This window comes from Cottoperca gobio, chromosome 16 (assembly GCF_900634415.1).
Source record: "Cottoperca gobio chromosome 16, fCotGob3.1, whole genome shotgun sequence".
Classification (NCBI taxonomy): Eukaryota; Metazoa; Chordata; class Actinopteri; order Perciformes; family Bovichtidae; genus Cottoperca; species Cottoperca gobio.
Genome location: NC_041370.1, coordinates 20363245 through 20434799, shown reverse-complemented (window position 1 = coordinate 20434799; position 71555 = coordinate 20363245). Strand labels below are relative to the sequence as shown.

Here is a 71555-nt window from a genome sequence, read left to right as displayed (position 1 = left end):
TATGACTGAGAAGAAGGATTTTGATGCAAAATGCAGATTTCAGGAGTTACGCCAGCGTACTTTCCCTCATTCCTAAGGTGCCAGTGAATGTGATCCACTGCTCAGAGAGAGGATCCTCTTGAACCACATCAACATTAAAACAAGCATAAGACTCCTATGAATTACATTTTGATTGTTATTTTCTCTACAACATCAATAGTTCTTGTCTTACACTGTGTGACTGTCATAGTGTGTCTCTCAATCAATTCATTTTCATTTAAAAAAAACAAAAAACAGTAGAGCTTCACCGATTTACTGATTAGTCAAACTACAGAAACAGGGTGGTCGAGTAGCAATCTAACAAAACTGACATGTTATTTTCATAAAAAAAAAAAAGGTTCAGTGTGACATAGGGGCAGTATTTCACCTCTAAACTGGGTCTATACAATCTCTAGTAGTTTGGCATATTTATTGTATTCCAATTGTTATTTTTATTGTGTATTGCATGTATTCCTTTACTGCCTGTCAGTCAGCAACAGGGAGTCTGCAGTTCCCCGGTGCTGTGACTGAACTCCAGCTAACTGCTAACTGAAGCTACGCTGTTTCCCAGGTCTGCAGACAGATATACACTCAGAGAAACAGCCTCCTGGTGGCTGTGAGGACGAAGTGAGGTGGTGTGGGGGGTTTTCTCGTTTCTGCCACTTGTAATCCAATAAACAAAATATACTCAGAGAAATTATTATTATTATTAATGACTATATTCATTATTTATATTTATTCATTATTTGCAGCCCCACTTACCTGGTCAAAAGCAGGATAGATGTAGTCAGCAAACTGGATCTCAGCAATGGCCGTGGCACCAGCAACAGCTGCACCAATACCAAATCCCACAATCCCCTGCTCACAAAGAGGAGTGTTGAAGACTCGGTCCTTACCTGAGGAGACAGCAGCGGAGAAGAGGAGAAAAAGAGTCAGAAGCTGAAGGGCAGGAAGTAAGCCTGTGGCTGCTGGCTGAGGGAGCCAACTGATGCATTACCTTTCTCAGAGAGAAAAGTTTACACAAATGTTTAAGGAGTGGCAGACACTATCCAGGCAGGGACTACTGGCCACAGCTGCAGAGGGTGTATAATACCCTTATCCCACTGAAATGAGCCATTTCGCCAGTAGATGAGAATGCCTTCGGTTTTCTTTCTGGCGTGTCACGTTCGACGTCACGGATGCGCCAGAAAGCAAGGTTAGTGAACAGTAGAAAGCAACTCGATGTTGCACTGGTTACTTATTTTTTATTATGTCTGTTACTTATGCAGTCTCTTTCAAACTTTCATACCAGAGTTGGTGATTGTTGGAACAAAAGAAGAGGCTTACAAAGACGGTTTTGATGAGTTTTATTTTGTTTCTGTGGAATTTGAATGAGATATGAGGTAAAAATTACAGTTTCTGTCAATGGAGTCTGGTGGCTTTGAGGTTATGCTAATAATTTATAATAATTGTCCAAATCCCTGTTGATTAAACTTTTGATATATTCCGTTCAATGCTCGTCACATAGCATCGTGGCGGAATAGGGGCATAATTGAGCGCGTCCACTCGGTATTGAATGTGGATTGTAAGCGTTCCCACTCAGGACAAAAGTCAGATGTTAGTGGGTGTTAGTGGGTTTTTTGGTGCTTAAGGAATAGCAGGGTTTTCTTGATAAGAGAGCAAGGCCCACGCCGCACACTTGAGTGATGAGATTGCAGAGAACACTCTCTTAAAATGCCATGCAGTCCTAAAATAAATGAAGTGACAAGCTGATGATGACTCCTCCTCAGCTGTTGCTAACTAAGCCTCTGATGTACTCAGAACAGCCATGGAGTAAAAACAGAACAAATAATATAAAAATTCCATTCCCCACCCTATAATCTGAAAAAGAGCCGCAAGAGTGGGATTCTAAATTTGGGTGGAGTGTTATTTTTGCCCTTTGTGTATTTGCCAATGCAGTCTTTTCCTGGTGTGCTGCGCTCATGTGCCCTGCGCTGTGCACACAAAGTTCAATTAGCAACCACGGCACCACAAACATTTAGAGGAGTGAACAATTAAGAGATCAAAATGTTGTGCCTTGCCACTCAGACTGAAGACAACCTCAAATATGCAGCTTCCTGTGAAAGTGACAGTCTGTGTGTGTATGTGTGTGTGTGTGTGTGTGTGTGTGTGTGTGTGTGTGTGTGTGTATGTCGTTGCGTGGGTGTCTGCGCCTCAGTTGTTTCACACGAGTCTAGAATGCATATTTAAATAGACAACATGTTTGGGTAACTTTTATTGCCAGCGCTGTCTGGCACCAACGCCTGCTTTCGGTGAAAAAAAGGCTCCACACATCAGTGAGAGGGACAGCTAGTCGTAACATGGGGTCAATGTGTGCTGATGTTCTCGGGGAAACAGCCCTCGGAGGTAGCTAGTATCCAGCGACGCGAGAGCTGAATGCATCCGCCTCGTGAAAAGCCATTTAAATAGTGTCCGCCCTGCATTAACCTCTCTTCTGTATAATGACAGTGGGGGGCAGAGGTGTGCACCATCCCTTTCAGTAGTGAGAGGGATAAAAACAGCTTTGCGCTCGCCACTGTACACAAGGACGAGATGGAAAATAATGATCCCTCTCCAAAAGGTCAACACTTCTGACGTCAATTAAAACAAAAGGCAAAGCCAGCTCCTGTCGGGTGGACTCTACACTGCTTTCTATTGGGGGGGAAAAACCATACAAGAGATGAAAATGCAACCTATTGATTACAATACTTCTATATCATTGCACAGCTTCTGAACCTACTCCTCCGCTTTTAGAGAATTTGAATTTAGCTGAAGACACATGTGGCTGCTTAACACTATTTGGAGGGGTGACAACCCAGCGTGCAAATTGGTTGTCAGATTTACTGGATTAAAAAAAAAAGAAAATAATTTTTGATCCAATTTTATAGATTTGTCAATAAATGTAGGGGAAATTAGTTACGACCAATAACGTTTCTTCTGCTCAACATCAATCTTGGGCCGGCCCAAAACAAATTTTATATAGAAAACAGCCGAATGCTACAGCCGTGTCTTTGGTCATTTCCGTCCCCACAGAGATTTATGTTTATTGTCCGACTGTCAACTACAGAATCAAACGGGAACTGCCAGATTCTTTTGAATGGAAAATTCTCACTGGCTAATACAAGGAAGACACATAAATAATGTAATGAGCTGCAGATGGAGTGCTCTCTGCGGGTTCAAGCTTCACAAGCAAATCGGCAATAAGAGCTACATCCCAATACGCCATTTTCACGGAAGGCATTCCTGACATGTGACAGTGGGAAAAGCACCGGTGTGAATAATCTAATGAGCGGAAAAAAAAAGCCATTCATAAAAATCCTACTTCCCATGTCTTCATATTTTTAAGACATTTGAAGATTGCATTTAGACATTTGAATACCAATTAAGACCTTATTTTAAGATTAATACATTGACTGCTTTAAGACTTTTTAAGGATCCAGGATCTGGGTTTTTCCTTCTATGACATGACAAGAAAATGTCTGCTGTGGAAAAGGCCCATCAGTGAAATGACCTCAAACATGTTTATGGCATTTCCACACTGCAATCTCTTGCCATTATTCAGCCGACAAGTGTGCCAACTCCTTAACATCTGTAATAAGCTCCTTTCTGCCATGACTGCTACCTGCTGGAAATAATGAATGAATAGAAAACAGAGCAGCATCTGCTGGATGTAAGTCAGAGCTGATTTACCCTTTTAAGACTCCAATTATATACACATTTGAGGCATAATAAAGAAGGAACACCTAACAAGATAATGCAAAACAGAATGCTACGGGGTGGAAATACTATTCAAGCAACGCCTCTCTGACAAATTCTGAGAAGCAAAACATTTGGCGCAAACCTCACAACGAGGGCTATGGGGATTTATAAGGTGAAACTAATGACATTAACAACGGCTCATGAAAGTGTCCCGTGCTTGTTTGGACCCTGGAATGGGAGCAACTAATGCAGCCTCAATTGATCTTATTATTTACACCGGTTCTCTTCCTGCGATAACGTGTCAACCTGGTGTTACTGTCGCTTTACTATCAACCAAAATAACTTTAAATCTACCATTTCAAATGCAAGAAACATTTGAGCACCAGAATGAAAACTGTAGGTTTCCAAACAGACTCGCAGCAGTGAACATCGACGTGCTGGATCAGCTTACTGTACCGAGGTCGGAAGGCTCCCCTGCTACGAAGGACAAATGAGTGCAAACGGATCCTTCTGGTCCTGTAGGTGAACACTGAACAGTAATGTGACCTTGCCAGAGACGAGGTGGGGAGACTCTTCACAGTGCTCTGCTGCCACCTCGTGGCAAAATCATGTAGAGCAGGAAGAAGAACAGGTGGCTCACAGTTTGTTGTTTTTAGCAGACACAGCAGTAGAGACTGGAAGGGGAGTGAAACATCTTACCATATTTGTCTCTCAGACCCACTGTGCATCGGAATACTCCGCCAAAGGCAACATCTTCTCCGAAGATGACTGCAGGGAAACACACAATACAATACAGTCAGTGATAAAACAGCATGTGCTGTTCTTTAGCATGTACACTTAAAGATTCGGACATTCACCGGTGTTGTAATAGTTGGGATTTGTTTGTTAGAGGACTGAAAATGATTGCTCAGTGTTTTCTTTAATTCTACAGTTGTAGTATATGATATAAATTACAGGACCATTTTTTATCTTTTCTAAACAAATCAAATCATATCATCTAATAATATTATTAGATTACTAGCATGCTTTCAATTTACAAGAACACTGAGATTCATCTGTGGTTTAAGCACATCATGAACCTGACGTGGACTTTTATTGAGTTATTTCTCAAGAAACTGATTTAGGAAGATGTTGGTGAATGAGGGCCATTTGTTCTGAGAACCTCCACGGACAGAAATAACATAACATGACTCCACGACTGGCGACATCAAACTCCACTATAGTTTAATGATACGATAAGTTCACCTTTTTGTAAGTGTTAAACACCTGTTGAAATGCAGTAACACACAAACAAAGAAGGTTTCTAATCTACATGTATTGTTCCGGGACACACGCCTCCCTATTGTAGTCCAACATCTCTCACGGCCCGTGTCTTACAAGGCTACGAAAGTTCTTTCAAAAACAGCATGATGATAAATGAGGTCATGCTTATAAACTTTTGGCAGATTTTCACCTCACAGCAGGTTTAAAATTTCATTTCTTAAGCATCCTACCTGCTGTTGGATCATTGGCAAGAGTGTGGTCCAAGGCACTTGTAACCGACTGGAACATGTTCATCTTCTGGGTAGGACCTAAAAAAGGTTGCACCATAACAAAAAAAACATTTTTAAAGCACTTGACTTGCGCACATTTTCACTCTTTGCATTGCATTGAGATTTGACAATCAGTACACTGTTTGTCACAAAGTGACCGTACCAGTTGTTGCAGGAAAGAAAGCACATTAAGGAAACCTGTCAAACTGCCCTCCATCATCTGAAGGAACAAATGATACTCAGTACTATGTTGTTTTTCTGGATCCAGTAAGAATATAAGCAAATGCACTGTACAATAGACAATGAGTTTATGCCTCTTAAGGAAGTGACCATGAGAGTTAATATAAGCAAGCACAAGATCACAGCGAGAGTTATATAGTGTTGTCTTTCTACACTAACTACGCACACCATGAAGTGCGTTCTGTAATAAAACCTTGTTGATAAACTTGTGTGGTAATACAATCTTCACATCCGTTGCCAGGTGAAGAGTTTGACAGTAGGCGGCTGTTTTCACATTCATTCAAGGAAGTTTCTCCGTGCACTCCTTAAAAGTAAATCTCACTTCAACACCTGGAAGTATGAGATGATGTGTGTTACATCACAGCAACTCTAATCCAGTCTATTAAACAACCTGAGCCAATGTGGAAACCTGACACCGCCAATGTCACTGGGTCTGACTGTTCAGGGACATCTTGTGTTTTTTTTGTGTTGAGAACGAAATCAGACATAATTATTCCAAGCACAGCAACTTTAAAACTTTAACCCTTTAAACGTTCACGAGCGAAATCGTTACCCTTGTACCGACTGAACGGTAAAGTGCGTCACTATCCAGTCGTAACAACTGAATACAAACATCAGAAACTGCTCTCAATGCTGTGAAGTCACTTGTGTTTGTTAACAGCTCTACTATGGGAACTTCCAGTGCCACACATCTATCGTCTGTTAATGTAGCTAGCGTTAGCAGCCGGCTAGCCAGGCACTCACCGTATTGTGTCGGCTCGGGGTCAGGCTGGAAGGTAAAGTGCGCTGCATGTCTTCGCTGTGTTTTTGTACAGGAGCTGGAGCTCGGAGACAATTTCAGAAAAGTGGCTCCAAAAGTACTCTGAGTCCCCGAGCCAATGCCGGTGATGCAAAGTTTCGAGTGTGCACCTCGGATGAAGAACCGAGCAGCAGACGCCATCACTGTTGTTGATACTGAACAGGAAGGGCAAGAACGGTGAAGCAAGTGCGATGTAATCGTCTATTACAGTGAGGACATTCACTCAGTAGAGGAGATTAGATTATATCCTGGTAGCTAGCAGAACTCCTGCCCAATTTAAATGTTGGTATTATTGATATGTTATACTGTGGTGCTCTATCGGTACCCTACGTTAAATTCACTACTGTATTGGTCAAATATATTATATTAGAAAATAATAAATAGCTTTTCATTCAACAATACTATCTCATGAGGTTTCAGACAATACATTTGGTAACATGTCTTTAAATAAGAAGACATGTGCACACCAATTTTGCTAATAATATGGTAAGAAAACACCCTTTTTCTTGTCAAAAGACCGTCGAAAAAGAGCCTAGCGAAGGAAGAAGTGGACAGGATCATCGGCTCTCTGTGGTACCCAGGAATAGAGGCAGAGTAAAACCTCTTGTTTCTTCTTCTACATGCAAGCCTTCACGAGCAGATAAAGGTTTGTGATTGGCCAAAAAGGAGGGCGGTGTGCGTGATAGAGATTTTAAATACGGTCAGTGCGCACACACTTTAATGGAAGTAGCTACATTCACGTCGTTGTCAAGCAGTCTTGGGTTTACATTGATAATTATGAATCAGCTCAGCCCTGCACGATAACCTGATACATCTTTGCAAAAGTGCTGAAGTCCTGTGATCAGTAAACGTGGCCAAGCCAGTCACCGCTTGGATTTTGATGCGCAGCTATTTCTGCTGTTACGGTACCGGTGCTTGGAGCGGACAAAAAGGACGAAGACTCGAATATTATTTAATTTCTCACACTTGATATATCAAATAAAAACAATATTATATTACACACACACACGCACACATTAATACATTGTGTTGTAACGCATACATATTTCATATTTGAACATAAAAACATTAATCCTGGGGGAGAGTAGCATTGACTACATGACATTTTACTGCAGTTGTTCAGGTGAATGTTGAGACAATCTTACCTCCACTGTCAATTCCATCCATCCATCCATCGTCTACCGCTTATCCGGGATCGGGTCGCGGGGGCAGCAGCTCCAGTAAGGAACCCCAATCTTCCCTTCTCCGGGCCACATCCTCCAGCTCCGACTGGGGGATCCTGAGGCGTTCCCAGGCCAGAGAGGAGATATAATCTCTCCACCGAGTCCTGGGTCTTCCCCGGGGTCTCCTCCCAGCTGGACGTGCCTGGAACACCTCCCTAGGGAGGCGCCCAGGTGGCATCCTTACTAGATGCCCGAACCACCTCAACTGGCTCCTTTCAACGTAAAGGAGCAGCGGCTCTACTCCGAGTCTCTCACGGATGGCTGAGCTTCTCACCCTATCTCTAAGGGAGACGCCAGCCACCCGTCTGAGAAAACCCATTTCGGCCGCTTGTACCCGTGATCTCGTTCTTTCGGTCATGACCCAGCCTTCATGACCATAGGTGAGGGTAGGAACGAAGATCGACGGCCCCTGGTTAACCTGTCTTATGTCAGTCACTGTGTTATATATATTTTGGCATTTCGTGTCCTTACCATTTGTTTGTCATGTCCTAGAGCCTGGGTTATGACATCCAGCCTTCATGACCATAGGTGAGGGTAGGAACGAAGATCGACCGGTAGATCGAGAGCTTTGCCTTCTGGCTCAGCTCTCTTTTCGTCACAACGGTGCGGTAAAGTGACTGTAATACCGCCCCCGCTGCTCCGATTCTCCGGCCAATCTATCGCTCCATTGTCCCCTCTCTCGCGAACAAGACCCCGAGGTACTTGAACTCCTTCACTTGGGGTAAGGGCTCATTCCCTACCCGGAGTAGGCAATCCACTGGTTTCCTGCTGAGAGCCATGGCCTCAGATTTCGAGGTGCTGATCCTCATCCCAACCGCTTCACACTCGGCTGCGAACCGATCCAGTGACTGCTGAAGGTCACAGACCGATGACGCCATCAGGACCACATCATCTGCAAAGAGCAGCGATGAGACCCTCGGGCCACCGAACTGCAACCCCTCTCCTCCACGACTACGCCTCGATATCCTGTCCATGAAAATCACAAACAGGATTAGTGATAAAGAGCAACCGACTTACTGCCGAGTATCTGGACACAACTCTCGCTTTGGGCGTACAGGGAATGGATGGCACTCAGAAGTGACCCCCTCACCCCATACTCCCGCAGCACCTCCCATAGTATCACCCGGGAGACCCGGTCATACGCCTTCTCCAGATCCACAAAACACATGTAGAGCGGATGGGCGTACTCCCAGGCCCCCTCCAGGATCCTTGGGAGAGTGAAGAGTGAAGAGTTGGTCCATTTTTCCACGGCCAGGACGAAATCTGCATTGTTCCTCTTCAATCAGAGATTCGACTATCGGCCCGAACCCTCCTTTCCAGTACCTTGGAGTAGACTTTACCAGGGAGGCTGAGAAGTGTGATACCCCTGCAGTTGGCACACACTCTCTGGTCCCCCTTTTTGAATAGGGGAACCACCACGGTCTGCCACCCCCTAGCCCAGGGGTCGGGAACCTTTTTGGCTGGGAGAGCCATAAAAGCCAAATATTTTTAAATGTATTTCCTTGAGAGCCATATATTTAATAAAATTGAGTTTTAAGTATATCACGTCTCCAAGCACTAAAAGCGGTATCAGTGTTTCCCCTACCATTGTCTGGAAATCTGTCCGTTTTTGGAAGAAAAGGGAAACACACCACAGATCTCTGGGACGAAAAGTGACGATGTGAGCTGGCCTGTTTGTGCAACATAACGAAGCATCTCACTGTTAAACCTCCAGCTTCAGGGCTGTGTGATCACGGACATGTATGATGCAGTGAGAGCGTTCCAAGCCGAGCTACCTGTGGGAGACTCGGATGTAGCAAGGAAACTTTGGGCATTATGTGTTTCCGAACACTGACAAACCATCTCCACCCCTGTGTTCCCGACTGCACATGAACTGCTCAGCAATCTGTTTGCAGTTGACGAGGAAACAGCACATGTGAACATCCAAATGGAGCTGATTGACCTCCAGTGTAACGACACACTCAAGGCAAAGTATGACTCTGTGGGCGCTGCATAGTTTCCAAGCTTCACCCCCGGAACGATACCTTCATTTTTGGCTCACTCTGTGATTGAGTTTGACACCCCTGGTCTACTGCTTGCTTTGCACAGTTTCTCCTCAGCTGTTTCGCGAAGGACAGGGCTCCTTCCCTATTCACTATCCCAGACTTCCACGCAATGTTGACAAGGCGTGACAACCAAGGCAGCCCCTCCACACTCAAAGCCTTCAGCACTTCTGGACACATCTCATCAACCCCTGCAGCCTTTCCACTGTGAGGTTGTTTGACTACCTCAGTGGCCTCCATGTTTTATATTTGTCCAGTGTATATTTGATTATATCCAGTTTGTTGTGTTGACATGTTTGTTATGCATCATTGATTGTTGATCCTTCATTGGAAAATATATATAAAATATTATCAAACAACATTTCTGTGGTCCTGAGCATTTATTTGTCACATTTATGTCATGATCTACAACCAAAGGTAATGTAGCCATTCAACCCTGTTACTATATCATTTTCTGTTAAAATAACCATAAATATTCTCAGCTCTCAGCTCACAAAAGTTTAAACTAATGTCCTTTTAATAGCTTGATTAATTATATGCATAATGTATTTGAGCAAATATTTCAAATTAAATACTGAAATTGGTAAAAACAAAAAAAGAAACATGTGACAATTGAAAAGTTGGGCAAGATCGATTTAAAAAGTTACTTAAATTAATATTAAACCAGTTTTATCCAAAACTACATGAGTATTTAATGTAAATGTGACTTTCTTTACTTAAAGTTTTATTGAATATTTTTTAAAATACCTTTTTCTGCTTAATGAATATGTCACACACAACAAATAAAACCTCTACTAAAATGTGTACATTTGATTCCTTAGCTGGCCAAATCACTTTTTTTGATGGTTTTTGTTTTTCCTAAATACATAACAAATAAACATGAAAGGTTCATTTTTCAAAAGTGTTGATGTCTAAATTGTCCTCCAATTCTGGAATGACCCTAATGTTACCCTCGAAGTCAAAAGGCATTGTAACAATTTAATATTTGAAATTTCATTAAAAAAAATAAAATGTTTTTCCTGAAGAGCTTTGCTAGAAATTCCTTTGTATTCATACTAAACATGACGTCCTCTATTTCCATTCTGTATTATGTTTTACTGTACCACTTAAGCAATATACAGTTAATATCACTGCTACTGCAATATCCATTGCAATAGCTTTATGAATTGTCTATTGGCAGACGTGTCAACACATTTAAGTCAAAAAATGTCATGCGTTTCAAAGAGACTTCCTTCCAACAAGAGAAAAATACAACAAGTTGAGTTGAAGGCAAACAAATTAGAAATGTTTGACAGAAATTATCTTTCCAAAAGTGTCTTTCTTCATTGAGAAATGCTACAGAAGCTGATCTTTTCATTTATCTCATTTCACAACATATATATTACTGTATTTACAGTAAAAACAACCACAAGATGGTTTTCCTATTATAGAATTAGCACCAATGCGAAAATAGTCACAAATGATTCACAACTAGGTTCCTAGATTCAACAGAACTACTGTCCCATTAAGAAGCTCTTCAGCGCTACCAATCAGTTCTTTAAAATTAACATTATCAAAATGATTGAATTCCTATAATCGGACATCTTTCACCATAAAGACGTAAAATTCCAGGATATGAAAGTTGAATTTATCTAAATGTTAATTGTAATCAGGGATTACTGTATTTTAACTAAACCAAATTATTCCCCCATGGTGAGGATTGACATTTCATTTACTTATTGGCACCTGTAAATAAGATAGAAAACATCCCCATCATGTTTATCTCACTGTCGATTTTGGTGTTTTCAGAGTGAATGTGTTTGATAGATTCAACATGTTCTTCTCCACAAAGAAATGTGCTGACATTTCACCTCATCCTTTGTATCAGCTGAGACAAATAAAGCAACAACTCCTAAGGATACAGTACATTTATTTGACTTATGCTTACATTTATTAACAGAGGACAAAAGTAAACAATATAATTTTGTTAGCCACAAAGATACAAATATAAATGTTTTAGTTCTAGATCTTACAGAAAGTATGTAGTAATGTACTGAAGTGGTTACGAGAGGTACAAATAATAAAAAAGAAATATCCACATCACATATTCCAGGACGGTTAAGTTGAAGACTTTGCACACTCAGCAACATCCAACTTCCTGCCACTGCTGCACATTTTGGCCAGATTCTGTGAAAAGCGGAAAGCAGAGTTAGTATTTAAAGAAAGTCATGGATGGAGACAAAGTGTAAAGTTCTACCAAGTTGATCTTACATTAGCAGCTCGGATGATACTGCTTGGAGACTGGAGGGCTGCGAGGTCTGTTAGGATCTTCTGAAGATCGCAGTTACTTGGACCTGAAACAGGTGAGCACAGGTCAGGGTCACATGGTGAACAGCAAAGTTGGCTTTAGTGTGCGTGTCCGTCTGTGTGCGCATATACCTGCTGGTCCTGGTGATGCCTGTTGCTTCAGTTGTAGGTACGAATGCTCCAGCAGCTCTGTAATAGAGATTCGCTCTCTGGGGTTTCGTACCAAGCACCTCTGGAACAACCAGATAAAAAAACAGGTTATTTGTAATTTACATCACTTCAACAACACATCCAGGTTAGCCACTGTTTTAATCTATGGACTTGTAGCTAAGTATGCTTCAATATTTTAGTTAAACCTGTAACATACAGTACTCTGTAAAGCAGAATTTGGTCTTAGTGCATGCTAAAGCCTTCATTTAAATGTGAACATGTCGTACTGAATACTAAAAAAAAACATTCACTGTTTCTACTGTACAGAAGTGTATGCACACAGAAGTGCAAGCCCGATAATGTGTTTTAAGAGGTCAACTAATATGCAAGCTTTGATACAAGTTACATCTGGGAGGTGTCACAATTATCCAAATCCACAATTTTGTTTGCCTTTCGATTTTAAGGTCACAATTTGATTCGATTTTCAATTCAATTTAACATTATTTTCCAGCACTGACGACGATGCCATTGTTCGAGTCTGGATTCTTAAAGATCAACAGATCAGAACTGTCCTTTTCATTTATAAAGTTAGGCTACATGGCATCAAGCTGATATATCCACCACCTTTGTAAGAATGTGCCACACTAAGGCCAAATATAAATAATTAATTTAAAATATAATAACATATCAGAAGTTATTTCACCAGGGAACAAACTGAAGGCAACATACAAACAAAAAGAAGAGCCACTAGATGGCAGAAGGGTATTTTAAAACAACAGTTTGAGTTTACCTGCAGAAAGTTTTTCTGTCAACGACAGACGACGTTTTGAACTGTTACATAACTTATGAGAGAGGCTCAATTATACCCCACGGTAACTTCAGGGCAGCAGGAGGATTATCCAGTTCTCTTGTTTCTCCGTCATCTCTGACTCCACCAGTGTTCATGGTGTTGGAAAGTGCAGCTGCAGGCTACCTGTGAGCTACGCTGTGTCGTCTGAGCTGCAGGCAGGACGTAAACTGTGTTGTGTTATTGTGACTATTGTTGGTTTTATTTCAGGTGCGCAGGTGGAGAAAATATACTGCGAGAATCGCCGATCCTGCTTTTGATTCCGATGGTGGAAACTTTTTGTTGAGTTTACCATCTTTTTAAATGCTCTTTAGAACTCTGAATAAAAGGAAGACTTGTGAAATTGACTATCTTTTTGTGTTCCCATCAGACTAATATATTCTGGTCTGGGTGTCTCACCTTCAACACATCCAGCAAATCCTTCTCCGAGATGTCAGGGAATGCAATACTATGGGAAGGGTCAATGATGGCATGCAGTTTGGCAATCTGATTGGTGATGCTCTGGAATGGGGTCTTCCCGTAAGTCATGCAGTACAGGATACATCCGAGGGACCACACGTCACCTTTGGTACTGATCTTTGGGAAAAACAGAAAAATAAAAAAAAATGTTTTACCATTGTGCTGCGATCAGAAATCAACCTAGAATGTTGAGTTGACTTGGTAACGGTACCTTTGAGCGTGCTTTCCCTGCCTGGGAGGAGGTGTCTTTGATGGCTTCAGGGGGCATATAGTTCAATGTTCCAACCTGTGTTTGACAAACAACCATGTATTACAGGAGTAGAGTTTCACCTGGACAGTAGATCTGATACAGCTTCATTATGTCGACACTGAAACCTATTTCATATACAACACATACGGTATATATTCTAAATCAACCTTCAAATTCTGCACAGCTTCTTTCTTTTTTTGTATTTCTATTTACTGTGTTTAAAGCTGGTATTTCTGCACAGTTGCAGATAAAGATTAGGCTACACTAATATTATTAGTATTATACTATTATTGAATTAGATTCAAGTGATGGCTGCGTAGGATTGTTTCTGACTCATGTGCAGAGCGCGGTCCAAAATAAATGAAACATTAAACGAAATATTCTGCTTCAATCCATATTTGTACCAACATTTTCACTGGGGTTGAAAAACATTTGCTCTCACGCTTGCTGCACACAAAAGGAGGCTCACACCTGTGTCAACTGTGCAGCGTAGCTGCAATCTAACAGCACCATAAAGTACATTTATATAACCACAATAACAAAATACCTATTTAACTGGCAAGATATATAAGGTCGATTTGATTAAAAAGTAATGATTATTTAATCTGGTGAATTGCTTCAAGGAAATTGAGGATTTTGCTCAAGGATTAAAAATTTTAGGATCATAAATTATGACAAAATGTAAAAAATGACATTGTGTACAGCCCTGTATAAAAACAAATGTTTAGGTTGTCCATATCCATGACCATTTGTTTTGCGTGTATTATATATTGCTTGTTTTGCATGAGTTTTCTGGTTGTCTGCTCAGTAAATTTTGTTTCCATGAATACAACTCCTACACGGCACATACAGTATTCTGTATAAAGAACTTAAACTGAGCAGCTGCAGCTCGTATAGATGATCGGGGTCATGAATGCATCTCAAGTTACACCTGGAGTTAATTAGTTTTTCAGTAAAGTACATGCACTCCAATCACCAGGCTGCATGTTAACCCCAATGTGTTCATTCAGTGTATGAATAAATCTCACCTGTGAATCCTTCATAATGCTCGTTACATCTGGTTGGATTCTGTTTGCGATGCCAAAGTCAATCAGCTTCAGCGAAGCGTTCACAATGACAAAATTAGCTGGCTTCAAGTCACTGTGGACAATTCCTGTATAGAAGACACAGAGGGCATTTGAAATGTTTAGAAATGAGAAATAATTTTTAGTGTGCCATTTAATGAGTGAGAACTATAGAGAATGAGAACCGTGTTTGTGGATGGTTTGGACGGCCTCCAGCATGTTCTTCCAGTAGAACTTCCTCTCCAGCGGATTCACAGTTTTGCGGTTTCGCAACCAAGTGTTCAGGTCCAAGTTTCCACACTCCATCAGCATGTAGATGTAGCTGTTGGTTATTTCACTGCAAAACACATAAACAACCGTCATGTATCTGCAACAGAAATCATAATTACAGCTGTTTTTAAGTAATTAGATTTATTTTTTGTATACAAACATGACATAACTGCTGCAACACCCAAACTGTTCATCTCAACAGGGACACAACTGTGTCGAGGTGATTCCTGTGCAATGCATTGACGCATTGTGTTTGGACAGGCCAGGGTTCATACAGACTTTTAAGAGTAAAACTGAAAATTCAAGCATTTTAAGAACCTAAACCAAATATTTCAAGACTCTCAAAGTCTTTATCTTCACATCGAAATAGTTACTATAAATGCAGTTGTGAAAAAATCTAGTATACAGAATTTCTATACACCAGCAGCAAACAATGTACATTGTCACTTTGTTTAATTTAGCGGCCATTCAAATCAACTTAAATTGTATGTTTTGACCACGATTATTTAATGCTTAGCTCGCTGAGCGTCTGGTGTGAGACGACAGGAGACATCAAGAAAATATGACGACAGGATTGTTTCATTTCAAATATTAAAAGTTTTGGTTCACGATTGCGTAAATAAAACACCAGAATGTGTTGAAAAACAAGCATTTTTCAGGATAATATTCCAATTCAAATCATATTCTAATGTAACGTTCTTAGCGTATAAAATGATGCTTTGTACGAACCCTGAATATACTTACTAGTCATAGAGTTTGATAATTTGATCGCTGTATTGCTGCAAGTGGTTCAGATGTTGAATCTCATTTTTGTAGCTTTCTACTGTCTGAGCATCAGCCTCCTCGAGGTCGACGTATTTCACAGCAAACAGCTGCTTTTTGTGATCAAGGACCTGGTAGACCTGAAACAAACAGAAAACAACAGTCGTTGGTTATAGCTGCAAACAAAAACAAAAGGAAAGTGTATGAATGCGGCAACATAATATGAATTCACTACTAATATTTACCTTGCTGGATCCACCACGTCCAATCATCTTGAGTATGAAGAACTGCTTGCCCTTAATGGTAATGGTTTCATTTGACAATGCAGTGAGAGAAGCCTAAAACGTAATTAAAACAAAAGTACATCATGTCATTAGAGTCCTTTCTGCTTTTTATACCGCAAGACAAGCTACGTTGCGCTCTACATGTCTAGATATATAATGCATTTCATCTCCGCTTTTCATCAATCATTTTATTCATCCATGCTGTAGGACACAGAAGACACAGATATCACATCAGACACTTTCCCATCAGTAACAGCTAAGTATACAGTAAAACCGATTCACACATAAACTTTGCTGGATTTAGTTTACAAGATAACAACCAAGGCAGTGCGAGAACATGCTGTACCTGAGGGGTTTGGAAACCTGGCGCATGCTTTAGTGGAGTGAATGGCTGCTGAACGGGTCCAGCTCTGTGTGCTGCCACTGCAGAGGAAGACACTTCAGGGCCTCTCTTTACAACAGGAGTGATGAAACTGAGGGGGAGGAAGATGGAGATGGTGTGACTGGGCTACCTTGGTAAAAGCAGCATATAAAGAAACAACAGAAGTCCTTTAAATCCAAAAGTGCTACTGATAGATACAGGTATTATACTGAAGATATTACCTGCTAGCAGAGTTTCTGTAGCTGTTTGGTGTCTGACAGACTGTTTGTGGGTTCAGTCTTGATGGAAGGTGGAAGGATGGAGTGGGGAGGGACTCCAGCACACGAGGAACAGGTCTGGGGTCAGGAGGCGTTGTGTGTTTATCCTAGGAAGGAAATCATTTGGAGAGATTTGATCAACAGGCTTTGAGACAAAGACTGATGAATAAATTATTTGAAGTGTTCAAAAAGTGGTTGAACTGGGGCCGTGCTGCCTGCCATAAACCGTAGACAGTACACGGACTATGGATATGTACCTCATACAACACCACTTAAAAACATCCCAACATTGTCTCCGAGAGAAAATTGTAAAGTTATCATACATGTTGTCACTAAAGTGATAAATTAAGTGAAAAAAAGTTATTAGTTGGTAAATCTGCCAGCAAGAGGCCGACAAAACACAAACTAACAAACACTCCAGCTAACCGCTAGGATTTTAAATATCTTTTTATGAAACATTTGCTCTAATGCAGAGTAGATAAAGAATGTCATCACACCTCTGGAGAAACATGCCGGTTGAGGAAAGTTGGCATCTTCCACTCTGCTAATGGCTCCTTGCTGGCAGCTTTAGGTTGTTCCACCGGCCGGTTCACAGGCACCCGAGCTGGAAGCTGAACTTCCTGGTTTCTCACACAAGTAGACACACTTACTGGAACACCCGTTTGCAAATCTACAGGAAAAGAAAATGTAGAAATTAGTAACATTTTAGCTACAAACTATGTCCAACTTTAACTCTAAACAATGCTCCTCAAATGAACCTCTACCTGTGTGATGCTCCTCCTCCCTGGCGGGCACAAGCCGTTTCTCCCCGGCCTTCAGGTTACGCATTGCCACCTCCAGGAGCTCTGTTGGCCGGGCATTTAATGCCTGGGCTTTGTGCAGAATTGAAGTCGCTTTTATCATGTTACCTTTAAAAGGAAGGCGGAAGAACATTTGTAATTGCACTGTTTAGTCAGTGAACACTTGTCTAGCCAACCGGTCTATAAAATAAAGTCAGATGTTGTAAGAGTAACACCGGCACATCTGTAAAAAACACTCCATTCATTTTAAAGTTCATAATATTAATGTTGCCAAAGGGAAACCTTTGAAATATACGTCTGAAATATACGTATTCCATGAAATATACGTCTGTTACAGTCTATTCCATATACCAGATTTCTGGAAACTAAAATAAATACAAAGCCATTCTACCTTGAGAAACCTCAAACTGGGCATATGCTATGTGGACAAAGGAAAAGCCTTTACAGTTGGATCGTGCAACTATAAAGTGGTCTTGGGCTTCATCCGAGTCTTCGATCCTTCAAAAGAAAGAAAAGAGAGAAATGTGGTTACACTTAAGCACCTGACAAAGCTTAAACGCTGAGGGGTTGAAGGACTGTAAGCACTGATGTCATCCTACAGAGCAAGAACAGACAGCCATTACATCCAGACACACAGACAGTTTCTGAATGATAAAAACTACATTTTGCCAAAATCTTTCACTGTGACATCTTAAATAATAGAGTGCTGCAGGGATGACATAGATTTGTAGGCCAACCCTGAAGTTAACATCGCCCTGGTTTCCTCGACAAAAAGCCAATTAGGTTGTCCCATAGGATTTTGGATTATTGCAGAATATAAAGCTTTGCGGCAAACAAAATGTTTTGATACTTAAACGTGTTGTTCAGCAAGAAAGTCTTCACAAATTAACAATGAGTCATTTCAAATCGCTAGAAGTAAAAAGCTAATGTTGGGCTATAGATACATAGATAGATAGATAGATACTTTATTCATCCCGAGGGAAATTTAGGAACTAAACTAAGCAAACTACATCATGGTCACATGACTCACGTCAACACCACTGACTAGATCAGTTACCATGTTCGACGTGACGACGTTTAATGTCCCTGACAACCTTTGTAGTCTCATTCAGCCACTTGTTAGCAACCGCTTTTCTCAATACACGTAAAATCCAACCAAAAACACATTAAAAAAACACATCGACTTTGAGACGAGGGAACTGGACGTGCAACGATGCTAACTCCTTTAGGACTCATTCCTGCAGCACAACTGAGCTTCCAGTTAAATACTGAAAGATCATTGGGCATGGTGGAATAACATTTTTACAGTGTCATCATGTAATATGTTTCAGTAAATATGATTACACAATGACAAAATGATCATAATCTTGTTTGTTTTACAGCAACACCCGAACGCATCTCAAAGTCCCATGTCTTTAATGCAGATATAGTGTTTTCATCCACACTCACCCTTTGAGTTCTGCATATCTGACCAGTATTCTAGCATAGCTGGCATTTTTGCTGAATTGTCTTATTGGCAACTTGGAGAAGATTTTAGAATAACAGTCCTTGAGCTTATTGAGGAGGTTGATGTCTGTGTGAGGGTTGCCTCTTTTCTCCAGGTTCATCAGAAATGTCCAACACGACTCGGGGGAATTTGTATTGACGACCTGGTCAAAGTTGTACGTTACATCTGCCAGGGAAAAACGAAACAATCAAAACACTCGATGCACGTTCAGGTCTTCATACAGCTCTAAAAGTTGAATTGACTACTAACTTGAAGGCATTCAGCGTTGCATATTATGAAGGTTTTATAGTACCTTCCATTCTGGAGGTGTCCCTTGTGTCATGTGTGTGAAGGAGTGTAGTAGTGGAGTCCACAGCTGCCTGGTCCTCCCAAGGGCAGGGCTCTGGGCTGACAGCTGGTGGCTGACAACACAGCAATATAAGAGAGATATTACACATCTGTCTTAAAGTCAAGCTGAACATATTAAGCACTGATTCGGACATTGCTAGACCCAAACTAATTGAGCTCGTTTATACTCACTTGAAAGAATAATCGATTTCCATGAGCAGCATTTTTTTTTGACGATGACAGCCCAAAATGCGTGTTCACGTTTGAACCAGATGTTTGCCTGAAACAGAATTAATTAAATAAAGTATCAACAACACATGAAATTCATTATAACACATTTGTAGGGGTGTAAATTACAAGTCATCACAATACGGAATTATATCGATTCTTTTGACAACGATATGATATTTGCTGATAACACAAAGCCTGCCACTGTACGATAACAATTAGATTCAGGGGCCTGCGAGACAAAAAAAAGTATTTTATTATTGGGCTCTGCTAGACCTTTAATTCAATAAAAATAGACCTCTTTTTGGTTCACTATAAAAAGTTTTCATGTTTAAGCACTGTTTGAATATTTAGGAAGGAGGTGAACTTGGGCAGAAACGGTGACACATCACAACATTGGAATTTCAAAATAAAGGCGATTCTTAAAGATGATATGTATAGATGTTTTTGCTTTGCGTGGTATTGGATTGTTGATCATTGAATTGATACATATCAATGTATTGTTACTCACCTACATATTTGATTTAAGTATTCAAGAATTTGCATGCAAAGGGAAATGGGATGTAACTAACAACTAATCTTCTGTCTATAACAAAACAGCATTTATTTTGTTTGGAATAAAACAATAAATAAATAAAATCAAGAAAGGAGATATTACCTCAGCTCAATAAACAGCACTGCATGTTCATTAAAATGTGTGGCAAATTGTTTGATTTAAGTCCAACAAAATCAAGCAAACCATTTTGGGAACTCCTGCTGTCATTTTACGGGACCTTGGTTGTTCCAAGCAGATTGGCAGTATAAGTCATTTTAGCTTCTCAATATGAAGCTATTTTTTATATTATGTAGAATATCATATGTAATTTGGCAACAAAATTGTTCTCAAACAGAATTCCTCAAGGCCTAATTTTATTTTTATTTTTTTGAAAACACATTTGGAAATGAATGTTGGTATAAAGAATTACCTGCACAAACTGGGGTGGAGTGATGAATCATTTCTCTTTGAGGGCTTCCCATTATTGTAGTCATCATCATCATCATCATCATCATCATCCTTTTCTGGGATGGAGAAAGGTACAACGGGAACTCTCCCTGGCTGCAATACAAAACAAGAACACCTTCAAGGACTATTTGGTCATTCATTTCATACAATCTTTTAAAGGAAAAAAAAGCATGGTTAAATGATTTGTGTAACACGAGTAGGATAGAATTAAACTCTCACCATGCCGACTGCTCTCTGGCGATGAGATCCAGATCGCCATCCTGATAGCTGGTCATCTGAGGATCCAGCGGGCGGCTCTGTCCTGCAGGCCAGAGATCAACATGAAATGTCATATTCCTTAAAACAGAGGCCTTAGTAAATGTTGAAAGATGTTGGGGTTTTTCTTACCCTGAACCAAAAATACTGGAGAGCTGCAAGTCGCCTGTGCCGTCTGATGTTCTGCAAACAGTTTGGAATGCTGATCCTTTTTTGACAGAACCGTGCACATTGCTGTTTGACGATACTGGCGGAAAAAAAACAAAGCAAAAGGTGGAAATCAGACAGTGAAAAGTTAATATATCAGATGATGATACTGCATTGCAACAGTATTTTCCTCTAAATAAAACATTAATAGATACTCACTTGGTAGATTTTCCTTATCCTCTGAACAGAAGAGTTGTGTTTTCCCTATCTGCATGTTTTGCAAGGCAGCCTCCAGCAGTTCCTTTGGTTTGGCAGACAGTTGAATAGCATTCTGCAATATGTAAATGCCTCTCTTTGTGTTGCCTGGTAACGTGATACAGAAATACCCTGAAATACCCCAGATGACATGACATGAGAATGTGGTTATATGTACAAGAAGAACCAACAAACCTACCTTGAGAATGTTCAAACTGTGCATGTGCAATGTGAACAAATGCAAAGTTCGGGCAGTGAGATCTTGCCACGTTGAAGTTAGCCTCTGCCTCATTGACATCCTGAATTCTAATAAAAGGAAAACAGGACAAACAGATTAAATGCCCAACCTACTGTTTTGTACAGAATTAAAGCAGAGAGAGGACAAAGGTCTTTGATATATAAATAAAAACCTTGTTAACTCACGCTTTAAGCTCTGCAAATCTGACCAACATCCTGGCATAGCTCTCATTCCCGCAGTGTTTTCCCAGTGGCATATTGGAGAATACTCTAGTATAAAAGTCAATAAGTCTGGTGAGGTGGTTACGATCCACATGAGGATCCCCTTTCTTCTCCAGGTCTGTCAAATATGAGCGGCATGATTCAGCTGAGTTAGAGCCGATAACCTGGTTAATATTGTCCGTGTCATCTGTAAAAAAAAATGCAAGGTAGTACGATGAGTTTATGAAGTATAGACACATGGATACTGAAGTATATATAGATCTTACAGTGACATGACTACTTTGCAATTACCTTCATTGAGATACTTTTTTATTTTGTTGAGCTTTTGATAAAGCATGGCAAGCTGCTGCTTTCTGTCTGTGTGCTCCTCTTCTTCCATCTGAAATTGATGAGTAGAAACATGACATTAGCCCATATAAGGTTATTCGTGCTCTCCTGATTGAAAAGATACACAAGGACATCAAAACCTGTGTAAAAGAATTACGATTTAATCATGTTTTACTTGATATGACACTGTGCATTAGTCACACACATGACTTCAGACCTTTTAATAAACCTTACAAGAAACTCAGCCAAACCGATGAAATTTTAAGTGACATTTAACTATGGATGTACAGCATTTAACATACCAGCAACGATGTTGATGTAGACCAGTGTTTCTCAAACTTTTTCAGACCAAGCACCACTTAACCAATAAAAAAAAAACACTCACGGACCACCTAACTCCCCAAATATCCAAAAACAATAGGCCTGCTTACCACTCCAACAATATATTACAAATGACTAATAATGAGCTTTATGTGACCTTCTATATATCGCTCCTTCACACATTAAATCAACAATATAAATACAACTACGGATTCTACAAGCATTTCGTTGATATGGGATTTAACTCAATCCATTAAAGATCTCATAGTACCTTACAAACCAACTAGAGCATTACGCTCCCAGACTGCAGGGTTACTTGTGGTTCCTAGAGTCTCTAAGAGTACAATGGGAGCCAGAGCCTTCAGCTATCAAGCTCCTCTCCAGTGGAACCAGCTTCCAGTTTGTGTTCGGGAGGCAGACACACTCTCCACATTTAAGAGCAGGCTAAAGACTTTCCTTTTTGATAAAGCTTATAGTTAGGGCTGGCTCAGGTTTGCCCTGGATCAGCCCCTAGTTATGCTGCTATAGGCTTAGACTGCCGGGGGACACCTCCCTGCTCTCTTCCTTCTCTTCCTCTATCCTCCCCTCCCTCTCTTCTTCTCCCTCTCTATCTGTATGCATTTATGTAAATGTGTGTAACTAACTCATCATCCGGGGTATCATCCCCAGAGTTTCTGTGTCTCATGTGGCAGGTTGCCACTGATAAAGTTTACGTCAGGATCAGGAATCGTGGCTGCGCCTGCTGCCCTGGTCCTGCTGGACACCGGGAAGCCTTTTTGACATTTTCCTGGATTCATCCATACTTTCTCTTTTTCAACACATCATTTTCTGTCAAATGTTGTATTTGTACTATGTTGTTTATCCTGTACACACAACATCTATTGCACGTCTGTCCGTCCTGGGAGAGGGATCCCTCCTCAGTTGCTCTCCCTGAGGTTTATAACATTGTTCCCCCTTTAATTATGGGGTTTCTTTTAGGAAGTTTTTCCTTGTGCGAGGCGAGGGTCTAAGGACAGAGGGTGTTGTAACCTGTACAGTCTGTAAAGCACACTGAGACAAATGTATAATATTGGGCTATACAAATACATTTGATTTGAAATTTGAATTTGAAACACTTTGAACTTATAATAAATTAATTTCAAACGTGTCACTTTACCAATATACTCGCGGACCACTCTTTGAGAAAGACTGATGTAGACAACTCCAAAAATGCAAATGTTACGTTAAGTTACCACATGACGTGCTGCTTTGTGGGTCATTTATTCACATAAGTAGCTTTTTTGAAAATACTCATTTATAATTGCTGCAAAGCAAGAAGGAATGCTATTGACATATCCGAGACAGATTATTGGACACTGTTATTCTTTTATAAAATAATTATACTTGTTTACAATCTGAATAAACTCAGTTAGCCACCTAGCTAACATGTTGTCAACGCTGTTGTTAACGATAGCTATGTTAGCGACTTGGTTCCGCTATGGTTCACGCAAACTCAGAAGAAGTTAATAAATTTTTCGTTAGCATTAAAGTATTACTATTCATTCAAAAACGTTTTACCGTGTTTATGTTGTCATTAATCCCGTTTCACTTATAGAGCACGAAGAAAAGGCTCGCCTTCAACTGCCAGTTTTCAAATACGCCACTTCCGCCCCGGCTGTGTATTGATTGGATGGTTTGTGGTGACGACAGCGTTGGCTTCGGTTTACAAAGTAGCGCTTCCACTCCGTATATCCAACCAATCTATAAATCTGAAAATTCTTAGATATTGAAACAAATGTAACTTTTGCAAAGATGTACCAGAATCGATAATACATTTATGTTTACCACTGTAAGCATTCACTTACTTTTTGGACTCGATTGAAAGATTATATATTGTGTTTATTTACACCTAATTCATTTATTTATAATTTATTATATTAATTATCATTATTATTTCTATTTATTTATTTTAATCCATTATGTTGAGTTGTTGAGTACATGTCTGAAATGTTTGTAAATTTGCCCTAAGACAGTCACAAAGACATGTAAATATGCAAAACAGTTTTCCTAATCGCTTTGGTGGTTTAGGGTTAAACTTTCAAAAGTAGGTAAGAGTTTACTGGGACACAGAAAAATGATATGTACATTGTGTATGTATACAGTAAATGTATTTCAGGAGCAATGTGTTACATGTACTGTAAACAGAATTCATGTTTGATCATTCATGTAAAGTCACTGCAGTGAACATAAATCTGCCACAAAATTACATCCATGCCATAAACAAATGACCCAGCAACAATGAAAACACCTGCGGTATTTCAGTTAAAAACAATACATTGCAGCTCCTCAAGTTCTCACCTTCTTGGTCTGGTAAGAGATTTTCATCGACATAACATTTGACATTTTTCCTTGCAATAGCAGACATCACAAATGTTCCATGTCCTAGACACTTATGGAATATACATACGCATATGAGAGATGTTGATAATTGAATGGGTCATTTGCATGTGATGGCTCAAATGATGAAAGAATGTTTGGAAGTTGTGAATAACAATTCCACTGAAAATCAACTCATCAGTTTTGATCAGCAAGCCATGTGCAAGTGGTTATTGTGCAAACTGTAGACAATACATACTCTTTGGCACACATGTGCCAAAACACGTTCAATCTGCTTGAATGAATGAGAAATTAAAATCTCAAACTCATTGATTTACCTCATTGATCAGAGATGTGAGCTTATTGGTTTGAAAAAAATAATTCTCATTAAAGAATTCAGCCAAAGCAAATGAAAAATCTTTGTATTTTAATCATTTTGTTTTTGATTCCTTCTTTTGCCAATTTGACTGCTTTTTAGTTTCCAATGGTTGGCCTGCCTGAATGTGCTGTGACCAACATGAATGGGATATTTTCCCTTAACTATCTACTAATCCACTTTGGTATGTAGCCACCTCTTTTCTCCATGAAGTACATCAACCTCTCATTACCATCTGTTCTATTCATTTACAGACAGGATGTCAAGGCAATAGGTCTAAAGTCTGCTGAAAAAAAGAAAAATGCTGGGAGAAAAGGTGACAATAAACATGTACTAAATCTGTTCCTCTGTTGTTTTAATGCACACTTGCATGTGTTGTGGTAGTCACTTCAGACCATTAATGGTATCAAAATACACAGTGGTGGAGTGTAACTAACTACATTTACTTAGGTACTGTAATTAAGTACAATTTTGAGGTATTTGTACTTTACTTGAGTATTTCCATTAGGTAGGCTACTTTATACATTTAAACAACTACATTTCAGGGGGAAATATTGTACTTTTTACTCAATTAGGCATACATTAACTGTAATTCAAAGCTCTCAGATTATTAATACAAAATATAATCAATTTATAAATTATGATATATTATTATAGATGAAGCTATCTAGCAGAATACACAATAATTTAAATAACTGCAACATTAAAGTGATGAACACAGTTATGCATCAATAATTGTAATCAAATAATATAATATATTCTAGAATGGGATATTCTGCATAATGAGAACTTTACTTTTGTTGCTTTAAGTAAATTGTGATGCCTGTACATATACTTGAGTAACATTTTGATTGCAGTAGGCTACCCTTTAACCGAATATTTTTACACTGCAGTATTACTATATTAACTTAAGCAAAACATATCCGAGTTGGCCTACTTCTTGAATACATAGGAATATAAATACAATATTAAGATTTTTAATTTTACAATTTCTCTATTATTTCTCGTTATTCCCTCGTTCCTCGTTTATCGAGTATTGTTGCGTCCTCAATTTCCCATAGTACCTGAATGCAGCTGTAACACGCTGCACTTCCCTGTTCCTGCTCCTCCCAGCTCAAAGATGGCAGCCATGGGACAGAGACGAGAGACGACACGAATTTAGGAGTTTTGTCATGAAACCTTAGCGGGGTGTAGCTGTTACATGCATGGTTTTAACATGACAGTGATATCATTTGTCACTGCCAATGTGTCGTTTTACGAAGACAATTAAAGGTTTCAGAAATATCATGTTTTCCTGTGGGCTAAGCTAGCAAGCAACGGTTAGCAAATAAATGAACTTGCCTCTCCTGCAATACAAGAAGAAAGCAGCCGCTCTCCATACGGTGTATTGACATATTGCGAGGTGAGCCTTTAGCATGCTAGCTAAGACGTGCACAACATCTAATATGAAGGCATACTTCTGTTACGTTCATTTCGTATGTATCGTCACAGAACTTGTATTATGTCTGACGTTAATCTTAGCTCCATCTTATGGTGTATGGTCAACATTGCATGTTATACAAAAGTATTCATCTGTCAGTATAATTGCATTTAATAGTATTTAAGTGTGCTCGTTGCAACATTCTTAACATTTGCATACAATCTAATAGCTAAGTGTATCTGTTTACTACACACAAGCAGTGTAGCATTTAATTATCAGGCTAATGCTACAGATTCTCAATAACATGACTGGTTATTTGTACGTAATGTTCATATGGACATATTCCTGGCCATCTTTTCTTAATTTAATGCTATCCTTCGTATTTATTGTTCTACTGTAAACAAGTCATGGTCATCATTGCAAATCTAAATGTTTTCTCTTTCCCTTCCCACCAGCTCAGTTTCATCATGGCCATCACTCAGTTCCGTCTCTTCAAGATCTGCACATGTCTAGCCAGCTTATTTTCTTTCTTTAAAAGGTTGATATGCAGGTGAGCACAACTCAACAATGGCCAGTACCCCTGATGCATGATATCCTCTTTTCTTGTCAATGCACTGCTTTGCTTCAATGGCAAACATAAATACTTCCAAAACCTTACCCCCTACCTTTGAGAAATTGACAGGACATACTAATACATGTTGCACACTTTAAATATGTACAACCTTCCACCATGATATATTTGTGTGGAAGACGAATCATTGCTTGGTGGGTCACATGCATGCAGATTTACCGCTGGAATGTAGCGTTTCGGCAAGAGTCTCAATTTATGTTCAAAAATGTTTGAAGACAATTCAATTGCAGAGTTTAAATCCAGGGGCACAATGGTAGCAGCCCCTGGTATTGAACTCACAACCTTCTGTTGTTCTTTTTGGAAGCCTAACCACTAGACCACTACCTTGATCCAGTGCTTAATTTCAATCAGGAGGTCCTGAAACACAGAGAGTGTGCTGTTCTGACAGGTCAGGGGGAGAGAAAAGTCACGCACAGTGCCTGGAGGCCATTGGACAACGTCTTAAGTGCCAGCTGTTAAAAGTTAACTAAACAAAACTATCATCACAAACAAGCCTTATTTATTTTCATTTATTAATCAGAGCAATTACAATACAACATCAACAGGGGGAGATGTGGAGAAACGGCTTTTTACGCCAGTTTGCAGTTTGTTGGCTCCCTCTCTCTTTCTCTGTGCACTTCCCTGTCGTTCACCTTCTCTCTGTGGATTGCTTCAATGGGGCGGGGGAAGGGATTTTGGGCCAAAAGTTCTATTTACAACCAAGAAAATCAAACCGGGTGAGAAACGTTGCACCTACACACCAATTTACCAATTCTCTAGTTCAAAGCAAAAACACTCCCTTCCATAGCTGTTATTATATTATTATTTTAGTTTTTATACCACGAGATACTGAATTCATGCAAATAGGTACCGGAACACAGGCAGTGAAAAACCAAGATGTCCAGGATCCTGTTCTGATCCTGTTCTGGCACAAATTAAGCCCTGGATCAATCTCTACTCTAAAGAGATCTGACCGTATTGTTTGATAACAATGTTCTATCATTTGCTGTTATTTCCAATGTTAAATTAGTTTATTTTGACTTATTATTTTGTTGTATTAACTCTGCAGGAGTGGAAGGGGCCGCAAGCTCAGTGGTGATCAAATAACTCTCCCGACAACAGTGGATTTTTCATTATCGGTACCAAAACAGGTCAGTATTGTGTCAATCAACAGCACATGCCCTGACAAGTTCAGAGCCTAGCGTTCAATATTTGGAAAGGCAAATACAGATATAATCATTGGATGGACAGTTTTTAACCGGCATATATTTGCTCATATATATAAGCTCCATAAACTCCTGCTCTAGAATTACACGTCTACATTTGACTTTAAATAGTGTTTTCTAATCTGTTCTGCACAGCCCGAGATCGAAGAATGGAGTTCTTGGGATGAAGATGGTCCTACAAGCATTAAGATTGAAGGTGGCAACGGAAATGTTTCCCCAACACCCAACGACATGGACGAAGAGCCCGACTACTTCAAAGACATGACTCCCACCATCAGGAAAACACAGAAGGTATGTCTACGCACCTACAGATCCTGTATTACCCAGCAGACGCACAATAAATGATGTACTGAATATCCTGAACGTGTTTGTTCAAAGTTGGTGACATTCGTTACATGTCTCTCTGGCATTGTATGGAAGCTTAAAAAAAGAATAACTATTCAAAGGATTACTCAGACCTTTCAGGAAATGTGTTTGTTTGCTGTCTTTTAAGATGATATCGATTTCATTGCACATTCAATATGGACGCTTCTCCTTGATGTGCCGGCAGGGATATGCTTCATAGCAATGCAGAGTTTGTCCCGGGACATTCTTTAGTCAAGATGGTAAACCACCCAGATCTCAACGCGTCATCTTGTTGTCAATTTAGTTAGTAGATGACGGCACAAACCATAGCCACACTCTTCCAAAAAGGTTAATGTTTCATTTCATAAAAGTGCAACATTTTCATGTTCGTTTTGGTTTCAGGCCTCACATATAAAACACTGCAACTCTAATCTACACTTTGTAAGCTACCAAGTTCTTTGCCAGTATATCCAAGAGTCAGATGGATTTTCTTTAGAATTTATAAATTGTTCAAAGCCGGGAAGTTAACGTCAACAGAACCTCTGAGACTCTGTGCAGCCACTGCTCCGAGCTGTCGGTGAAGACGAGCTGCAATGCTTGAGCTTACTGCTTGTTAAACTGCGGTGTCGAGTTTGCTCTTTCTAGACATGTAACAGTAAATACTCGCAAACAGTGATGGGATGTCTTTGCTAGATATATCCTACTGGTTTGAATATTTGTGCAAAACTAGACAATGTATCTCTGCAGTGGACTCGCGAAGATAAGGCAGACAAATAACGGATTTCCCAAAATGTCGGTCATTCTTTAAAGAAATCAATAAACATGTAAATGATAAATAAAAGTTGTCCTTCAAAGATAGATTTATATAATAATATGTGACCTCACACTTTGCTTGTTTTTCCTGGTAATAGTTTTCTTGAGCTGCGTATAATGTATGTACATTATATAGATGTGTGTGTGTATATGTAAATATATATATAATGTCAGCGCATGAGAGCATGACATAGTGCATCTGCATTGTTAAAAAACATATAATTACGTTGTAATTTGCTTGAATTATGTCAAATTCTTCTACAAAACTACTAAATCTGTGGTGGGATTGTAATAGTGCCGCAGCTGCAGTTTCAGCCCGTCTCTCTGGTTGTTGCAGATAGTGCTGAAGAAAAGGGAGCCTTTGAACTACCTGGTGCCTGATGGCTCAGCAGGTTTCTCCAGCAGACTGGCAGCCTCTCAGGATATGATGACCTTCAATCCACCCTCAGTAAGTTCTCTACCATCGGACAGGTTTTCTGTTCCTCACACATCCACGATGTTTGTTGTTTCAAAAGTTTCTACTGTCCAGTGTAACGTGTATGTGAAAAATCATTTACAAAGCGAACCCTAGAAAGTAAGGACTGGATAATGGGTGAATATTATGTATGTACACCCTATAGGTTAAACTCTCCATGTTACTCTGCAAATGCATATTTATCAGAATGTTTTTAAAAATATGAATATGTGGGAAAGTTGCTTGGATATAAAATTAAAGTAAAACTTGTGACAAAGTGAGCCTTCAGCAAAGAGCATCATATCACTTATCAACACTCCTGTTTGTCCTTTATGGATAATTGTCAAGCCATAGTAAATAACAACTGAAACCTTTAAATGAATGACTCTTTCATGAGCAACATTCACATGACTAACAGTCAGTGAAGCTTCGACTGAACTGCAGCCTGTGTAGTGCAGAGAGGAGAGGACAAGAGAAGCAGAGGTTGTACAAATGCAAATAGTTCTCTATGTACAGCATGTGGACCCTCATTTCTTGTTCCAATATTGGTAACACTCACGGAAACACAGATTCCATTTATTTTTGTAAAATAAATTAGCAAAGGAATTCAACTTGTGTCTTTTCTTCTTCTATGATTTTTCGTAATTATAACTGTTATGCTGCACAAACAACATGTTTGAGATCTCCCTACTTCTAGACATATTGCAGTGAAAAACGAGGCCACAGTGAGTAAAGTTTGACGAGCCCTGAAACAGCTTGTTAAGGGGTAAATAACTAAACTAGGACATTGAATTGGAAACTAATGGGCTGCAGCGATATGATATGTGTCCTTTATACAGTTCATCTCTGGTAAAAATAGAGGAGATCAAATCCACAATAATTGTCTAGTTAAGAGGTACTTAGTTTTGCCTACGTGAATATAATTGTAAACCATCCCTTTGTACAGGCTGAACTGGGAGAAATGGACAACTGGCAGGAGAACTCGAATGCCTGGGAGGACGAGTCTAATGCTGCCTGGGAGGCAGAGGAGGTGTTCAGGTAATATTTTAAGAATGTAACTTCTCGCACCAGCACATGATTTTGTCGCAACGTCAAAATGATGAACACATTAATGCATCAACAATTATAATCCAAGTATATAATATAGCTGTTTTATTATGAAATGAGCCGTTTGTGTATAATGAGGCTTTTTAAAATAATCGACTACAGAACGCTTAATTTTTGGAGAAAGTTAACCGCTAAATGGATCGTTAGGTAAAGTTCTACACCACTACGTAAAGGCACAGAACAGTATGCGCGAGTGAGGCTCTGCACAAATGCGGTCATGCAAGCACGGAGATGTGCCGAGCAGTCGCAACTGCTCAACACTCGATCGCTGTCAAGTGGACTTTGGAGACTTTGGAAGCGGGGATGTCTCCGCACCGGGGGAGGGGCAGCAGTGATAGTGATGGCCATGCAGTTGTATGAATGGGATCACGTGAAATCCTAACTCGAACCCTCGCATAAATAATGGCATGTTTGACCATTTTGGTCGCCGTCTGGAGCCCTTTTATACAGTACATGGAAGTGAACACCCGTTTGTCGGGATTTCAGACGAAGTTAATCATTAACAACGCAGCAGCCACTTACAAAACAGTTACAGGAGTGTAACAAGTGCATACGTTTTGTGTTTAGTATGTAAGACGAACTGGGGAATTTAAATCTAATAAGCTTATGGATTTATTTGAACTGTAGAGGATTCTCACATAAAGCGCTCTGCAAACACACCCTATTGGTTTGAAAGTACAGGATTGTAACCCCCCAGGATTTTGGTAAGTAAAGATATATGGAACTTAAAATGTTGCTCCTGGCCACCTTACTAATGATGAACATTATACACTGTTGACTCACTTTCATTTGTCTAGTGGAAGGATGTAGATTCACACATTGGCCAGCAGGGGGCAGTGTAGGCCATTATTACAACACATAGGAGCAACATCTTGTTCTCCCCACTGCCAGCTGACCTAGCTTCTGTTGATGTGCGCTGTAATGACATAGCTTGCAATCTTATGTTTGTCTTTCCTTTTATTTAACAGACAACAGAAGATGGCTGAGAGAGAAAAGCGGTCCATGGAGCAGCAAAGGAAGAAGATGGAGAAAGATGTTCAGAGGATGATGAAGAAGGAGCAGAAGATTGCCGTCAAGCTCTCGTAACATTTTAGAAATGCTCAATTTTGAGCCATAAGGGATGGGAGGGGGAAAAGACACTGAATCAATCGTCACTCTGTCTTTAAAGTCATCATGCCGAGCAGGATTACCACTCTACTCTACTTATCTGTTAGCAAACTGTCCTCCACCCTGTTTCCACCAGCAGCCATTTTAGTCTGTTTTCCAGTTGCAGCAGTGTAAAATGCATCATTCTTGAGGGCAGATAACGCACCCGGTGTACTCCCTCTTCATGTGGCAAGGTCATTTTGGTCTTCAAGGGAGAGCTGTATTTATACAATCCAGTTCATCTTAGGTTAAAGGTTGAACGCAGCATTAGAGGGTACCTCTTAGATTCTGATTAAATTTCGGGTAGCGTAGAAAAGTTTTAAATTCTGTTTTTTCTCCAGGAACATTTGTAAATAAACGGGTACCTGTACTACCTTTTGAAACTCAAATAGGGAGTACAATTCCCTTTCTTTGTCTTATTTATAACCTGAAAGGACAAAAGAGAGTAATTAATTTAAAGCATCACTGTATACCAGTGACATCCCTTGGTTTGCTTTATTATGTTTTTATATTTATGTCTTTCATTGTCTGAAAACTGATTTTGTTTTTTGTTTCCTAATGAATGTTGCTTAACATTTCAAACGATCTCCCGGATCTGTGCAGCCCTGAGTATCTGGACATCTGCATTAAAATGAAGGCTGATGATTATGAGTAAGGATAAATGACCACAGTCTAGAATCTAGCCCAACTATAAATGTTAGCTGTGGGTTCCTATGGTAATCTCATGGCTACTAATCTGCCATATTTTCCCCTTGTTAGTCAGCTTTTGATATAGAAGGAAAATATCCAGAGATCACTGCATTGTTTTGTTTAGGGGGTTGGATTGTTACTTTGCTCTAAAAAAAAGTTGATCCGCTCACTGCACAGACGCTGTCTTTCTAAAACATGGATCACCATCACAGTGTAATGTCAGACTGGTTACCTTGGCCCGATGAGAAGATTCAAAAATAAATTCTGAAAATGTAAGTGTGACAGTTGAAGTTAATGGTTTTGACTTGGCATCCTGTTGTGCATCATTATAATGAAAGTACCAGTCAGTGTTAAAAACAATAATAGGCAATCTGTTGTCATGGAAACATTGAAATGTGCAGACGTGATACACTATGTCTCTGGTCTGACACATTTCTATACTGAATGTTACCATTGAAATGCTTTGCAAACTTTTTAATGCTTCTAAAGAAATACTGGGTTGATGTTATCTAGCAAGGATTTAAAGACACTCGGAGGTGCTGTTTCTGTGTGAATGTAAATCATACAACAGCTGATTAGTGAATCACGACATTTTACCCAAAAAATGAAAAGTACATATTTATCCTCTAACCCAAGGATCTTCAATGTTTTTCAGTCCAAGGACCCCCAAACTGATGTAGGGTGGTCCAGGGACCCCCTACTGTATATATTGTACAGAAGAGGATTGAAGAGGTCCGTTCTTGCAAGAAGGAGCTGAGTTTATACATACAAAGGATGATCAAACTCACACACAGGTTGTAATGCTGTCGTGTTGCTCAGAGAAGCAACTGTCCCTGCTCCAGTGTATATATATATACAGAGATCATAGGAACGTCCTTGGTTTATTACTTGTTTACAGTAAATAGCAGATGTGCTGATCAATCAACTGAGGATTGTTCTTTGATTGATCTATAGTTCATCAGCAGTTCACCTCCTGTCACCTGCTGTGCTAAGCACTCAGTTTCTGTATTTTCCCATCAGTTTGTTTCCATTATATTGGAGAAGGCAGACATCTCTACGACCGATATCTCCAACACTCTGCAACTAACATCGAAACAATCTGGATTGATAAATAGCACTACAGGTTAGAGGAAAAATACATATTTTTCATTTTGAGGGGAATTTTGTCTTTTAGGAGTTTAATTAAATGCAGTTTTTTATTATAAGGGAATTCAACAAACTATCTGTGGATTTGTATTGTCTTAAGTAATGCACTTTCTTCATTTAGAAAAGATGCATGATCTGTTTTGTCATTTTGCACATTTTTGTTTTCCAAAAATGAATAACAGAGAACCCCACACAGGTTTTTAATAAAATTATTTGATTCATACCTCTAGAGGTGAATAACTTTGGTCACGAGTCTGCTGCCTGTTACAGTTATTTGTAACAGTATGAAGTGTTGTTACAGATGGATGACATATTACATGCTTATTTCGCGTTGCTATGAGTACAACATGATATTGATTTGGGCTTTTTGTAAGCCATGCTAGTGTTGTGGCTCCAGGGCTGTCGGTCAGTCACTCCACCACTTGATCCAGACCGAAATATCTCAAAGATCTATTTGGAAGGAATGCCATGCAATTTGGTCCATAAGTACACAAACATTACACCTGCTAAACATCAGCTTGTCACCATGCTCCTGTAGTGTCTTGCTTTAGTGTCTCATACTCTGAGCCAGAAATCGTCCACTTCATTAGCACTTACATGCATCAAACGTTGAAGTTTCTATCCGCTCTATATTCGTCAGGTTTCTACTGAGGGCTTTGTTCATGTATCTTTCATAGCCTGATTTATTTTATTTTAATGGCTGTTGAAAGTATTTTCTGATTCATGGAGTGACGCAAAGAGATATCCAAAACTCCCTCTGTAATAACATTTGCCTCTAATAGGTCAACAAAATCAAACAATCACATTTGGCTAGTAGACAGGTCAATTTATGACAAACAACCACCTGACCCACAGCAAATTGCAACAAAAGGTTTCTCAGTGGTTTTCATTCCTACTGGATATACTGATCAACAGAAAAAAAAAGTCTACCAAAATCAGACCTCCGGAAATGGGTTAAAACTGGGTCATTTCCAAGATGGCCGCCGCCGGGCTTCAAAATCACTAAAACAAATGTATATATACTATAAAAATTGTGATAGAAACATAATTAATTTAATTTAAAATCTGGGCAGTATTTAACCTGAAATCCAAGATGTCAGCCCCCATAACATCTGAGGTCAACATCGCCATGCAGGACTTTAACGACCTCACATACACAACAAGCGAACAGCATAAAGAAGCAACGGGTGCCAGAATCGAAAGAGACTCATCCGACCTCTCGAAGATAAGCACGAAGCTGAGCGTATTTTCACCCTTCTCCTCGGATCCTGCATTAAGAAATGTCATCATTGGTATCGTGGCGAACAAAGACATCAACGTGCATGAATATGAATCTGTTGGGAACAAAATCATCGAGAGAATGATTGGACAACCTGTGTTTTCCTTCTCTATTAAGAGGAAAGAGAAAGTGAAGACCCTGGGAAATTCATCTGCTGTCCAGGTTGCTCCCAGCTTGCTGTTCCAAAGATTCATGGTGGTATCCCAGACAGTTGATTTGTCACTTGAGGAAGTGATGAGGTATGAGCTCAGTCCATACACACCATCCCTCTTTAAGGACAACAAGATCTTGAGGAAGGCCGACAAACCTCAACTCGCTGAAGCCGTCAATGACCACTATACCAAGGCACTGGCATGTGAAGGAGCACCTGATACCACACCTTCAGCACACCCTCAGACTGAAAGATATGTGCTTGATGGAGGATCCTTGCTGCACAAACTCAAGTGGAAGAAGGGAGATACGTATGGTAAAATAGCCGGAACATATGCGGACTTCACAATAAGGCACTATGGGGCAGCAACTGTTGTATTTGATGGCTATGGTGCAGGTCTTTCGATAAAGGATAACAAACCAACAGGTATCCGACTGTGAACTTGACCGGTGAAACCGAATTTGACGGAAAGAGAGATGAATTCCTATCCATCGGCAGTAACAAGCAACAACTAATCACCTTAATAGGTGATCAGCTGAAGAAAGTGGGCTGCACAGTTATTCAGGCAGAAGGGGACGCTGATGTGGACATTGCAAAGACAGCAGTAAACAGCAGAATTCTGCATTCCACCACACTAATCGAAGAGGACACGGATTTATTGATGCTTCTGCTTCATTACTATTTGGCAGATGGGAAACCACTATATTTCAGATCAGACAACCAGTCAAGAAGCAATCTGAAAGTATACGACATCAATCGGATGAAGCATCTTCTCGGGAATAAGTTATGCACCCAACTATTATTCCTGCACTCCTTCACAGGATGTGATTCAACAGTCTCGTGTGTATGGCGTTGGGAAGAAATCAGTCTTTCAAAAACTCGTGAAAGATGATCAAGTACTCAAGTTGTGTGTAGATACATTCACTTCGAGAGGCGTGAGCCTCGCTGAAATAGAGAACCTTGGCAGCCAAGCGATGACCGTTATATTTGGTGGGGAGAGCACATGTTCTCTGGCAGCCATGCGTCACAGCATATTCAACAAAAAGGTCGCTGCTGCTAAGTCTTTCATTACACCTGAACGTCTTCCCCCAACGGAATCTGCCACCAAGTTTCATTGTCTCCGAGTTTACCACCAGGTCATGGTTTGGATGGGGATGGAGAGTGACCTTAATCCTCTGGACTGGAGCTGGGGACTTGAAGACAATCGATACGTACCCATCATGACTGCCATGAATGCTGCACCAGACAATCTTCTGAAAATGATACACTGCAACTGCACCACAGCTTGTAGTACGCCCCGTTGCAGCTGCCGAAAGAATGGGCTTCCATGTACGTCTGCATGTGGATCGTGCCAAGTGACGTGTTGTGACAATACGTTAAATCAAGTCTCTAAGGAACTAGAGGACAGTGATGAGGACTGCACTAAGGCAGTGTAACGGACATAACATTACAGATGAAGTTTCACATTCAAAGATCATTGCCTTTCGAGATAGGGGATATATTATATATTGGCAATTTATTGATTTTACGCCCCTAATGTTTTGCCGCCATCTTGGATTTCAGGTTAAATACTGCCCATATCTGAAATTAAATGACCCCTTAAAACCATCAATTATTGAAGAAGTTATAGCTGTTATAGCTGTTTCTGTTCTGTAAATGTATGCAAATGAGAACATATTTAATAAGATTATGCCAAGTTCTATTTTATTTAAACATATTTTGGAAAACTTGTAACACAAAAGATAATTGTCTTAAGGTAAGTAAGCAACTGGAGATGTTTCATGGTGATATGTATTAGTTAAAGGTATTACCCTATTGACCTGCAGTGTCTTCCAACATGTCGGACACTAAGATGTCCTTTAACTGGATTGACAGACCGTTGTCATCGCTCAGCTGCCCTCCATCACAATGATGTCACTTCCCTATTGTTAGGGGACACTGCCTGCCTCTCGGAGACTGACCCACTTTTGCAGAGAAAATGCACGTCACGGGGCTTCAGAAAGGGAACAAGCTAAATGGGTGAATAATTGTCTCAAATCATACAATAATTGTGTTTTCACAGCTGGATTGATTTACAACCTTCTTGCTTCCCACTTATTTTAATCCACAAACAAGTGTTGGAATTACAGCATCTAATGACTCGCTAGTCTTATGAACCGAGAGGTCATGCTTACGCAATTTTAAGATACGTCACCATATGGCAGAGTGGAACAGGGAAATGGAGTTTTCATGGCAAAGACGCCAAGTGCCAGTTCATTTAGACTTATCAGCTTTTTCTTTCATTTCCGGTGACTATGTAATGACACAAAGTACTGGGAGTGTTTCCGTGCTAACATTGGCTCTGGCAATGACTCAGTTTTTGCAAGTATAAGGGCACAAATTACATTTTACAGCTTCTGAGAGATCCCAGTAAAGTGGATCTAATGCACTTTACATTGTCAGCGCCACAACCCAAGGGACTGTCTGAAAATACAAGCCTGAAAGCTTTTACGTAAGAGGAGCCGTCATGAAACATCCGCTTGGTTACACATGGCTTCAGACTTTTATTAATTTATGTTAACATCTTGTGCAAATGAAGGAACTTGGGCTCTCCCAGGTCTATAATATATCACTTTTACATAAGTCTTACACAAGTCAAACTTTGGTCCCAGTTTAGTAATTTCCCTCCCCCATCACAAACATCTAGCACCAAAAGAAAGTCACAAAACATGGCCCAATTTGATCATGCTTTAATAATAAAGATACAAGGACATTTGATGTAAACCACCAGTATTGCACATAGCTCAGGCACATTAACAAGTGTCAATTGCTTTAAGCATTAACTTATTTCTATGAACAATACACAAGGCTGTACCGAATAAAGCTCTACTCCCAGGAAAGGGAAAAAAAATATATATACTTCTTCACAAAACAATAACAGTGAACTCATATTAAAGCTTTGGCTGAAGGATTCTTTTAGGACAATAACTCAAAACTGTGGACTTTTCAAACCCATCAAACCGAAAGAAACATTCAATCTTTCACCTCTTGAAGACCTCATCCTAACAAAAAGAACTTTATTTATTGTTTTACCTTTTAAACACGAGGACAACAATGGGGACACCACAAGTTGATGATAACACATAACCATCTACCAAGATGATCAGCATATACATGTTAATGATAAATAAATAAAATAAATAAATGACCCCCCTTTATAAATAATCCCTTTCATGTCACCATCATGGTAACTGTACAGTGCAAAGTAACAAGTGTTGGAAACAAAATACAAATAAAATAACTGCATTGATATTAAGTGATCAACAAAAACACACAACAAATCTCACAAATACTCTTGAAAAGATGCTTAAGTGCTTTTAGTTCAATGTGTGCATGCGGAAGGGGTCCAAGCCTTTACGCATCTGGCCTGTGAGCGACGTGACGAAGAGAGTGCAATCCCATGATGCAACAGCCCCTGATGAGAGCAGCGATGTTGTACACCGGAGCGCTTCCGTCCACACCATGTCGCGAGTACAGCCAGGCCACCGTGGGTAGCACAGGGACTGCCACTGCAACCAGATCCACCAGGAAGCTGTTGCTCCAGTAACGCTTCTCGACCACATCTACTCCCGGCGACAGAGAATGTTCCTCCTCGACGACGCTAAAATCCAGCTCCTCCATGAACTGTTGGCTTTCTGTCGGTTCCGAGTTGCACATACCGGAATCCGTCGAGGTCTCGGGACTCTCTGCGGAAGCAGGACTGGGCGGGGGAGGTGTTGAGTCGGGTAGATCGGCGGTGGTGGCAGTGGATGTGGGCAGGTTTGGGAGAGCCAGAAGACTGCTGGAGGCCGACAGAGCTGTTGCCCCGTGGAAATTGAGCAGCTGGAGGAGCAGAGCCTGCAGGTCTGGAGACAAGGGTGTCATCTCAGTCTGGATTCCTCTATCTTCTGTGTTCTGCAGGGAAGTTGTGCTTGAGATGGTGACGGTGGTGGAAACTGTGTTTGGTAGAGCTGGAGCAGTAAATTCATCAATCAACTGTCCCTCTTCTGACAGCGCAGACACCCCAGGCCCAGACACTGCACTCAGCTTCATGCTCAAGTCCTGACTAAAATCCACCGCAGTAGACATGAAGATATGGTCTAAAATGTCCGCCCTGTTGGCCATCTCATCGTTCACCAACAGCCCGCTGTCCGCCATCGCCTCCGCCCCTTGGGTTCCAAGCTCCATCCCACCCTCTTCCTCCCCCACCATCTTCTTCTCACTGCCATCGGGGCTGTCGCAGATAAAGTCCAAGGTGTTTTCATCTTGGAGGTTGGCACCGCTCTGGGCGAGCTCCATGCTCTGCAGCAGGGACTCCAACTTCCTATTTTGGATGTTGATGTCGATAAAATACTTCTGTATGCCCTTGTCCTTCTCCATCAGGCTGCTCTTCATAGTTTCCACCACCTGACGCAGCTGCTTGATCTCTTTGCGAGCCTCTTTGAGGGACAGCTGAGCCTCCACCCGGTGACATTCCTCTTCTATCCAGTCTTCCCTCATTCTGCCGAGCTGGGCCTTAAGCTCCTCAACCTCTGTCTCTCTAATAAAAGAGGAATGAACATTTATAGATTTATTTGTGGAATAGTTTGAAAGTTTCTCGCTGAAAGTTACACGAGAAGATTGATACTCATATCCATATGCTAAATATGAAGCTATAGCCATCCACCAGTTAGCTTAGCATAATATTAAAAGCAGAAGGGACAAGTGAATATGAAGCCGTTTAACTCACAACTTGAGAGGTTGTCGTTAGCCAGCTGGCCATGCTAGCTCCTTCAGGCTATGCTTACAACCCTATATACAAAATCCAGTCTAACTGTACCTCCAAAGCTTAAGCTTTAAAAAGTTTTGGTTTACTTCTAGCCATACTTCCAGGCTAGCCATTTCCTCAAGTTTCTAGTTGTATGCTAAACTACATATAGAGTCACAGCATCTTCTGTGCTGCCAAATCTGAACCAACCTGTCATGGACGCTGTTCTCAGACTCCATCAGCTTGGTCTTCAGGTGTCTGATGGACACTTCCTTCTGCTGTAGAGGGGTGAGATACTGCTCTGGGTTCGGGGGTCTGATGCCATGGTTGTCTCCACAGGAGTGGTAGCGGCCCAGGCTCGCTCTTCTGTTGAGTAGAGAAACAGAACCTCAGTGTTTGTGCACATACATTTGGGTATCTGGAGTGCCTACCAACCCACAAACTGAAAGAAGACAACTCAGTCAGTTTATTATGAGCTGCCTCGGTCTGAAAACATGGGATTCAATAAGAAATTCAGATTTGGCTCCCCTTCCTATTTCACACGCAGGATCATTAGAATTATCGCCCCCATCTGAATATCTCCAACCACATATCGAGAACTACCTTTGCAAAGGTGGACCATATTTTTTTCTGCAAGCTATTCAAAGCACACTGGTCTTTTTTTTGAGGGGGGAATGTTAAAGAGATGGAAACAGAGCGTTTCAGACAGGGGTTGAATAAAGTAATATTCATACAGGCAGTATAAGAACAATTAAGTGTTTATGTGAAAATTTAAGCATACCAAAATACAAGTATGAAGCTGAAAATAAGTATAATAATATGTCCCTTTTAAAAAGGCCAGGTTTACCCCTTTAAAATCAACATCATCCATCAGCTCCTAACTAGACAATATGAATCAGCAGAAAACAAGCCAATGTGATGCTTAAAAGTCAAATCGCTCAATGCAGACAGTAATTTGTCTAGCTGAGAGAGTGCTGCCAGGGCAGATGCTCTCTGAAGCTTGGAATTACTGTCTGACACAGGATTACTGGCATGTAGACTAGAGGCAAAAAAACCTAAAATGCTGGTTTATCTCAATACAAGCACAGTCCACAAGGAAAGAAATCACCTTACTAGGAAAAACCTTAATCTAGAAGCTAATTGCATTAGCGTTCAAATGCCCTTTGCATGTCCTATGATCAGTGTTTTATCAAAGAACTGAAAAAGGATTCGTGTTTTTTTCTGTAGAGGATGAGTGGGTGGATTTGAAAAATATGCAAAGCAGCATGTAAGCCCCTCTCTTTCACTAGCACAATATCCTAGCAACCTGGGATACTTGAGGCTTTGATGTGAGCGCTCTGCATTGCAGCCAGAAATAAAAACCCAGGAGAAGGTAGCATGCCTTTGCAAAACATGCCACTGACTTGGTGTCCGGAAAGCTAACACCAAGTGTCCTAAAGTGACAACAGTGGAGGGTTATATTCCATTTATGGAAGCTGTAAATGAAAGATAAAAAAGGGCAGATTCTGCTTCTGCATAAAAACGCAAAAGGCTGCAAATTTGTCATTTATACCGCCGAGAGTATTTTTAGGTTAAACCATATGCAGGGCTGCGCTGCCAACAAACATAAAAAGCCTAAGAAGTAAACCTTCCAAGTAATACAAAGCCTGGAGCACCATGTCAGAAGTCCATGGTGGTCCCAAACACTATTCAGTTCACGCAATAATTGTGAAATATTTATGACCCTGTTCTCTCTGCCGAACCAAGGTGATTTCACTCTAATCCTGTTACGAGTCTCTAGTAGGGTCAGTGTCTGGGTACCATATTCAGATTTTGGCTATAATAAATCCTCATTAATCCAACCACAGCCAAATCATGACCGATATAAACCCAGACAGCTGCAGAGAGGAAACGATAAAGGTCTGAGCTTAATCCAGCCGCACACTCACTCATCGTTATTCTGCACATGAGCCTCAGTACAAATCTCTCAAGACTCCAAAATCAGCTCATTCCTCCCTCAGGCAGAAAAGGTTGGATTTGTAATGAATCCAAGTGGAAAGATGTGGATATTTTAGGCATGACCAGGAGGTCACACAACAACTGATGAACAACTTCTCCTCCCTCAACTTTAAAACCCACAATCTCGGTTCTGCGATTATTAATAATGCATGATATGAAAGCCATGTTTGGTACCTGGCGGTGGGGCTGGAGTTGCAGCTGCTGCTGTTGGTTGAAGAGGCTGCTATGGGAGGAGTCCTGTAGGGAGCGTAGAGCTCTGCATCATGGTTGGCTGTGGGGCTCCCGGCTGGTTTGAACACTGGGAGCGGTCTGATGTAGCTGCCGCGACTTGATAGAAGAAAACATAAATCTTTGACTAGAAATGGAATTCTAGTTACGCTAGAACTGCCTTAGTCTCATAGTGACCCCAGCAAACCAGACTGATGATACAAACATCTGAACCTCATACCTGCGTGAAGGAGCTCTCTTGCCAGCTGAAATGGAGGCGAGGCCCTCTCTGGTCTTTAGGCTGCCTGAGCTGCTGGAGGAGCTGAAGTCTGCCTCGCTACCTGCAGAGTGAAGCAGCAGTATTTTAGCACTTAAAGAGAGACGGTCTCATTTTGAGACGTGATAGAACCCAATCTTCTTTTTAAAAAGAGGGGCAAACACTACAGGTGAACAGGGTAAAAAACAAAACAAAAACTAATTTATTGTCACCATGAAAACTTAGCCAGCTGATTACTTACATTAAGACATTTATTGTTTTGTATTACAAGTTTTCAGAAATTGTATGTTTAAATATGAAAATTATGCATTATCTAATGCTTACTTTTGGTGAATTTAGCAGAAATATACAGATGCTAATTCACAAAGTTAAGAAAAATAAACACTTAAATGGATAGTTTGAATGTTTTCTTTCCCCTGGTCTGAAAGAACACATATGGAAGCAAAATAACCCAAACGCTCAAAATTGACCAGTGCATGAAATTTAGTTTTTGCCTGTAGTGTCTCCCTTTAAATACAAACGTTGAATTCATTCCAAGTGGTGGCTAATAAACAAATATGAGCTAATGTTAGCAAACTTGAGATAAGATATTGAGTCACGTTGCTGACTTTACAACATCTCTACTTGTTCTACTCCGACACATTAAATAAATGTCTTACATTAACACATTTAACACATCCACTCAACATCAATGGTTGCAGTTCAGAAAAAGCTATAGCCTCAACATTTAGCCTAACAAAAATATGCAATAAACACACTCTAACATATTAGGATTAAGTGCAGGATTAACTATCATATTACAGTTCATGTCAGCAGGACTTCCATCAAGTCTCCTGATGGAGGGACCAAGTAGCTAACACAGCTCAAAACATATATCCTCATACAAAAGCTTTTGGATGGGCTACTCCCCGTAATCTATACACTTTGTTAGACTAATGCGAATTTGAAGACATACAGATACAACACTTCATATGATTACAAATGCCATGAAAACTCCAGAAATAGGCAATAACTTCATTGTATGGAAGACGATCCGTTCACTGTAGAGTCTTCGGCACAATACCGAAGCCTAGAACTTCTCAGACCTAATCGTTTAAGTAGAGACTGCTCATTAAATGTTGTGCTGAAATGATAAAAGATGAAATTCAAAGCCATACCTGAGAAGCATCTTTTGCCTTCGAACAAAACCATATTACTCGGTCTAGTGATGACTGTGACAAACATAATAAATAAAAATAAAGCAAGTGATCCTCCACCACTTTGTGAGTCAACTGTTGTGTGTGCACATTCACTCAGTATACTAACCTCCTGCTCATCAGCCTAATTGACTAAGCTCCCAGATCTATTCTTCAACCAATCAGCTCTCCTCCTCATTTTTTACTCATGATCAAGCTTTTTTTTTTCTCCTTCCTCAGATTAAAAGATTTTGGGGTAAAGACTGGGATGTAATGTTTCTAAAATAAAAATGAAGAGGATATATATATATATATATATATATATATATATATATATATATATATATATATATATAATATAAGCTCATGTGCAGACATTTCAGGAACAGAAATGTGAACATTGGATAAAGTCTGGTTCAAAATGTTTATTGTATTTTGTTGACATTTTAGAAGAGAAGGATTTTAATCAGGGAATTTCGATATCTCTTTGTATCCCTTCATAAATAAGAAAACAGTGTCAACAGCCTTAAAAAAAGCCCTGTTTTAGGAATAAAATGTTCTATAAATGATATATGAACAGACTCCTCGGTGAAAACCTTCAAAAATATAGGTAGGATTGAAAAGTAAAGTTTGGTGAATTGCTTTTTCTGGCAGAGTATGAGGAACTCAGGTTAAATGTACAGATGCAAACAGACAAATTAGTCAAATTAACAGCTAAATCTATATTTTGGATGTTTTCTTTCCACTAGTCTGAAAGAAGACCAGTGCATGACAATGCAATGTTTTTGGCTGGGGTGCCTGAAGTTATTATTTTCCTTTAAGGCAAGCAGCTGCTTCCCGGCCAGTGTTTGTTCAAGTCAACAACTGCCAGCTACTGACGTGTGACAAATACGCAGTTATTGTACTTTGGTCTTTGGGGAATCACTGGAATACAGAATATATATATGTCATGTGATGTACATATAGGTCCGTGCATGTAAAATAATAAAAGTTGATTTAGAATCAACACACATAAAACAGATTATTTTTCATACTATAGGATCAAATCACAGTCCAGGTGAAGACTTCAAATATTGAAACTCAGGTTTTTTGTTGGTTTTTAAAACCAACAAAAAACCTGAGTTTCTTTTTTTTCTCAAACCTTTACCTCTGGCTTTCATGGCCGACCTCAGCTCCCTCTTGTGCCTCGAGCCGCTCCGTGGTTCTCCGCTCCACTCGGCCATCACCCTCACCCTCTTCACTTTGGTCTTGCGCTCGGGGAGTATGGGCGAGCTGTGGGCACTCTGCTCTGAGCCTGACGGGGTTTTGGAGGGGGACACAGACTGACTAGAGGGGCAGCCGGTGTCATCTATTGTAAACAGGCACACAGACAGTAATAGCCAGGAACATGCAGTGCGGGACAGGCAGCGAACACACACAGTTAATCAGAGCTCAAGGTTCAGCCTGGGTGTTATCTGACAGATAGCGCCACAGCTTTATGGACACTCACTTTCAGAAAGTAGTTGTCAGGTGTTTTTAGCGTGGTGGTTTACACAGTGTACACACAAACACATGCACACTTAGTGTACACACACACACAGGCATGGACGGTTTACTGAACGGCAGGTCCCTGTTTAATGTTACTGCTAACATTTCTTGTTTGGACGTCACAAATAGACACAAAATGATCACAAAGAGACACCAAAAGACGAAGAGGAGCAAAACATCTACAAAGAGATGCAAAATGACGAAAGATTCTCTCTTAATGTGTGGCTCTAGTTCTCATGTAGGACTCAACAGGGGCCCATTTGTCTCATAATCCATCCGCACACACAGGCTTGTCTTTTATTTGTTGTGTTTGTTAAGGAGTCCTAATTAGATCATCATAAAATAAACGTATATACTCAAGCACTGTACGTTACAATTTTGAAGTACTTTTACTTTACTTATGTATTTCCATGTTCTGCTACTTTATAATTCTTTTACCGTTTCAGAGGGAAATATTGGACATATTGAGTTACTCTGCAGATAAACATTTTGCACAGTGCAAACACAGTAATCTGGATATTAAAAATCTGCCATCGCATTGAGATAATAAAGAGTTGTACGAATTTTCGAGAACAATGGGACATTTCTCTTGATTCTAAAGCAGTGATCACTTATTTTGCCTTCTTTCAAGATTGTCACATTCATTTCTAAAAAAGCTATTTCTGTCTGAAACAAGTTGACAACAGCTGCACCTTGATCAGCTAACATTAAAAGGCTGCATGCATGTTGCACCAGCATCTGAGGCTTTTTTTTTTCAGACCTGAACTCCTCAGACTGGAGCTGAACTTCTTACCTGAGCAGAAGCTGTTGGTGCTGATGGTCCGTTTGGAGTGGTCCGAGCTGACGTCGCCCTCCTTCCCCTCCTCCTCTGATAAAGGTGAATCAGACAGAGGCGAACCTTTGTCCTTCGGTGGGGAGGGATGGAGGACCAAACGTGGGATGCGGCTGCGGGGGCTTCCTTTCTCCGGTGACTTCTTTTCCTGTTCAAAGCAACATCTGTCAGAGCCGCAGGCAGGGATGGAGACACCCACCTTAACTTGGTGTAGCATCTTTTTCAGTGTGGCAATGTTTTCTAATTCATAAAAGATTACATTTTGTTTATATTGTGGGTCCTTTGCTTTGATGATTACTGTCAGGTCACATTTTATCCAACTTTTTATTTACAACATTGCTTAACATGCCTCACTTTAAAGAAGTTGCTCTGATGTCCTTATAGAATAAAATTATCCACCTAAAAAAATTGAAATATTATATATTAATATTATTTTCCGCTTTTACTGGTTTTAATCCTTTAAACAACTTCAGTCCTGATTATCACTACCAAATACTTATTCATTTTCAGAATAGAATGCATCAATTTATTGACATAATGGCTGTGGGATCAAAATGTATACCATAACTGTTATGGTACATTAAACACTCCTTAGTAGTATATTAAACTGACAAAATGATAAAAAAATAAATAAAAAAATAAGTTCCTTCTGAGGCACAAGGGTAAAAAAAGACAAGTCTGTTCAGAAAAGACTCATTTCACATGCAGACGTCTGTGACCAGTGATCAGTGATAAGACTCACCTCATATTCTTGGAACGGTCCCATTGTGCTTCACGCAGCGTTTTCCTCTGTTAGATGAAAAAGAGGAGAAAAAAGAAGGTACGTCATTTTTTCTGTGGTCTGTGTATGTGGCGGTGTTTTGACGTGGCGCTCAAACCCTTAACAAACAAGGGCCCTCTGTCTGAACTCTGTTACAGCACTAAATCCCACACACACACACACACACACACACACACACACACACACACACACACACACACACACACACACACACACACACACACACACACACACACACACACACCCCTGCCTGGTACAGATGGCACAGAAAGACCAGAGCCGCTCATGATCAACACACGATGAATTTATGACCTTATAAAACTAATTCAAGCCTAGTAATATAACAGTCAAATGAAGGTAATTAAATTTAACAGCAAAACAAATAAAAGGTATAAAAATATGAGATAACAGGACTAAGAGTCTACAGCAATGCTAGTGTTTTACGAACAGCTAATGTCTGCATGCTTACAGGCTTTCAGTGATGATGCTAGCATGTTGACGTATAGCAGGTATATGTTTAACGTCGTTTAGCCTGTTAGCATGCTAACATATGCAAAGCAGCAAGTACAGCTGTTGAGATTTTTCAATAAGTAACACAAATATCAAACTCATGGTGGCAGTAGAGGAAAGGTCAGGGAATCTGCAAACTAATGAAGATACTTTGTCTGGGGACCATAAATGTTTGTCATTGCAATACATCTAACAGATTTCTCAGTCTGAAACCAAGTGTTTGGCTGATCAATAACCCAACAGCCCATGAAGCCATGCTATTGTGGCTAAAAATAAAGATTGGTACAACTATTTTCATATTCTGGCTTTTTGTCAAAGTCCCAGATTAGAATGAACAGATGAAGCACGGTAATAGATGAAAGGTGTCCCACTTTAGCGTATCACTGCTGAGCAAAACGGCACTAATTCTCCTTAACATCCTTCTGTGCCAAAACTGTGGGGGCTGTCTGCCAAAGGCTACAAAGTGCATGAGATATAATAGATGATGGAGCGATATTATATCCTCTTTTTAAAGAAAAGGTCACAAGTAGAGACCAAAGTACAAACTAACTCTTGTCAAAACTTTTTGTTAGGTACATGCACATTTAAACACAGAAGACACATATTTTATTGATGCTTTAAAGCTAAATAATGCAGAATTTCTCTCATGCTTGAATAAATTTTACACAATCACTTCACTTCCTCTCGCCTGTTGATTTCCTCTCAGAGTCGTCGCCTAAGGGGTCAGTTGCGTAAGTGCATACATGTTTTTTTTTTCTCTCTTTTTTTGCATTGGGAATGATGTAATTGACCTCAAGGCCTGTGTGCTGCTGTCGCATCAGTGAGTCCAAACCTGTTTCCCCTCGCTTCATCCAGATGGTTTTTACATTTATCCTTGTTCATCATGGCTGCTACAAACAATCCCCCATCAATAACAGAATGATATCACCACTTGACCTACTAAAAGCCAATTTCCCTGTATGAGCAGCTTGTGCAAAATCCTCTTTCTTCAAACCGGCCCAAAGAGGATTGCAAAAATAGAACAGTGACATGTGGGAATCAAACCTCCTTTTATCACACTCAAAAATAAATTTCTGACACCACCTTGCCTGCAGTTTCACTTTTATTTCCAGGCATCCACAGTACTGTAGCATTGTACAGCAGCCTGGCACGGTGGCACAGCACAATCGGATTTTAGAAACCAAGCAGCGCCGTGCCCTAGCAACAGTCTTAGCAACTGAGGGAAAGGGTGCAGCTAGATGGGACCAATTATGTGTGAATCTGAGTGTAGGCTTCTGCCTCTCATCCTGAGACGCCGTCCTTCACTGAGAAAATATCTAAGAGTGTGTCGAGGTGGTGTGGGGGTGTTCGCCATTCAGCTGTACAATGTTTCTCTCACACTGAATGAACATTGTGTCCTTGAGCCTAGGGAGCTTCTGTATATACTTATCCAAGTGCTACTCACTTACAGTTTAGTAGCAAATATATTTTTATTTGACTTAAAGCAAAAAATGAGGAAGTTATATCTGCCGATACATCAGGAAGTGCATTACTTCACTTATAGCACCCAATGGCCACTTTATAATATGATAATCACATTATAATGCATTATACCAGTGATTATAATGCATTATAAAAATATTACAATGTAATACAACTATGGGAATTATAACACTATAATTCTTGTAAAAAAGAAACGTCAGTGAGTGACCAGCAATTATGAAATAGTGTGATACTTGACCTTATAGGACTTTATAATGTGTTATGATTGTTGTTATAAAGAATAAGCAGCGCTATAAGCACATTATAATGCATTATAAGTATGGTTATAATGCATCAGAGACAGTGTTACCCAAATCAGATCTGAGGCGAAAGAATAGGGGCAGAAATATTTCAATAACAGTGTTGAGAGGAGAGAGGGGCGTTTTTCTACCTTCGGAGAATACTTTTATAAATTCATGCAACTACAAGCAGCCATGTGAAGGAAATATAGGAGGGCGGTGACGTGAAGAACGTGAAGAATGAAGAGACAGAGATCAGTAGCGTGCCGGAGGCAAATCATTTCAAACTGAATGGCATTGTGTTATTTGTTCCGGTGCCTGGACAAAGTAATATGCTGATAGTCACTCAGTGGTGTCAGCTTGTAACCTGAAACCCTGTGAGGTGCTTGGACACAGACAGAAGTGTTTCCATAAATGCTCTTCTACATGAAGTTAGTCACATTATTTATTTTTAGCTGTGGTGACATATTGCCTGTTTCCATGGAGTTTTATCCTGAACTAGCCCCTGTGAAGTAGGATTATGCATCAGGTCCTGCACCCGGATCCTCTGCTTGACTCCAGACAGTGTTGATTGGCTACCCACTGAGCGACAGGCTAAGCATTATCTAAGTTGCAAACACAGGATATTCAGCTCTCTTATGCATGACCAAGTGTTCCAAACTACCTGTGTAACCACTACACAATCACTCCAGCAACTCATCCAAACGTAATCGCCCTGCTTTAGGAAGTAGATGTACTGAGAGAGGTAGATGCTGTCAGTGGGATAAAGTGTACATGACTGCATGGTAAACAAGCCTTTAAGCCTCCACTGAAGCTATTCCTCTTATCCAGATGGTCTGCTTTTAAAACAGCATGGCGTGGGCGTGAAAAATAAATCCATTAATCCTATGTGCTTTCTAATGTTGATCATGCACATGGACTAATACAAAGCTGTTTCCTCCAATTTGATGATGCACTTGCTCCATTGATTGTGTTGACCCGACTTTTAATGAGGCTTTAAGTTGTGTCATTTCAGTGATGACGACATTGGATGCACACTGATGAACTGATGAAGCGACGGACTGCTTTGTGCAGTTTTGAACGATGTGATCGTAACTGAGCATCCGTGTTCTGACGCAGGAATAATTGCACTCGGAACATGGAAAAATGTCATTGTATTTTAAGCAGCACAACACTTGCAAATGACCAACCCTTCTGTGGAGACACCCCAGGTGAATAGGGTAAACTTGTTAACTAATAGCATGAAACTTACCAAGTTGATTACACAATGCAATTATTTTTATATTTGTATTACAATTTTTCTGACATTTAATCTTTCAAATATGCAAATCATGCATAATATGCATATGATTATGCAGTATACATTTCCAGAACAGAAATCTGATTATTGGATGAAGCCAGGTTAAAAATTATTGTTTCATTTTGATGACATATTAGAATTCAAAGGTTTTTATAGAGGGAATTTTGGTTATCTCTTTGTATCACTCCATAAAAAAAGAAATGTTGTCAACAGCCATAAAAAATAAATATAAAATATATAAATCATCATTGCAGGGAGCCAATAGACTGATGTCTTGATAGTCCAGAAGTTGTTTGTCCCATACATAAAAACGAAACTGACTGCTATGATAAACACTAAATAATAATTCTCTGTGTTTTACCACCATATGGTTCCACAGATAATGGTGCTAAAACCCTTTAAAAATACATGACATTCTCATAATTAACTAAATAATTTTTTTTTTACGAATACAAGCCTTCAGATAGCAACATTGCCCTGAAATGACCCTTGAACATGCCTCCCTTTGTTTTCCCCACCTCACTTCCAAGACATTTTTATAGTTTCTACAGGCTAACGACCTGTCCGTGTCCTGATATCCCCTGACAATAACGGCATCTTCTCCTACACGGCCTACAAATGTCTTATTTTACATTATATCATGATGTATCCAGCGATGTTGTTTTTGTTTCATCTGGCGCCCCCACAGTTGATGGCAATGTTTTGTTCTAAGGGAGATGCGTCTGGAATAAATTCGAAGTACGACATAGGATGTGAGCGACCGCGATGTAAACATCCAACTTCCCTCCTCATGTGTTCACGTCGTATGTGCGCGAACATTCGGATGATTCGACCAAAAATACTCCTGAACTTGTAAACAGCTCCTCCTCAGCCCACCTGCTCACAGTTTAATTCTGTTTTTTGTAACCTAATGGTAATAATGGTTTGGTTTCATATGATTTTCTGTGAAAGGGCAATAAATGAAATGCTTGCCTGGATGTGTGATGGTGGTTCCTCTCAGAAGGATGCGCGTGAGTCGGTGAAGCACAAAGGGTCGTTCCTCTGCTGCTGGTGCTGCTGGTGTTGGTGCTGCCAGCCTCCGCTCTGCTCTGCTGTGTGGATGTCGGGCGGAGAGGCTGTGTGCACACTGAGGACACACGCGATTGGACAAGAAGCGAGACCACTGACAGTGCACACACAATATGACTCCCATCCCGAGTGTGTTACATAACGCGTGAGGCATCAACCCCTCCTCCCCCCTCCCCCTCCATCATATTGAGCCACACACTGCAGACAGGCTGTATAATATGTAGGGTAAATGACGTGTTTACATGAAAATGTTGGCACATCATCAACACATAAATGACATGCCTGACAACCCAAGAGAGCCATTTGACCACGTGACAAACGCCTTGATACATTATGCACATTCTAATATGATATGAATATGTGTCAAAATCAATTTATTATTAATATGGTATATTTATGCAAACAGTTTGAGCGTGGATTGCATTGTTGACTGAGTCGCTATATACGGATGCCAGCTAAAGTGCACAATATGAAACCACACACACACACACACACACACACACACACACACACACACACACACACACACACACACACACACACACACACACACACACACACACACAAAGACAGGAGGTGTATGTATGTGTACAGTGATGTTACATGTTTTGACTTCCTCTCAGAGTAAGAGCGAGTTTGCTCTCCATGGTGCTGAAATCAGGGATATCTATTCATATTAAAATGCATTCAAACATCATGTTTGCCTGATTGTAGCCCACAGTAGGAAGCAAATGTATCGCAATGAAATAACCTGCAGGGCCATATGTTAACGTTGTGTTCATCACTAGATTGAGTTGTGAAGAAGCACTAACTGGACACTGGGTGGTACTGGATCTATTGTTAGCATGTGACTTATGTGAAGCAGTTTGATTTCTTATCACTGAGGCCCTCTGCTGGACCAAGATAATGTCACACAGTGGGCTGCAGGTTAACACAACTAAATGGGTTGAAATAAGGATGCCCATCACTCTTACCTGAAGCACTGCAACTCACAATTTTTTTTTTATAAGCTTAAAGCAGCTCCATGGCAATCTTACATCAATGTCTATCATTATTCCTTCTTGAGGCGAAACAATTTTTAGAAATTAAATTCACCTGTCTTTGTTCAGTGTTCTGCATTAGTGTGCCTTGTTTGTGTGGGGAAAAAACAGCAGATGAAATAATGTGAACACATGGCAAATGACTGCATGTGGTACAATATTCGTTTTATAATTTGGGCTATTTTGCTTCTATAACATGTCTTCTTTCAGACTAGTAGAAAGAAAAACATCCAAATTACACATGTAGCTAGATTTCTCCCAAATTCACCAACAGTTAGCATTAGATAATGTTGTAAAACACATTCACATCTACTGGGAAAAATTCATGGTGATATCTATTAGTTTAAAAATGTTTACCCTACTCACCTGTAGTGTCTTACAAAACATATGTCATTTTACAATAAATATCTTTTTCTCAAAATTTGTTTTTTTCATTTTACTCTGTGCAAGAAATCTCCACTTCAGTGACACTTCAGTTCACCAAACTTTCAAGTTTCATTTGCTATTTATATTCTGAAGGTTTTTACAGAGGGTTTTTTTTATACATTATTCATAGCCTGATTTATATTCTAACATTCAAATATTATATTTCAGTCCTAAAAGCATGGTGTTCCCTCTGTAAAAACTCTAATATTTCAACAAATTGAAACAATAATTGCCTTTATCCAATAATCAGATTTCTGTTCTGGTAATGTATGTAAATTAACACATATTTATTAAGATAATGCCTCATTTGCATATTTAAACATAACATTCACAAGACTTGTAATACAGAAAATGATTGTTCTAAATGTTAGTAATCAACTGGGGAAGTTTCATGGTGATATGTATTATTTAAATGTTTTACCCTATTCATAATATAAACACATGGTGAAGATAATATGGCAAATCACTGCTTTGGGTTCAATATTACTAGATATTGTGAAGTTTAGTTACTTAAAATAATCAGAAAACATGAATATTTAACAAAACACATGATGGAAATGACAAATTTACATCTAATTAAAACTATATGCATATGTGGCAAATACATTCTGAATCAGAATTGGGTTATTTTTGCAAAGTAGGGTTTCACATACAAAGAGTTTGCTTTGTTGTGTTGGTGCCTTACATAACATAGAAAGAGTGAATTCAATTAAACATAAAAGCTAGAACGAAAACCAAGACACAAAAATATAGAATTGAAAACAGAATTACAATAAAAACACAAAACAAATACTCAAAAAATATGTACAATATATCTGAATTACAACAAGAATGTCTTTGATTTATTTATATATATTTATTAAAACGAAAGAGCTGTAAAAAAATAACAATAAATATTAAAGAAATTACTATAAAAATATGTACATTAACTGAATTAAAATGGAAGAGCTGTGCAGTTCAAGTGATCTGCACTGCAATGAACCCCGGAGTCTCTGACCTCCGGAAGTATGAATGCTGGCCATAAAGAAAGACCTTTACAGAAGTGGTGGGAATTATATGTTCACTTCAAATTTTATGAAATAAATTACTTATTGTCACCATTTGAGAAGTGATGATTTTCTATTTGTTTATTACATAGACGTGTTTACATTGCTGTAAAACAAAAATCAGCTACAAAACAAATGTAAATACATGCTTGAAAGCTGAAAGGGGGAGCCACATTTTCCCAGAGGACGTGAATGCAGCATTTGTCCTCGTTTCTTTGAAGGCTAAATGAGACATCGGATTGTAATGAACGACAATGTCCACTAGGGGTCACAATTGTTATTTAAAACATTTTTTATGCATTTGAATAAGACCGCACATCAAAGCTAAATATGTTAGGTTTACTGCGATCACACCTCGAGGTTACATTTAAATGCACGAGACCTCTGCCCTCAGTGTATGCCCATGTTTTTTTTTCAGAGGAGTTTATTATCACCTCTTTAAATGTCATCCACAAACGCAAAATACCGACATTTAATCTGCCTTGTTGTATTATTTATTCCATAGAATTTACGCAAACTATTCCTCTAATTAATGTGTCAAACTCAGTTTCAAAATTCATTATGTGAAGAAATGCCGCATCACCATGTAAAAACCGTGTTTTCAGTCTATCTGCGCGTAAAATCTAATCTAATCTAATCTAATCTGATTTGACGTGTCCTTGGAAGCTTTCAGACGCTCACAGACTTTGTGATAAGGAGTACTATACATTTGTTTTTGTTTTTGTGAAAATCACGTGGACCTACATTTACTTTTTCCAACGTTGTAAACTTAATGCTGTAAAATTAGTAACAGCTCTATATGCTGCGCAGACATTTTAGTTGTAACTGTGTCTAAATGAAGGAAGGAGCAATATTGACTCAATTTCAATAGTTCAATTTCATTGCTTGATTCACTCATTGCTATTACAACTTTGTCATCCAAAATAAAGAAAACCATTATTCTCTATGGGCAGTGTAGATAAATTCAGCAATTGGCTGTTAAACTACCACTAACAAAAACTTTCCCACACGGTGTCTCGTGAGTGTATGTTGTGGCGGTCGGTTGGCTGTAGTGCGCGTCTGTTTGGAGGTCTGTGACATGGAATTGTTTGAGAAGCCCTGCACTGAGCGACCATGTGGGCGTGTTTCTCTCGGCCCAACAGTCTCCGCTCTTGTGTGGAGTCCAGAGCGCAAAACGCACTTCTTCTGGTGCGACCGGAGGGCGCAAAAGTAGCAGTTCTCCCACCTTGACGCGCACACCATCTCCGACTCTGACGGCCCCACGAATTCAACTTCTGTGAGCGGGAATTTAAGAGTTTCTTAACATCTCCCGGTGACTCTTCCAGCCATGGACGCATCTCGATTCGTGACGCTATATCTGGGCCTGCTACTTGTTTTCCTTGGGAATATACCGTGTTTCCAGTCTGCTGCTATCATCTCTCCCTCTGCGCCGAGGAGAAACAGGGGAGCCCGGATCTCTCATCGGGACGGACAAAGGTCATCCAAAACCCTAAAAGACATCTTCGCGTCTACGCACCCCATCGTGGGCCATCACAAAGAAGCCGCTATTGTGCCGCATGAATACATGCTCTCCATATACAGGACATACTCGGCTGCAGAGAAGCTCGGACTAAACGCAAGCTTTTTCCGCTCATCGAAATCGGCCAACACCATAACAAGTTTTGTGGACAGAGGAACAGGTTGGTTTCAGTCCGCTGCCAGCTCCATCAGCTCATTCTTCCATAATTCTGTGGCCTCAACTGACTGCTCTAATATTCTCCTCTTGTATAGCTCTCCATAAAATGTGGCTAAAAACTACAGTCATGTATAAAAAAGTACATAGAAAGAAGCTCGCAGCGGCTACTTTTACGCACGTTTTAGATCAGGCAAAAATAATGTGCAAATGCTCTTTTACGCGCATAAAATCTCAATAAATCCTAAGGATCAATATTAAACAAGAAATATTCTGAAAGCTATAGGATTATATGTTGTTCATGAGCAGTTTTGTGATTGTATACGGATATATTTGGCGAATTGACGCCCGAAACACTTCGCCTTTTCCGAGTATTAACTTATATTACTCTGAAATTAACCTTAGGGTAACACGACAGTAAAACACTAATTAAGGCTTTCTCTAAATGAAGGCTGTAAATCACTGTCAGTGCATGCTGCAGCAATAACTATTCTGCTTCTAACGTCAATGTGAATACAGAGGAAAGTTTTTTTTATAACAGAGATTGCTGTTTCATTTTCGATATTTAAACGCATACATCTTGAAGTAAACCTGAACATTTAAAATACAACTGAGGTTAACTCCCAAAATCAGGCACATTCTAAACAAATCCAATCTATTGTCATTATGGTGCCCAGTTTAGCCAACTTGTGCTGCACAAAGGGAGCCGGGGGCCGTGGCAGAGCGGCTCGGTCGGTGTGAGAAGCAGGTGTTTGGGTCAGTTAACATGTGTAACCAAGTGATTAGACTGGCCTGCGAGGACAAACACAGTCTGATAAACACAAACACATCCAGCACACACAAGGGGACATAAACCGAGTTAATATTTGCTGGAGAAATAAAACATATCTTTGGTTGTGAAACACTCCGACACTGCGCGCTGCAAAAAATATCCATCATTAGGATTTATTTAGTGCAGAGTCGGCTGCTTAAATTATATTATATGACAACTTGATGAGGTGCAATTATTTCCATTGCAAATCAACTTTTTTAAAACACTTATGTTGCGTGAAATGTAACTCTTTTCAAAAACGTATTACAATACTTGATACATTATGCTCAAAAGCTGCATTGAAATTGGTTCTCACACCATTTTCCAGAGAAAAAAAAGGACGTTTTAATAATGAGTATGAAGCTAACAGGCTCGTCCGTGTGGTCACTTCTTGCAGTGTGAACTGATTTGATAGGAAAAACGCCTCACTTTCTCCTGTGATTCTGATGTGATGTGTCACTGGCTCTGACCCCGAGCTGGACCCTCTGAGAGCTGCTTGGCATCGAACGGCTGATTGGAGTATTTGAACTCGGTGATCTAATAGAGTGTTCATGTCATAACATATCAAACACTGTCTATTCTCCCATAATGACCCAACTCGGCCACGATGGGCACATCACCAAAAAAACGACGAGGGGGGAAAAATGAAAGAGCTCTTCCTCCGCTGTGAAGTGGTTCGTTTTTCTTTCATTTTTTTTTTTTTACTGCAGAACCTCCCTTTGCGACCGCCACTTTAATTACGGAAAATTATTTTTCTTCCCGTTCTTTCAGCTCAAGCGCCTTTGGTTTCTTTTGGGATTCCTCCCAGCATCCCCTGAGTGTTGCATTGCATTAACCTGCAGAATGAACCTCAGCTGGGACTTTTCATTATTTAAATCGCCTCCTCCAGGAAAGAAATACACATGGGGGCAGCTTCTGACGCGTAAAGTAACAGGTTTTACGTCTTTTACGCATTATTCATCCACGGAGAGACACGTTTTACTGAGTGCACCTATGATCTACGGCTTCTTGGGCTTTTGTAGGTAAATGAAATATTTTTATAAAACCAGGCAGGGTGTTTCTTAGAGGTCACAAAAGGCAAGATCAGAAAAAGAATAACCCGAATTTGAAAATTAGTTTTGGCACTTGGGGTAACTCATTAAAGCGCAGATGGTGCAGACCGGCCTCTCTCTCTCTCTCTCTCTCTCTCTCTCTCTCTCTCTCTCTCTCTCTCTCTCTCTCTCTCTCCCCCCCCTCTCTCCAAACAGAGGCATAGATGACAAAAACATGTTTTGCATTTGTTCAAATACAAGCAACAAGGTCAAACAAAAGTGCACAGGATGCCGTTTTAAACTAGCAATAAAGTCCACCGCATTCTCTCCCCAATTATCCACCGTCAAGCATCTTACGCGTAATGGAAAAAATTGGCTTTTTACATAATAATGAAATTAAGAAAACTCTACATTTTTTAAACTGTCAACACGAATATCTCTCAATAATTCCAACAGTGTGTTGGGTCAGTCAGTCGGTCCGTGCAGGCGCGTTTCAAGGCGAATGTTGTCGTTGGCAGGATGAGATGAAATATAAGAGAGGAAGTGCTTTAATGAGGAAGTTGGGAATTCAGAACTGTTAATTATTTGGTGAACTTGTATTCGATTTGTTTGAGGTCTTATATAAAAAAAAGAAGAATCCTAATGCAGACCATACGCGCAGAGTCACTGTAACCAGCACAAGGTTTCAATCTGCTTTTACTGTTTGACTCGGCAGGACTCACGGAGGGAAACTGACAACTACATTCAAATATCTCCTTGGAAAGAGTTTTACAGATTATATCACAGGGGTGTTTAGATGTAGGCATGTCACTTTTATTTTATGAACATATATATTTAAAACGTTCAGATGGAAATGGAGACAATAAACCGAGACAATATGCTTTATTTTATAAGAAAACAAGACCACACATCAACAACAATTTCTCTCCACATTTTGGTTTTAAACCTTGTTTTCTAATAAATGGAAAACTTGTGACATTTAAAAGAAAGGATTTCACTTATCCAAACGTAAATCAACTCGCGTTAACAATTTTCATGAATTGAATACCATGTTCTTGATACATTCTGCGTATACTAAAACAAAATGTCGAGAAAAAGAAACATGCATGAAATAAAAAATGACTTCACTCGTATCTTTTCGATTTTCATGTGCAAAAAAAATACAAACGAAAAATTATACATAGAGGATTTTTTGGGAACAACATTTCCATTGTGTCTATACTTTCATAATCCATAAACTAAATATGCTAACATGCTAAACATAAATCATTCTGATCCAAAAATGTATTTTAGCAAAAAACACATAAAACACATAGACTTTTTTGTTAGTTAAATTCAGATATTTAATGTGTTTTGTAAACGCTTTTGTTCCACAGTGTTATATTCCAGTCTCACTGGTGGAATATTTGTAGGCCTCCTGGTCTCCCGCAGGGAATAATGCATTAATTGTGTATTGTTCAGTTGAGTGTACAGTATGTCGCCTTTAGTCCGTTGTGTCTGGCAGCACCCAGGGGCCTTCACATCACTAGGCCCCTTGTTTTGTTTTGTTTCTTTCTTTCTTTGCCTTACAACTCTGAAAGAGTTCTCAAAAAAGAAAACTCACCACATTTGTGATGTTCTGCCTGCTGCTTAAATTTAAGAGACTGCAAAGAAGTACAAGTTTACTTCCACTCTGTCAAAGAGCTGGAAATAAATCATCAATCTGTCATCACGTGAAATGAAAGCAGAACTATTTTCATTAAAACAAGCTGGCTCTGATTAAAAGTGGCGTGGCATTCAAATGTCGCCAGATTTGATTGGATTATTGTCAATGCAATATCAAAAACGAATTTTGTCCCCTTAATGACAGGTGATGTACGCAATATACATTTCTTTTTTTGGAACAAGCGAGATTAGATATGTCCTGTATATGACATGAACACTGTGAGCCACGCATCAAAATATAATTTCAAATTGTTCATGTGCAACAAGTTTGAATGAAATGAAATTAAGGAAGTTTGGGAACTACAATTTTAGGGAGAAGCCTTAAAGCAGGTTCTGTAAGCGTAACCCTCATTTAGCCTTTAGCATTATAATAATACATAATATAGTGGATGGATTGAGGAAGCACAGTTTTTACCTATAAATAAACGTGGTGTTAACTGTGAGTTATTTTTTTTATTCTTATGCAAACTGAGGACTTGTCAGCTGTAGTTTGTTTCAGGCAGGTTCATGAAAAACAAGAGAGAGAGAGAGAGAGAGAGAGAGAGAGAGAGAGAGAGAGAGAGAGAGAGAGAGAGAGAGAGAGAGAGAGAGAGAGAGAGAGAGAGAGAGAGAGAGAGAGAAGGCCTCTGTGGGAGAATGTGAGTCCCCCACTCCCCCCCTCCATCCCTCTGAACACTGTACACCCTAAGTGAATCTGACTGCAATTATTTTCTTCTTTTATCCTTGCAGACGATCTTTTGCACTCTCCTCTGCGAAGACAAAAGTATCTGTTTGATGTCTCAACCCTTTCAGACAAAGAGGAGCTGGTCGGGGCGGAATTAAGGATATTCCGGAGAGGGCCCGGGGATTTGCAGACTTCCCTGCAGACGACGGGCCTCTACGACATCCAGCTGTACCCCTGCCGCTCGGACAGACTGCTGGACTCCAGGTCTCTGGACCCGCTGGACTCCACCAAAGCCGGCTGGGAAGTTTTGGACGCGTGGGAAATGTTTAAAGCACACCAGCATCACTATCATCACCCCCACCATCATCAGCAGCAGCATCACTACCAGCAGGGGGGCCAGCTCTGCTTCCAGCTCCGCGTCACTTTGCGCAAATCAAACACCGAGGTGGACCTGAGGCAGCTGGGGCTGGGCAGGAGCGGACGGTCCCAGCAGGAGAAGGCCATCCTGGTGGCCTACACGCGCTCCAAGAAAAGGGAGAACCTGTTCAACGAGATGAAGGAGAAGATCAAGTCGCGCGGCGAGAAGGAGGAGGTGGCGGCGGCGGTGGAGGAAGAGGGGGTGTCGCTGAGGGGGGTTAAAGGAGACGGGCCCCGGCGGCGGCGGAGGACCGCGCTGAGCAACCGGCACGGGAAGAGGCACGGCAAGAAATCCAAATCCAGGTGCAGCAAAAAGGCGCTGCACGTGAATTTCAAAGAGCTGGGCTGGGACGACTGGATCATTGCGCCTCTGGATTACGAGGCGTACCACTGCGAGGGGGTGTGCGATTTCCCCCTGAGGTCGCACCTCGAGCCAACCAACCACGCCATCATACAGACGCTCATGAACTCCATGGACCCCAACAGCACCCCACCCAGCTGCTGCGTCCCCACCAAACTCAGCCCCATCAGCATCCTGTACATAGACTCGGGCAATAACGTGGTGTACAAACAGTACGAGGACATGGTGGTGGAGCAGTGTGGGTGCAGGTAGCGGTCATTATTCATTAGAAAAAAACACTTAAAAAGACAGAAAAATCAAAGATAAGTCTTGATGGGTCCCAGGTTGAAGATAAGTTTGACGCGCCTTATTCAAAAGGGATGCACACACAGGCGATATCTGCTATTTATTCAAACTTCAGTACAGTCACAATCATTCACACTCTCTGCCTTAACGTGCCTTCGTTCCCATCCACTGCAACACGTCACTCATCAAACAGGCTTTTGTTTCCCCAGAGAGTGAGACGTGTCCATATGGCACAAGGGATGGGTACAAGGCGAGAAGGGAGCCCATTGAGTGCGACTGTGCACCTGTTCGTGCCGAGGCCAGGGGACAGTGGGCTCAGCGCTTTGTTGCAGCTCTGCCGTGTGATCCTGCCTGCCAGGCCGGACTCTTTTGGGTATGTGCATCCAGGCCGTAATTGCCATCGTCCAGCTGGAGTCATTACAGGCCCGAGGAAGTGCCTGTTTTCCAAATAAAGGGGGTGAATGTCTAATCTATCAAACACACACACACACACACACACACACACACACACACACACACACACACACACACACACACACACACACACACACACACACACACTGGTCTGAGGAGAGGAGAGGAGATAAGATGGTGGTGGTAATGCCTTCAAGAGATTTCTTTTGCCTTACTGGAGACCAGTCGCTGTGGACAGAAAAGGACACACAACCAGACTCGTGCCTGACTGTAGCCCTGTTGTAAAAAAGAAAGAAAGAAAAAAGCACACCTTACTGAGGCGAACTTTTTGCTCAAAAGTCTGCATCTTTACGAAATGCACTTCCACAAACTGACTGCGCCAAGGACACGCGGTCAGCGAGAGTTCGTCTTCTCTGATGATGACGAAAGTATAAGAAAAAAAGACTCGCAACAAACGAGACGATATTTAAATGCACATTAGCTTTGAATGCACTGCTGTTCATTTTTTTTGTTTGAGCTGTAAATATTTTGTACAGTCGAAGACTTTACAAAGTGCAACGAATGAAGAAATGAGAAAGTGGCATTTCTTTGTAAATATACAAAATGCACTCAAATCGGTATAATTTCTATTCTATAATTATTTTATTATTTGTGATGTACAGAGTTCCATGATAATCATATATTTCTTACGTTGATAAGAGTAATTTAAGGTGTATTCGATATTTTTTTTTGCAGAGGGTGGAAAATACCATTATTAATGTCTACCTCATAATTGCATATAGGATCTGAGTTTTGAGGTGCATTCAGTTAGAGTGTAAAGAGCTTTTACAATGATATATAAGATCATTTATATACATATATTACTGGATAATATTCCACACCATTACTGTACAAATAAAATTCAAAACAAAGTCTACCAGTCTGGTACTTCTGATGATTAATGCAACTGTGTTTAACATTCATTTCAAGTGTCTTAAGAGAGTATGATTTCACTGAAAAGCAAAAAACAAACAATAAAAATATTGTGGGGGATTTTTTATGAGAACAAGAGGCCAAGAAATTGTCTTTTTTATCAATGGATTAATTAAAATGTATATATAGGCCTGAATAACTTTCTATACTGGTTCTCAAGCCTTCAATGATCCAAACTTGTAAACAAAACAAAAAACATTGGTTTGTCCTGGATGATTATATATGCATAAATTACATCATACTGAGTGAACTTTTAAGAAAAAATACTATATTGTGGCAATTTTAGAGCATTCCACATACTGTAGTTATAAAGACTTTCAAAGCCTAAAGAGGAATACCACCTACATTATGGTCTAGGAGTAGTAAGTCTCAAACTTGTGATTGTGTGGAGCTGCTCCATATACAATGAATGGGAGACCCACAGAGACTTTTATTTTTTATACCCAAACGATCTTTATTTTATTAAAGTGTTCTCAGTTGTGAAACAGAAAATGTCCCATATACTCAGAACAATCACCTGGCTGCTGTCAGTATCACCTATAACATATTTCCCAAGAACTGTTGATGGAGCAGTTCTTTATACTTGATGACATCACACATTTGAGTTTTAGCACTCAATTTTTTGGATTTGGGAGAGAGTTGTTCAAGCTTACTAATATTTGTTTACTGTCTTAGATCATAGGAATAACATGTATGAATTTTGAAAATAGGCGTATTTTTCCCCTTAAGGTTTATCGAAATCAACCCCATATTCCCACTATAAGAGTTGTACGGTGCATATGGAGCACATATATCTTTGCCTTCAGGTATGCTAGCTAATCTATCCTTCCCCTGTGTAAACAGTGTCTCATCATGGACAACAAATGTCATTATTCAGTGACTGGCTGCCATATAAACATATGGTGACCATCCAAAGTAGAAGGAAATCCACTGACTGACTGTCATTGATATGGCACTGAATGTATGCACCCCAGCTATTTCCCAATGAATTAGCCTGCCTGGGTCAAGTTTACTTAACACTTTAATGTTTCCCAATCTGTGGATGAGAAAAAAAAAAGTTTGAAAGAAGGGATTGCTTCCATATAGGCTATCGACCTTGGCCTGGAAACAATTAGGAAATTGCTTTGAAATGTTATATGTTGTCCAGGCTCTTGTACAGTATCATGTCACTCCCCACATGTTTGCTAGGGGGAAACAGAGGATGCTAAGTGCACTCTTTAGCGGTCGCAGCAAATGACTGACACAACAACCATTCCCCTGAGTATAACCAAATGGCCCTCCAGGCTATGTGTCTGGAACACCATCGCCGGGGTGCTACTACAAGCCATGCTATCCCTGCTGCTCACAAGTGGAGATATAATGCACCGGGGATTCATAGTTTTCCTGAAAATTATGGGAAAATTAGGGATTTTCTGTCCCGGGAGCAGAAGCACACTATAATTCCAGGGAATTGATTGTTGTTAAGGTATAACTTAAACTCAAAATGCATTTGTCATTATTTCAAGCAACATTAAATGGAACAAGGAGAAATATGCATAAACGTGTGGGGTCCCAACATGACCATATTTGTGTATTATTTGCTGGTATTAATAATTATTAAGGCAAAAGAAAGCCATTTAGGTTAATCAACATTAAAATGAACATAGCATAAACTTCCCTGTTGCTGCGGATAATATGAAATGTGACCTGTCTACTGAGAACAACCTCATGAAAGTCATATTGAAGTCATATATGAACAAACAAAAATTCATTCTACTCATCTGAGTTCCATATTCTGTTAGTATTTAGTTTGCATCTTTTGGAGTATAATTGTGTTAGTCTAATTTAGGTGGTAGAGCTACAGACTTATAGATGAAAGTTGTGGGTCCAATGGAAGTTACCGTTGTGCTGCTGAGTTTTGCATCCCTTCCGACTCCGAGAATTGCATCCATGCAGGAGGATGTAAAGGGCTTTCGTATTTCAGGAGTGATACGTGTATATTGTACGTGTCAGCCTTTTTAGTTTACGTCTGAAATGTAACTAGTTTTTCCCGGTTTTCTCATTATTATTATTATTATTATTATTATTATTATTATTATTATTATTATTATTATTATTATTATTATTATTATTATTATTATTATTATTATTATTATTATCTTTCTCGAGAAACAGGAAACTGTTTGGATGTGTATTCCCCACCACAATTAAACCCTACCATGAAACACCACGAGTCTTCGCAGCTGATTCTGGATTAGAAATACTGTAAAATTGCAGAAAAGTCAAAACTTCTAAGTGGCTTCATGCAACTTGTGGGATAAACCTTTCCTTTTTGATTTATATTTATTTGACAAGTTCCCCGGTCTGGTGGGCACTGGCCTGGAGGTGAGACTGAATGTGAAGGGAACAGTTAAATGGTGATGAAAGGGAAAGGAATGCTTTGTTTACTCGCTTCAATCCCTCACTCTCAAGTTAAATGTTCCTATAAAGTTCTTCATCACAACCGCCTTATTGTCCCTCCGCTCCACGCCGAGAGCAGAGAGGGCGAAAACAGAGAGTCGTGTTTATTTGAAACTCAGTCCTAATATATTAGTCTAAGCAAACCAAAGTTGGCGAAGAGACGGGTCCTTTTCGCCAGAAACACAAATAGTCTTGACACCCCACATCTGTGCGTGGAGGCTCCTCTTTAGAGATCCGTAAGGCTTGCATAAGTCAAGATCTACTAGGTGTTGCTCCAAGTGGAAGGTCCCGGGAGCCTCTCCAAGATTTAAAAAGAGAGTCTTGGCTCGTATGAAGACATAAATGTTCCTCGTGCTTTACCTCTCCGCTATCACTGATGTCCTCATCAGAGACAGGAAGGGCATAAATCACGCTGATCTCTCAGACGGCGAGGGCCTCTAAGCGAGCAGAAATTAGTTTAACTGGCATTAAAGAGCATTTGAAAATGTATTGCGAGGACTTAGATCGTGCGCATTAATTTTTTGAATAGATACAATTTAAATGTAGAGAGGGGAAGAGAAAGAGCTTGGATGCTGCCAAGGACTTTAAACTGCTACTGATAAAATCCAGAAAGAACTTATTTAATTTTCAATGACTGTTTCTCTCTCTCTCTCTTTGCCTCTGGAGGGTTCCCACCTTCTCTGGTTTCTTCTATTTCCCACCATTATGGTTTGCAGATACTGTAGTTCCTTCTATAATAAAGCTTGACACCTTTCTCCAGCCAAGAACACAGGCCAATACAAGATGGTGCTTCTCTGCGCTAAACAGATGCAGAGTAAGAACTTCCTGACAGATTTACGTGTCTACACTCACACGCAACATTAAGGAGTATATCTTTTTGTATTTGCGTGTGTGCAAGTGTGTATGAGTGGACAGAAGGGCAGCAGCGTACACAGATGGACAGATGAGTGGTGCAGGAGAGCAGCAGATGCCTGAAGTGACCCCTACTGCCGCCTTTCATTGAACCACTGGCTTCAACACAAAGGCAGGGGCGGCCCCAAACATTAAATACACTTGCTTGTGCCCTAATGCCAGAGGTCACTGCTTTTCTTTTTCTCCTGCGATCCATTTTTTTAAATTCTTTTTGAAAAACTAAGTTTTGTAATTTTGTTTTGAAATCGCTTGCCAAAGGAGAACCAAAATGTTCATTTGTATACCAATTACTCACCCACCCACTCACTCACCTTGACATCTTGGAGAAAACTGAGAAAAGTCTTGATGAATTGAATTAAATGGGTGCCGCGTTTAACAACAGCAACACTATATGAAAACATCCGTTTACATACATGGGCAGTATAATAAGTCTCATTTATCCAGTTGTATACTCACTACCAAACACATGCATTTTCTCTAAAACCTTATCATTTAAAACACTTCCACATAAACAGTCTCACACTTGCACCGGAATGGTACTTGTTTATCAAGTCCAAAGTGTAACTCAGCCGCCATTTACTTTAATTCTTCAAGTTTTCCTCATGAATTCAAGGTAATAAGTGATGAGTAATTGATATACAAATGATCATTTTGTGGGTGTTCTTAAAGTATTCCTTTAAGAGAGTGGTGGTTGGTTGCACTTGGCAGCTGCTGTTTAAGCAGAGAGAGATAATAAACCCCAAACAGAGCAGCCATGGTATAACAAAAGATCAGGGTGTTTCCTCGAACGGGGCATCTGCCCGTCTCTTCCCCTGCCTCTTGCTCCTCTCTCCTCCCTCCTGTCAGACCATACGGTAACAGGAAGAGAGCAGACACCTCCACTTCACCACAGATAACCTTCTAATTGCGTTAAACTCACTCCCCAACTGGACGTTTGAAATGTGAAACTGAAGTTGAAACTTGAAGCTTTAATGAGCATTTTGTATCTCGGAAAAATCTTTGCGTTACATTCATTTATAAACTCAGACTAAAGTCAACTTGATAGATCTGCTTGGAATACCTGTCCAGAGAAGCCCACTTTTGTTCTGTTTATTTTCTAAAGGAATGTCTGAGGGTGCCCTTTCACCCCTCCTCATCCATTTACTGCCCCTGGTCTATGTTACAGATGGTGACCTGGGTCCTCGCCATCCCTGATTAACAAGTACACCTTCTGATTTTCCTGCAAATCTCTTCGCAGAAAGGAAGCTTGTCTTTTTGTATGCTCGCAGTTCATCTTTTTTGTGTCGAGCGTCTCTGTGTGTTTGTGCGAGGGTCTGAATGAGCTCGAGTCAAAAGCAAATTTACTCAGTTAACTCTGACAATGCTCATGTTTGGGAGCAAGGCAAGGACATGACCTCGTTGCCAATTCACATCCGCAGAGGCTTGTGGAGAGGAGAGGGAGGGTCGTTGACCAACAGGGGCCTGGACAATGGCATTCACTGGTCTGAGGCACTCGGCCCACGGGAGGACAAATTAGGCCCAAAATGCATGCTTTGACTTGCAGTGCCAAAGGAAAGACAGAAATTAAATTGCAAAGCAGCTTCACAGTAGCCTGGAATACCTGCAAAAGTATGGAAAAACCCAGAATCTCAATGTCAACTGCGCACATTCTTTCTCTCCTGATCCATGCTCATTCAATGCCCATTAACTTTTTTTCTCCAATACACAAAACATACCCAAACTCAACGAGGGACCTGTGTGGCAAAGAGAGGTTTTGGTTCTACATTGTAAAACGAGACATGTAGGCAAACAAACATGGGTCAGGGGCAATGAGGCAGCAAGACAAGGATCTGACTTTGGAAGGGGGGATGCTGATGGGGTGGAGGGTGGCGGGGGGCAGGAGGACTTGATGGACAACTCCACAACTCGGCAGAGGCAGAGCTTTCACTTAAAAATGGTGCCTGGCCTATCTCAAAAGGTCAGAGCCCAGAACACTAACACACTACATTAATCATGAGAGGTTGTGGCTTACCTGTCTAGCGTTTCAGCCGTGCCGTACAGTTAACCTCAATTATGCTTGATTACGAGGTGTGGAAGACGCAGGGCCCGGGCCGCGCAAAAGATCAGGCATCAATAATGCAATTTCAGATGTGCCCGTCTGTCACTGTGCCAAATGGAGAGTGGTTTCTTGGGGAACAGGTTCAATGAACAGGTAAAAAGTGGAGTGTTTCTGCAATATGATTCACTCTGTGCCTATTATAATATCTTCACATTGTGATCCAAAACTGGAATGAAGCACCAACATATGCATACACACAGACATATGCATAAGAGACGCAAACACATACACAAAAGCATTGTGTGGTGTACCAAAGAGAGCTAAAGGCTTCATGCTGTCCCAGCCCCCTTCTTGGTAATTGCCCCATTATGTGTTGGTGGTGGATGGAGCCATTACAGATGTTTTATGACGGTGCCATTTTCATCTTGTCTTCGCAATGAAGGACAGATTTATGGCGCAAGGCAATCTTCCATTCAGGGGTAAAAAACCCTCACCACCACATTCCCCAATACACACACACACACACACACACATACACACACACACACACACACACACACACACACACTTGTACACACACCAAAACCAAAATTCATATAAATTCACTGCATTATCTTTTATATGACTGACATAACTGTGAGCCTGAGCTGCCCTCCCTTCGCCCAGCTCACTGCAGTGCTCACTGTTGGCAGCAGCTTATGAGATGAATAAATGTTTGATGGCCCCGTGGAACAAGGCACACTTCCAGGCCAGTCGTCAGTCTGTTACCCAAGGGGGAGGGACGGGACGGGACGGGGGGGGGTGTTGCTGGGGGAAGATCTCCTCGAAGAGTCCCTGGTCTGTGGGCAAGCAGCAGGCCTTTAGTAAAACCAAGTCTGACACTTTCTCACCAAAAGTTATCCTACTAAAAGGAACCATCATAAAGGGCAAAGTAAACACCAGTTAGCTTTTCAGAATTAATCTCTTTTAGCTGGCTGTAAAGTGTTTGAAGTGCTGACGACTCTTTGGCTGTGTGGTTTCTTTCCCAGAGGCTGTTTTGGTGTGGTTCCCCAGAGTTCCCATTTGGAAATCAAATCTTTAGCTCGGTAGCTTTTATGCCAAGAAAAATATCTGCCATAAATTGGTGCCTGAATAGGCAGTCTAATTACAGGGCTGCGGAATGAAAATTTACCCTCAACTCATGGCTACAATTATTAAGGTTAACAATAGGGACACTGGGGTAGAGAACGCAAAGCTTCAAAGAGCTCGACTTATGCTATTAGTCGTGTAACCGGCACAGGGAAACGTTCTGTAAAGGAGTATGTCCCTGTCCGTATCAGAAATAGTTTTTCTTTCGTGGACAAAGTTGTCAGGTACAAGCCTTTTAACAAACAAGGTCAGGAGAGGAACACTCATTATTAATGATTTACCAGAGTAGTACAAAGAGAGCTGGAGTGACTAGATAGCCCAGAGGACCCAGGGGTTTGTGACTGAAACACTGCCTCATCATGTTACACACACATCGGCCACTGTGACATTTCTGACACCTCGCTCCTATCAGCCCTACCTGCCCAGTGATGATTGATTTTCTCATTGTGATGGTCACCTCAGACAAAATGTCCTTGTCTCATCGTTTGACTTTACGGAAAAATCCCACTGTTTTGGCTCCAAACAGCAAATTTCCACTGCATCTTTTTGAGCTACATCAGGAAATCCGACCTAGGGTGGAAATCTCTGTACATGGATGTGGAGTTGAAGGAATGATGTATGGCTGACCATGTCCGAGGTTAGCTTCTGTCAATTCTCTCAAATACCGCTCTTTATTCACTCCAACATAAATTCTCCGGCTCTGGCATGAGGAATGGAGTGAGGTTTGTTTGACCAGATGTAACTTTATCAGGGACTCTCGCTCCCCTGCTACTCTTGTGTCTCTCACATCTCAGGCACAAAAAAAGTGAGCTCTCACACAATATTTCTGTTTGCCGTAGTCTGACCCCTTTGTGAACTGCAGTAAAGTGAAAGGCACTTTCAGCCGAGGGGAATCGGATGGCAGTAACCATATGCCTTTCAACTGATACAAAGGTGGGAAAGGGGGAGGCCAGGGGTGTGTGTGTGTGTGTGTTGGGTGGGGTAAGGGGGAGTTGCATGCTAGGGTGAAAAGGAAAGTGCCGTGCTGCATCTTTTTGTGTTGGTAAAGTGGTGGCAGTTTAGGGTTAGGGGGGGGGGGGGGGGGTTTGGGGGAAGAGAAGGGGGGTGCTGGCTGGATGTGGTGCTGAACTTAAGGCAACGTCCGGCTGACTGCCTGTTGAGATGGAGCCCTCTTATGGATGAGTGCAATGAGTAAACAGCATTCCTTTCTCTCTGTCTGACCCTCTCTGCCTCCTATTTTTGTCTCCCATTCTTGTCTTTCTTATAGTCTGTCTATATTAGCAGAAGCACTTCACCTCCCAGTTTGTATCTGCTGTCTGAGTAGAGCCTTTCTTCAGCTGACCTCTGACTGACCATGAGCCTCTTAATAAAAAAATACTATGTAAGGTACATTTTATGAGAAAATTTGTGCGACCATTGAAATAAATTGGTAGCCAAGTTTCACATATATATATATATATATATATATATATATATATATATATATATATATATATAACATATATGTTGTTTTGTTGGCTGGTAAGGCTTGAGACCTCGTTTGTTTTTTCTTTATCGTTGGGGGGTTTGGAAAGAGATTCCCGTCAAAATACGTCCACCATATGATACGACCCTAAGTGTCTTTGCAATCGACACTAGCTTTTTTATTACTGCCAAGGAAGTTATGTTTTCGGTTTGGTTTGTCGGTATTTATGTCTGTTTGTCAGCCGGATTACGGAAATACTACTTCCGATTGTTATTAAACTTGGTGAAAGGATGAAGCATGGGCCAATGAAGAACCCAATACATTTTGGAATGGATCTGAATCATGGGGCGAATACAAGCATTATCTTTCACTTATGGAAACGGCCTTGGCGGAGTGCCCCTCTAGCTTTTTTATTGGATTACACATATCCAAGCCAAAAAAACATGAGCTGCTACTTGAGATTTGCCCTTGTGAATTTCTGATATCGTCTCCGCTCAAAGGAAGTGACACACTAAAAAGATAGAAAATAATGTTCTGCCTCCCATATATCCTTCAGTATAAAACATCTTATCACGTTGTGTTGAATTATAGCATTACGTGATATTGAAGTTCAATCAGTTACCTTGTTCTTCCCCAAACCACGTGAAAGAGTAGTAAAATCAGCAAGCTGCAGTCCATGATGTGATCTACTGTATGTACATGTCTTTGAGCTGCATCATTAACCCAAAGACAAAAGTGGTAGGTACCGGACTCAAACACATATACTGCGCTTGTCAAAATTGCTATATAACTATACGGAATAAGAAAATGCCATAGTAATAATAATGTGATATCTTCATTTTATTGATTGCTATAAAGTAAGTCTTTTGTTTTTTGTAAGGAGATACTTCCACATCCAACTATTTATGATACAGCATGTGCGTTGGAAAGTATCCCTCGAGTCTTGAGAAAGGAAGATCCCGCACACTCTTCCTCTGCATCACAATTTATTGATCATACTAATGTTTCAGAGGGACTGAAATGTTAGTATGGTATATATATAAATTGTGATGCAGAGTAAAAGCGGTGTGCTGGATCTTCCTTTCTCAAGAACAATCCCTAGAGGTCAAAAGTCAGGGACAGCAACAGAACTGCAAATCAGTTTACTCGTGGACAGATAGCGCAACAAATCTTATGTTTATTTTCCCCCAAACAGCCAGCA

The 71555-nt window shown here is 40.4% G+C and overlaps 5 protein-coding genes across 8 annotated transcripts in view; 2 read left to right on the top strand and 3 right to left on the bottom strand.

The window, feature by feature from the left end:
• Positions 1-6868, bottom strand: part of bckdhb (branched chain keto acid dehydrogenase E1 subunit beta) — a 55775-nt gene extending 48907 nt beyond the window's left edge. Inside the window, exons 1-4 of the mRNA XM_029452390.1 lie at positions 6252-6868; positions 5229-5306; positions 4435-4503; positions 781-914 (exon numbers count right to left, since the gene is read on the bottom strand). Of these exons, the coding sequence (XP_029308250.1) occupies positions 781-914; positions 4435-4503; positions 5229-5306; positions 6252-6447 (477 nt within the window). The 5' untranslated portion in view covers positions 6448-6868. The remainder of the gene's footprint in view (positions 1-780; positions 915-4434; positions 4504-5228; positions 5307-6251) is intronic.
• A 4595-nt stretch (positions 6869-11463) lies between these two features.
• Positions 11464-23912, bottom strand: ttk (ttk protein kinase). The gene is made up of 25 exons (XM_029452592.1): positions 23769-23912; positions 21855-21942; positions 21528-21750; positions 21304-21410; positions 21069-21212; positions 20835-20949; positions 20667-20748; positions 20410-20540; positions 19409-19496; positions 19182-19290; positions 18832-19054; positions 17774-17880; positions 17347-17490; positions 17080-17252; positions 16547-16689; positions 16290-16416; positions 15905-15997; positions 15642-15799; positions 14813-14964; positions 14592-14716; positions 13525-13599; positions 13254-13430; positions 11990-12089; positions 11822-11904; positions 11464-11737 (listed from the first exon to the last, which is right to left on the bottom strand). Exons 2-25 carry the CDS (start codon positions 21940-21942, stop codon positions 11669-11671), a joined length of 3036 nt encoding a protein of 1011 aa, XP_029308452.1. The 5' UTR covers positions 23769-23912; the 3' UTR covers positions 11464-11668.
• A 2094-nt stretch (positions 23913-26006) lies between these two features.
• Positions 26007-33019, top strand: ebag9 (estrogen receptor binding site associated antigen 9). 2 transcript variants are annotated; one of them, XM_029452497.1, is made up of 7 exons: positions 26007-26344; positions 26823-26912; positions 28042-28123; positions 28334-28489; positions 29694-29804; positions 30757-30848; positions 31886-33019. In XM_029452497.1, the coding sequence occupies exons 2-7, from the start codon at positions 26830-26832 to the stop codon at positions 32001-32003; spliced, it is 642 nt and encodes a 213-aa protein (XP_029308357.1). In that variant the 5' UTR covers positions 26007-26344; positions 26823-26829; the 3' UTR covers positions 32004-33019. The 2 variants fall into 2 exon arrangements, with proteins under 2 accessions (XP_029308357.1, XP_029308356.1); XM_029452496.1 differs by having other exon boundaries at positions 26009-26344; positions 26818-26912.
• Positions 33020-38042: 5023 nt separating this feature from the next.
• sybu (syntabulin (syntaxin-interacting)) lies at positions 38043-51572 on the bottom strand. Of its 3 annotated transcripts, none has more exons than XM_029451840.1 (8): positions 51434-51572; positions 46853-46899; positions 46072-46258; positions 44899-45099; positions 42541-42640; positions 42267-42419; positions 40305-40460; positions 38043-39887 (listed from the first exon to the last, which is right to left on the bottom strand). In XM_029451840.1, exons 2-8 carry the CDS (start codon positions 46874-46876, stop codon positions 38723-38725), a joined length of 1986 nt encoding a protein of 661 aa, XP_029307700.1. In that variant the 5' UTR covers positions 46877-46899; positions 51434-51572; the 3' UTR covers positions 38043-38722. The 3 variants fall into 3 exon arrangements, with proteins under 3 accessions (XP_029307700.1, XP_029307701.1, XP_029307702.1); XM_029451841.1 differs by having other exon boundaries at positions 44899-45045; XM_029451842.1 differs by lacking the exons at positions 44899-45099; positions 46072-46258; positions 46853-46899; positions 51434-51572 and adding an exon at positions 43734-43888.
• A 3796-nt stretch (positions 51573-55368) lies between these two features.
• On the top strand, positions 55369-60953 carry gdf6a (growth differentiation factor 6a). The gene is made up of 2 exons (XM_029452109.1): positions 55369-55720; positions 59989-60953. The coding sequence occupies exons 1-2, from the start codon at positions 55369-55371 to the stop codon at positions 60951-60953; spliced, it is 1317 nt and encodes a 438-aa protein (XP_029307969.1).
• Positions 60954-71555: the final 10602 nt, after the last annotated feature.

What these genes read in the sequence shown, in the direction of transcription:
- ttk (XM_029452592.1), bottom strand. Translation starts at nt 21,942, where the DNA reads ATGGAAGAAGAGGAGCACACAGACAGAAAGCAGCAGCTTGCCATGCTT. An exon ending in TCCAGTATTTTTGGTTCAGG is followed by an intron (nt 20,749 to 20,834) that starts GTAAGAAAAACC and finishes TCTGGCCTGCAG; the next exon opens with GACAGAGCCGCCCGCTGGAT. An exon ending in GTATCATCCGAGCTGCTAAT is followed by an intron (nt 11,738 to 11,821) that starts GTAAGATCAACT and finishes CGCTTTTCACAG; the next exon opens with AATCTGGCCAAAATGTGCAG.
- ebag9 (XM_029452497.1), top strand. Translation starts at nt 26,830, where the DNA reads ATGGCCATCACTCAGTTCCGTCTCTTCAAGATCTGCACATGTCTAGCC. An exon ending in CATTATCGGTACCAAAACAG is followed by an intron (nt 28,124 to 28,333) that starts GTCAGTATTGTG and finishes TGTTCTGCACAG; the next exon opens with CCCGAGATCGAAGAATGGAG. An exon ending in TGACCTTCAATCCACCCTCA is followed by an intron (nt 29,805 to 30,756) that starts GTAAGTTCTCTA and finishes CCCTTTGTACAG; the next exon opens with GCTGAACTGGGAGAAATGGA.
- sybu (XM_029451840.1), bottom strand. Translation starts at nt 46,876, where the DNA reads ATGGGACCGTTCCAAGAATATGAG. An exon ending in GACCGTTCCAAGAATATGAG is followed by an intron (nt 46,259 to 46,852) that starts GTGAGTCTTATC and finishes TGCTTTGAACAG; the next exon opens with GAAAAGAAGTCACCGGAGAA. An exon ending in CACCAACAGCTTCTGCTCAG is followed by an intron (nt 45,100 to 46,071) that starts GTAAGAAGTTCA and finishes TGTTTACAATAG; the next exon opens with ATGACACCGGCTGCCCCTCT.
- gdf6a (XM_029452109.1), top strand. Translation starts at nt 55,369, where the DNA reads ATGGACGCATCTCGATTCGTGACGCTATATCTGGGCCTGCTACTTGTT. An exon ending in TTTTGTGGACAGAGGAACAG is followed by an intron (nt 55,721 to 59,988) that starts GTTGGTTTCAGT and finishes TTATCCTTGCAG; the next exon opens with ACGATCTTTTGCACTCTCCT.